The sequence below is a fragment of the Heterocephalus glaber genome, unplaced genomic scaffold (genome assembly GCF_053883595.1).
Source record: "Heterocephalus glaber isolate CG9 unplaced genomic scaffold, H.glaber_assembly_v1.0 deba00001555, whole genome shotgun sequence".
In the NCBI taxonomy this organism is placed as follows: domain Eukaryota; kingdom Metazoa; phylum Chordata; class Mammalia; order Rodentia; family Bathyergidae; genus Heterocephalus; species Heterocephalus glaber.
Genome location: NW_028258346.1, coordinates 4,658,433 through 4,730,521, shown reverse-complemented (window position 1 = coordinate 4,730,521; position 72,089 = coordinate 4,658,433). Strand labels below are relative to the sequence as shown.

Below are 72,089 nucleotides of genomic sequence, written 5' to 3'. Positions count from 1 at the left end.
TGGTGACATGTATCTACCATTACTGAATCACATAGGAGGATGTTACCTCCCTAAAATCTCTTGTGCTTCACCTCTTCATCCTTCCTCTCACAGTTGCTTGAGCCCTGGCAACCACTATCATTTTCTCTCTCTGTAGCCTTGGTTTTTTCAGAATGCCATGTGACTGGAGTCATGCATAGGTGCCCTTTCCAGGTTGGCTTCTTTCACTTAATCATATGTGTTTTAGCAAGTTGTATTAGGGGCTGGGTCTTGTTGGCTGAGGGCTTTTTCTGTGTTCCTGTTCCACCTTCTGTTTCTGGCCTTTTTTGTGTGCCTGTGCCTCGGAAGGTGACAGTCTTTCTCCATGCCCCTCCCCAACAGGTGGTTGGGGAAAGGCGCTCTCTTTCTGGTGCACTCTTCGCTGGAAGGCCTTTTCTCCCTGCTTCTGTATGGTAGAGAATTTTCCAGTGATGTTGCCCTTCCTCCCGGTGGTAGCCAGAGTTTCTTATGCATCCATGGTGGGTTATCTAGAGATGAGAGAGTTTCTTGCTACTCCCTCAGAGTAGGAGGCCTGTGATGTTTTGGGGACAGATATTCTGTCATTTTCTAGGGGGAGAAGAAGCCACAGACACAGAGTTCACACTCACTGGCAGGGTCTTAGCTACAGACTTCATAGGTGATGAAAAGAAAGACTAGAGGGGCCAGGGATTTAGCTCCGTGGTTCGGGCCCCTGCCTTGCAAAACAAGGTCCCAAGTTCAATCCCCGGTACAAAAAAAAAAAAAAAAAAAAAAAAAAAAAAAAAGACTAGAGGCCCGGCAGGAGATTGAGGAAAGCTCCTTTCTCTAGGAGTGGAATTTTTTCCTTTTTAATTACCCAAGTTGCAGTGGGCTTTATCTGTATCCTGGGGACACCAGGCCTTAGTTCCTTCTACCACTGGCTTACAGCCTTTATTCCACAGGTGACAGGGTTCAGATGGGATTTTGTGCTTTTCCACAATGGTGGCCGCCACAAATGGAGTTTTTCTCAATTTCCTGCCCTGCTTGCAATCTTTCTTTTGACCACCTGGTAGACATGTGTGAGTAAGTGCCTGCCAGCAAATGGGAAGTCCCTTTGAGGCTGCAGCTCGCAGAGTGTCAATACATTCAAGGTAGCACTGTTAGTGACTTGTTGGAGATTTTAGCTGAGTTCTTGCCCATTTTTATGGATCCTGGCATCTCTTTCTCCCATCTCCTACCCCAGGCGAGCTGGTGCTTGCCTGCTATCTCCTCAGAGAGGCTTGTTTTCCTTACATTTCACACTACGTGGCTTTCTGAAACCTCAGATCTCTCATGAGTTCAAAAATACTTGGAGTTTTCAGTTTATTCAGGTTTTTCCATGTTGTTGGAGTGAAAGTGATGCTCGTTTTAGTTTTTTCTTTTCATCTTAGGCAGACATTGAATACATGAGAGATGCTTATGTACACATTGCTGTTTAAGGGATCTTATGTGGATGCTTGACCAATAGAGAGATGTTTTTTTCTCCCAAAGCTCATCAATTTGTGAACTTTTCTCATGCCAATTAAGTGGGCAATAGGTCCCATGAGGGCAACAAAAGGAGAATTTTACTTCTCTTATTTTTCTCAGTGTTCAGTGTAGTGTCTGTGCTATGTTATTGGTGAAAACCCCCAAACAAAACAAAACAAATCAAAACAAAATCTCACTATCCAGGGTAAGGCACCCCTCTCTTTTTGCTTTTCTTCCTCCTCTTTCTATCTTAATTAACAAGGCTAGTGAAAACCACTATTCGTTCCTATAACGGGCTGAATAGTGTCTCTCATAGGTTCACATTTAGCTAGAACATATGAGTGTGATCTTATTTGGAAATTGGGTCTTTGCTAATGTGATCAACTTAAGATGATGTCATCATGGCTTAGGGTGAGTTCTAAATCAAACATGACTGGCATAATTATAAAACATGGACACTTGCATACAAAGACCCAGACACTTAAGGAAGAAGTCTATATAAAATGGAACCCAGGACTAGAGTTGTGCTGTTACAAACCAAGGAGCACCAAAGATTGCTGACAACAAACAGAAGCTAGAAGAGGTAAAGAAGGGTTTATCTAAGGTCTCAGCAGAGTCGTAGCTCTGCCAATCCCTTGTTTCAGAACTATGAGAGAATGCATTGCTGTTGTTTTAAGCCACTCAATATGGAGTAATTTATTATGGCAGCCCTGAGACACAAATGGTATTGTTATAGTTTAGATCTAAAATGTTCACCCAAAGTCTCATGTGTTCAGAGGGGCTTTTAGAAGGTAGTTGGATCATGAGAGCACTATACTCATTGGTGGATTAATCCACTGGTGAGGTCATACCTGAAAGAGCTGTTTACAGGTGGGGCCTAGTTGGAAGAGGTAGACCTCTGGAGGAGTGACCTGGAAGGGTGTCTTCTTGTCCTTTGACTCCTTTCTCTGCTTCTTGGCTGCCATGGGGTGAGCAGCTTTCCTCTGCCAGGCCCTTGTGCCATGCCATTTCTGTCTTGGAGCCAGTCATCCATGAACTGAAACTTCTGAAACTGTGAACCAAAATGTACCTTTTCTTTTTGAAGTTGTGTGTATCAGGTATCTTGCCACAGTGATGTGAAGGCTAACATAATTACATCCATCTATGAACCCATAGATTTCATACTAGTTGGCTGCACTAAGATCTTCAGTCTCTCATGGGTTCAAAAACTATTATAATTTCTTATATCATCTCATTCTGTTCTGCCTCTGTGACATAAATTTTGCACTTGGGATTTTTGCTGCAATTCTTTCATCCTTTCTTTCTTTCTTTTTTTTTTTTTTGTACCTGGGATTGAACTCGGGACCTTGCACTTGTGAGGCAGGCAGCGGCACCACTGAACTAAATCCCTGGCCTTCTTTCATTCTTTGTTTATGTCTTTCTTTCATAATTGTTCAGTTTATGTGAGAGAATAGATTTTCTTTGGTCTGGAAACCTCTTGACAAAAAGTTTTAAGGCAAAGCAGTTCATATATATATATATATATATATATATATATATATATATATGAGAGTTATGGTTTCCACATGGGGAAATGTCTGAGCAATTTCAAGAGGTAAGCTCATTTGGAGGCAGCAGAAGACACGGTTTCCAAAACAGCTAATGTGATGTTAAGCTTTATATTCATCCACAAGAGAAACCCCAAAGATCCAACTCAACAGCTTTGGTTTGTTTCTAGGAAGCTCTGAGAAGAGCTCTGTGAAGAACTATTTCAGATAGGTATGGTGTGGATCACTGGTCCTTATGATGTATTTTTATGATGATAGAGAAGTAACTGGTCCTCTTGGAAAATAGGTGAAAATGGTTCCCCAGAAGCTTCCAACTATGGCCCAGCCACTCAATTGATCAGTCAGCCTTACCATTTAAATCTCTCCCTGCTGAGATTGGAATGAGGAGAGCCTTTTAAGTGTGCTGCCAAATAGGCAATGGCTTTTGCAGTCCAAAGAATGGGCAGGAAATGCATCAGGGATTTGTTCTATTTCCTTTCCCTTTTCTAGTGTCCCAAGATGGGTTTTTTTCCCTTCACAAAAAGAAATTTTGCCACTGGCTAATTTCACTCTCTTTTTCCTGGATTCTTCCTTTTGATTTATTCTTTGACTATCAACCTCTTTGATTTCCTTTTGCATAGCTTTCTGAATTGTTTCAGGTTTATATCTGCAGGGGGCTGCAGGAATGACTTGGCACTACACATTTGTATTTGATCATATGGGTTTCCCTGCATAAGGAGGGTCTTTGTAACAGGAACCATAATTCTCCTGCCACACAGTATAGAAACCACAGCTCCTGACTCTACTTCCTTTCTGAGTTGAACCAGGTCAGAGGATCCTCATGTATGTGGAGTGAGCTTGACCCGAACTTTCAGTGATTGGACCCAGACTTTCTCGAGTTTCTGACAGGAAACAGCCTGGATAGCATTCTCAGGCTTATTGACGAAGAAGTCTGAAGGATTCCAGGATGAAGAAATGAGCCTAAACTAACAAGATAAAATTTGGCAGGGATATAGGTAAGGCTTTGAATTAGGAATAAAAAAAAAATCTGGCACTTGCATTCAGGTGATCTGACAAAATTAAGAAAAATAGGGGAAAAATTAGTCACTGGTAATATCAATGCTCGTTAAAACTTTTTTTGTGGTTTCTCTTATATGTGAATGTCTATTTTAGGGTAGACTAAAAGAAATAGGGCTAAGTGGAACTTGTATGAGCTGGAACTTATTATAAAGACAACAATCAGGAAAGTTCCTATGTGATAGATTTATTGCAAAAATGTCCTGAAAGTTCCACAGTTTCCCTGTTTCCATATAATTTGCAATTTGACTATGCAGCTCTTCCCATAAAAGGTGAAGTCTATTTCTCCAACCTTTGAATGAAGTCTTATGATTTGCCTTGGCCTGTATAGAATACGGCAGAAATAATGATGTACCAGTTCTAAGTCTGTTTCAAGAGCCCTTGCACATTTCTTGGAATCTTGCCTTCGCCACGTGAAAAAGCATAAGCTTGCTGCTGAATGACAAGAAACATATAACGTAGTCCTGCCTGCCACCTTAGACATGAGTCAGCCAGCTGTCATACATGAGGGTAGAATACCATAGATCAGCCAGCTCTCCCCTAACACTTGGCTGAAAATGCAAATATAAACCTAGCTGAGGTTGACTAAGCTTGGCCTAGACCAGCAGAACCATCTGCCTGACCTGTAGACTTGTTTATTTATTTATTTAATTTTGGGTTTTTTTGAGACAAGGTTTTCCTTTTTTTGTTTGTTTGTTTGTTTTTTGGTACCAGGAATCAAACTCAGGACCTTGTGCTTGAGAGGCAGGTGCATGCCACTGAGGTAATTCCCTGGCCCCATAGACTTGTTAGTTATAATAATTTTTTTCTTTTTGTGTTGCTAGGGATTGAACCCAGGCCTCATACATCTCATACATGCTGAAAAATGGTATACTATGGAGCATATTCCCCAGTTTTATAATTGTTGTTTTTTTATACCACTAAGTTTTGGATTGGTTTGTTACACAGCAATTGCTAACTGATACTGACTTAAATGTACATCACAAAAAGAATTACACATCACACAAAGAATTGTTAAAGCAACCAATGATATTGGCCTTGTAAAAGAGAAGACTTGGGTGATAAATGTGATAGCTCTGGAGGGTGTAGAGTTTAGAGGCCATAGAAAAACCTAAAAGCCAGAAGACTATGATGGCCAGTAGATCTGATGATAAAGAAAACTGGCTGCTTAGAGAGTGGCCTGTACTTCTAGTGGGAGCAAAAGATATTGATTTCCAATAGGACCAGTGTGAACCATAGCCTGGAGTGATTTGTAGAGGCTACTCAAAAGGGAAAGCTGGAATGGTTTTAGGACCCTAAAAAAGGATCCCTGGAATAGTCTGCCAGAAAGAGGGGATTGAATGGTGGTGGTAAGTGGCTGGCTGGAAGGAGTATCATGTGTAAGGGAGGTGAGGAGTATTGTGTGTGAGAGGTCACTGCAGAGGTCTCTGGTGAAGAACCAATAACACCAAGGCCGAAACACAAGAGCACTCCTCAAGTAAGAGCTGTCCCTGTCCTTTACTCTCCTTCCTGTGTTCTTCAATTCTGGAGGGACAGAGTACACCTAGCATTGGAAGGTGAGGAGTGGGTACACTAGATAGGCAAACAGGAAACAGCGATGATATTTTCTTCTTCACACTTCTCCCTTCTGGTCTGAGCAGACTTACAGTAGAAATAACTTCAAATAAAGTCTGGAGCTGAGCCTAATTCATGGCACCAAGCAGCTACTGAAAGGAGATTATCTTTGTGACTAGAAGTGACTGGAGGGTTTAAAAAAATGTACATTTGTAGATAAGATATAGACCTGCTCAAGATCTCATCTATGTGCAGAGGAGAGCCTAGCTGTAACCTAGGTGTCACATATATTTGAGTATTCAATATACACAGGTGTATGCATATTTCCCATGTATGTTTTATTATAATTATTTTTAATAGATTTCATACTTTAGAGGAGTTTTAGGTTCACAACAAAATTGAGTTGTGGTTCAGGGATTACCCATTTACCACTATCCCCACACATCTGTGGCTCCACCAGTATCAGCACCCCCCTAACAGAATAGAGTTTTTATTATAATTGTAGAACTGTCTTGACACATCATTCCCACCTGAAATCCATAGTTTATGTTAGGGTCCACTCTTGGCGTTGAATAGTTGGTGGATCTAGACAAATGTACAGTGACATGTATCTACCATGATCATGCAGAGTGGTTTTGCTACCCTAAAAATACTCTGTGCTTCTCATAGTCATTCCTCCTTCCTTTTAACCTTGGGCAACCACTGACCTTTTCACTGTCTCCATAGTTTTGCCTTTTCTTTTTTTTTTCAAATTTACCTTAATTTTATTTAGGCATTTCAGAACTGTAAAAGAAGAAAGTTAATGTTGTCTTCTATCCTTCATGAGTTCTTATCAGGGACTCCCTACAGCAAGATAATTTGTTTTTTTTTGGTACTGGGCATCGAACTCAGGAACTTGCACTTGTGAGACAGGAGCCAGAACCACTGAGCTAAATCCCCAGCCCGATAATTTGTTCCTATCAGGAACCCCAAGCCCTTATTGCATTCTGTAGATCAGGATGATATATAAGTATCAATAATCTAGTCAACTCCTTCAGTCTTATGATTTGGTGTGACCTTTGTGCATACATGTGTAGTTAAAATTCATTTTCTCCTACTAATCTATTTTGTGTCAACTTAATTGTAGACCAACCAAAGAACCTAGTAGGGTAAAAGGAAGCATTTTGTGCCCCTACACCTGAAAACTGTCCCTCTCCATTACCCACCCACAATATCTGAAGGTCCAAATTGATTCTCCCTCTTCTAGTCTTCCCCCAAATCACCAAGAAATGCTCTAGTTTTAGCTTCTTAATCAGCCTTGTTTTCTTTCACTATGCCTGGCCTAACTGGGGTTTCCCATGAGAGCAAGGTTTCAGCTTTCAGAATGACTTAATATCAGTCCTATAACTTAGTATCAGTCCTACCACTTGAGATTCAGAGGAGGAAAAAGAATATGCTCCCTTAGGACTGGAGATTTAGCTCAGTGGCACTAGGCCTGCCTTGCAAGTGCAAGGCCCTGGGTTTGATCCCCAGTACTGGAAAGAATAGATAGATAGATAGATAGATAGATAAAATATGCTCTCCTAGGTTATTCAGCTGAAGCCCTACGAGTAAAAGCGACAAAGAACACATTGGAAATAGAGCAACAAACAGAAGCTTTTTACGATGTATATCATGCATTGGAGAAACTCACACAAGAGAAACTCAGTAATGAGTAACTCAAAGGGATGATTTCAACTTGTGGTTTATCTAGCATGGTCATGGGCTAGTGTGGGCCCTTGCTGTAATGATAATAGAAATTAAAACTGAGGGTCAAAGACTTTCAGAAAAATGGTGCAGTGGTAAGCAACAACTCAGCCTCTTCAGGATTCAGAATCCAGACACTGGAAAATAGCAATTTGGAAAAGAAAAAAAAGATAGAGGTAGGGCCAGGGATTTAGCTCAGTGGTTCCACTGCCTGCCTTGCAAGTGTAAGGTCCTGAGTTTGATCGCCGGTACCAAAAGAAAGATAGACGTAGATCCCCAGAAACCAGGAAGGATCTGACAGGAAAACTAAAACCTTGCAGAGACATTGAAGAGACAGAACACAATGTGAAGCATAGAATGCAATCTCCACTTTCTCCTTAGCTTCTGGATTATGGCTAATGGGAAAGAGAGTCCCAATCTATAGAGACAAAAGTGGAAGCTGTGGGCTCCAGAGGGCTTCAGGGAGAAACATGGCAGGGGAACAGACCAATGGATGTTGTGAACTGCAAGGAGAGCACAGGATTCTGCTCTCATGAGTCTTTGACATGCAAGAGCTGGTGAATGACTCTACTCCAAACACTTGCTATATTCCCGGACAGAGTGTAGTCGTTCAGACATTACTCTGGGGAAGGGCTGATCCTTTAAATGCAGATGTCAGAGCAGTCACAGCATGGCTTTCCTTCAGGGTTCCCAGTGCTATATTGCCACAGTGACTAGGTGAGAGACAGAGACAGGAAACAGCCATAGACAGGGAGCCATGAACAGGCCTGAAAGAGATCCCCTCTTTCCAGGACACAGGCCCTGCACCCACAGCCAGAGCCAAGCTTAGCCTTGGATTTGAAAGTCACAGCATGGGTGTCTTTGCCCTAATCATACAGCCTTCTGGGGCCTGCATCCAGCACAGATCTGAGGTCTGACTGCCTTCTCTATCTACCAGTGTAAGCAGGGACACATCTTGATTTGGATACTGTCCCAAAATTATAGATCTGAGAAAAAACCCCACACATTCAAAATCAGAGAGAAAACTGTTTGGTGTATGTGCGTTTTCTTCTTTGTGTTGTTTTTGCTTTGTCTTTTTTTCTCTCCTTTCTTCTTTTCTTCTTCACTGTGTTTATTTGGGTTTGGAAATTTTGCTTTGTCATTCTTCCTTGCTTTTATCTCTTTTTCTTGCTTCTTTTTTTTCTCTTTTTCTTTATGTTTTCCTTTTCTCACTTTTTTCTTCCTCTAACTGTTTCGGCCTTATTTTTACTCTCCACATAATTTCTTTTTTTCTCTTTAGCGTCTAGATATCTGTTACAGTGCCTGGAGCAGTACTGGAGTCTTGCTCTCTGACGAGGACCCTCAGCTCTTCCAGAGGTTCTCAGGCATATCTTTCTTCTTAGTCCTGTGAAAATTCTAGTGACCACTTCCCATGGAGGATTTTTCTAGCTTGTCACTGAATCCCTGTTAGGTTTCCAAGGCCTCTAGACCCATCATTTCCTAGAAAATTCTTTGTTTTTTCCATGGACACTTGTTACACGACTTGTTTCCCCATTAGATCTGAAAGGGTCGCCAAAGAAGGGGGCACACACGGGTGTTCAAACAACAAGCCTTTATTGGGGTGGCAGTCTGCAGCCTGCCGGGCTGACTCACAGAAGGGAGACCACCCAGTTTTGCCTTTCCCAGAAGTCATGTAGATGCAATCATACACTATATAGCTTCTTTTTAATTTTTATTTTTATTAGTACGTGTCTGTCATACATAGTGATTGCATTCTTTGTGTAAAGTTGGAACGTATGTGTAACATATCTTAATTCCTTTTCTCATGGTCTTTCTCTCCACTCTTTCATCCCTCCCTCCAACTCTTGATCCACTTCTCATATCTCCCTATTTCCTATTATCTGTCCTTTATTGTGCTCTTTATTTATAATTTGGGTTCTTCTAATTAGCTTCTTTCCCTTAGTAATATACATTCAAGGTTTCTCCATGTCTTTTCAAGGCTTGATAGTGCATTTCCTTTTAGTACTGAATAATGTTCCATTGTCTGGCTGCAACAGATTATTTATGTGTTCATCTACTGAAGAACATCTTGGTTCTTTGCAAATTCTGGCAATTGTGAACAAAGCTACTATAAACATCTGTGTGATGGTTTTTGTGTAGACAGAAGTGATCACCTCCTTCGGATGTGCTCCTCCAAGAGCACAACTGCTGGATTGTATGGTAAGAGTGTGTTTAGGGTTATAAGAAACTACCACCCAGTTTGTATTCCTAATGCAACTGAGAATTCTCGTCATTTCACATCCTCACCAGCATGCAGTGCTGTCATTGTTCTGGATTTTGGCCATCCTACTAGATGTTTACTAATATTTCATTGTTGTTTTAATTAGTATTTATCTGGTAACAAGGCTTATTTACCATTTGTGTATATTACTTGGTGAGGGTCTATTAAAGTCTTTGGTCCATTTAAAAAATCAGGTAATTTTCTTATTGTTGAGTTTTAAAAATTCTTCATATATTTTGGAAAATAGCCCTTTATCAGATATGTCTTTTGTAAGTATTTTCTTCCAGCCCTGTGTATTTTTTTTTTTTAAACAGATAATAGTATACCGAACTCACAGCTCTGCACTATGTTTTATTTACTTAAAAGGTTTTGGAGCTCATGCTTTAATTCATACAGGTTGGTGGTGTGCCTCTGAAAAATTGATGCTGATTATGGAATTCTTGTCTCTCTCTCCTTTTCTGTGGTGATGGTTTCGTGAAACCTGTGGTCACTTGTCACCCACGCATTGGAGAGAAGTAGACAAGTTTGATCCACCCTCCTACTTGAGTAATGGAATGTCTTTCAGTAATTGAAAATTCCCATTTAAAAAGCATGAGATTTATTTTAGTTCTGAGTTGTACCTTGCATACAATTCATGGTTTAAAAGCTAAGCTATTTCACTATTTCCTACAAACAAACAAACAAAGCCAAGGCACCAAAGGCCACCAAGCAGACTAGCTTGCAAAAACACCATTTTTAATGCCCCATCATTTAGCACCATTAAGGAGAACTAACTTTCTCTCTCTCTCTCTCTCTGTCTTTCGAAACAGGGTCAAAAACATGAACTATGAAACCTGGACTGTGTGGTTCAGATTGGCCTTGAACTCACTATGTAGTCCAGGCTGGTCAGATGATCCTTCTGCCTCAGCCTTCTGAGGGCTGGGATTACACGCTTGAGCCACCACTCCCAGAAAGGAGAACTTTAAAAGAAGGAAAGACATCCATGGTACATAAAAACCGATAAGTTGGGATGGAGGGGTTGAAGGGAGGGCAGGGGAAGGGGGAAGAAATAAGAACCAAGAGAGTATGTAAAGGTGCATATCTCCAATGATGAATGTCATTTTATTGTACACCTAAAATGTACCAATAAAAGGATATACAAAAATAAAATAAAAACAGATAATTTGATTTTGTTTTTGATTTAGGAAACACATTGGAGGGACAATACATCATCTCTATGGGAAGTTTTCTGCCTGAGGTGACAAACTGAATCTGAAAAGGCTTATACCAAAATGAAAAAAAAATTCAATAATTTCAAGTCACATGCTGGTGAGATTGTAATGTACTGGTGAAATATGATCATTACAGGGAGTAGAAAGACCCTAAGCTTTGGAATCAGATAGATCTGAGTTTGAATTTACTGGCTATAATTTCATGAGGAAGTATTTTAAGTCCTTTGAGCTTCATTTAGTTTCCTCATCTGTAAAAAGGAGTCAGTAAAATCTGTCATGCTGGGTGTTGCAAGAATCTAATGAGATAAATGTGGAAAGTTCCTAGTTGTATGCTTAGAAAGATAATTTAAAAATTATGCCTTACAAAAATGTGGGCGTTTTGGCAATTCCGTGACTTCAGCATGAGCTCCAGCCCTTCATCAATCTCAAGGGACATTTGATTAAAGAAAGGTTAAAAACCAGGTCTCCGTTAGAGCTGCATTTTATTCTTAGGTGATAATCTAGGTACAATGCTGCGAGTGATTGCTCCGTTTCTCTTCTATAACCATTGAGTTACGAATGTTGGCACAGGAGAAATTCATGTAATAGAAGAGGAAGAGAAGGCAAGGAAGATTGGGGCACAAATATCCCTTGGACTATAAAGAAGCTACATTCTGACACAGGTAGCTTCATAATAATCAGTTGTATGGCCTTAAGTGAATTCCTAATTACTTTGACCTTCAGTATAACATTAAATGTGAAATCCACCTTATAGGGTTGTTGTGAAGATTAAATGAGTTGCCCTGTGTGAAGTTCTGGGTACATTAATATATGTGCACAACAGGTGGCTCAGTAATTGGTCACTCTTGAAAACAGCTCTGAATACTGTTGTGTCAGTGGGCTTGGGCTACTGGTGACTGATCTAAGGCAGAGAAAGAGGAAAAAGAATATAGAAGAGAGAGAATGAAGGCAGAGAGATATAGGGAGGGAAAGAAATGGAGAAAAAACTGGAAACTATAAAGAAGGAAAAGATATAAGTGTAATGATAAAGGAACATCTTTCCATAAGAGGAATAGAGAAAAGAAAAGCTTTTAGCTGGAGTCAAAATTTAAACACTATGACTCAGATATACAAAAAAGGGTAATCTCATACTGCTGAGCAACAATTTTAACTGTTGCTCAACTTGACCGCTTTGAGAAGTGCTGCCCTAGAACTTTTCCTTGCACTACTGGCAGGCTTTCCTTGCCCCTTCCTTGTTGCATGGGAACTGCTTTGCCTCATGTCCCATTTCTTCCCTACTGGCATCCTCCCTTCCCTTCCTTAGGATCACAGGGACTGCAGTTGGAGAGAATGATAATTGAAAGGAGAGGTTGGTGGGAGGGAAATGTTCTTAGGGCAGGGAGTAGCAGAGTGTTTCCCCTCAGTCCTAGTGGGTGGGGTGTCTGAATGTTCTACTCTGCCCAGCCTGCCTAGAAAATACGTTCTTTCAGGCATATTAATCATGTGTCTGTTAAATTCATGAGACAAGCTCACTTCTCTTATGGACAGTTCATTAGCTTCTTTATTGTCTTGGGTGACCAGGGCAAGAAAATATTCACGTTTCCTTTTGCATATGATATTAGGTATCATATCCTGTTATAGTCTAATAATTGAGATCTACAAATGCAGTACAGGGTGGTAAAGCTGTAAGATTTTTTTCCCCACTGTCTTTCATGTCAATCCTCCTACCCCACAACATCATCAATCAATCAAATTGCTCTTGGAGTTCATTATGTTACCATGGCAATGGCTTCCTGCACAGTTAAAAATAAAACTTCTGTGCTCCTGCAGAAATTTGTAGAGAGAGCAAGAACCTAATTGCCTGGCCGGCCTCACCATGGGAAAACCAATACCTTGGCAATGGTGATTCAGCCCCTTTGTTCTGGAGATCAAAGATAAAAAGTAGCCACTGAGTTCTGTGTTGGTCTCCCAGGACAGCTTAGGACCCACCTTAAAGCGAGGCTGCTTCTTGTTGAGCTGGCTTGGTGGTGGTGTGGTTTTGTTTGTTTTTTGTAGCAGACCTATTGGACGCTCCCCATTTCTTGGGGTCTGGGGCTTCAACAGACATGTCTGCAGTTTGGCAAATATATAGGGGGAAGAAGAAGAAGGTGAAGGAGAAGGAGAAGGAGAAGGAGAAGGAAGGGGAAGGGGAAGGGGAAGGGGAAGGGGGAGGGGGAGGAGGAAGAAAATCAAAGCAGAAGGCTAGTTGAGAGATTTACATGATCTCTTGGACACTTTAGATTGCTGAATGGGAAAAAAGATTTCTGCAGAGATCTGGGTTCCCCTAGAGACAGACCTTGGGATAAGGATTCTAGGCAAGTGGTTTATTTGAGAGTCTCAGGGAACATCAAATGTGCGTGTGTGTGTATGTGTGTGTGTAAAAGTGATACTGAGAAGATAGATAGCCACGAATGGTGTACTATTATTAACTCAGTAACTACTGTTGTTGACTAGGACTTAATTTTGCAGAAAAAAAATCTGAGAAGGCTGATAAAACACTTGCTTTTGAATTGTTCTATTTTTGTAGTGAAAGAGGTTGGGTATTTATATTTATTTATTTACTTTTATTTATTTATTTTTTTGTATTAAATTCTTTTATTGGTACATTGTAGGTATACAACACAATTACATTTCTCATTGGGAATTGTACCTTTACATAATGCATCTTGGTTCTTATTTTTTCCCCATTCCTAGCCCTCCCTTCACGCCCTCCACCCTTCCCTATTTACAAAGACTTTATTTCCATCTCTCATCATGTTTTCCTTTCCCTTCTTTCCTTTCCCCTGTGCCTCCCACTACCCCTACCCCTTTGGACCTTTTCTTCCTATTTTACATTATCGATTATTCATTCTAATCATTGGTACATTTTAGGTATACAATATAATGACATTCATCATTGGAAATTTGCACCTTTACATAGTCTCTCTTGGTTCTTGTTTTTCACCTTTGCCCAGCCCTCCCTTCAACCCCTCCAGCCCTCCCTATTTACAAAGATTTTATTCCTATTTTTCCATTTTCTCATATTAATCCCATTCCCTTCTATCCTTTCCCTTAGCCCTCCCACTTCATTCCCCTTTGCCCCTTTTCTTCCTATTTCACATGACATATTATACATTTAGTCCTTATTTACACTTTCAGTTTCTCACACCAGAGAAACTATTCAGTATTTACACATCTGTGGCCTATTTATTTCACTTAAGATTATTGTCTCAAAGTGTATCCACTTAGCTATAAATGTCTCTAATTTCTCATTTTTTATGGCTGAGTAGTACTCCATTTTATAAAAAAAACCACATTTTCTTTATCCAGTCTCCAGTTGATGGGCATTTGGGCTGTTTCCAAGTTTTAGCTATTACAAACTGCACTGCTATGAACATGGGTGCACATATATCACTGTGGTATGATTCTTTTAATTCTTTGGGGAAGATGCCCAGCAGTGGAATAGAGGGGTCCGAGGTTGGGTATTTATACATAGACTCCCAACGTCTCAGGTTGAAGGTCACTCCCAAGAATGTTTCTTCCTATCAATTCTCTCTTGCCATGTGGGGAGGAACAGCCCTCTCTTTCTATAAAAGGCCTACAGGTACAAAGATGCAGATATCCGTGGTGAGAAACCTGTGGATGTGGATAAGGGAGGTACTCTCTGATTGTCATCTCAGGTGCTCAGAGTAGGGACTTTATTTTGGGAAATTAAAGAAAATCTATTGAAGCAGGCTTAAATGGACATAGCAGTGATAATAATGAGTGCTAAAATAATAAAAAAGACAAAATGTTTTAAAATTATTGTTATTGTTTTACTTACTTTACACAGAGTCTGCCAAAACATGAATACACACGTTAGGAAGGGAAAAATTTGTATAACTATTTTAATTACTAAAGTTATTGAGACATCATGAGATTAATGCAAGTTACTTTTGGCCTCTACAATTGTAAGAGCTGCTCAAAGTGGTGGCCATGAGCTTTCAGACATTTATTAGTACAGCAAACTACTGCTTGGGCAACCTTGGTCATTGCAATTGTTGCACATGCATTTTCGATTTCTTCTGTAAGGGCCAGCAGTGTAGTGGGTTTTCTGCAATATATGACATCCTCTTGGGTCCCCCATATGAGGATAATACTATCTGTTGAAAAAAAATCCAATTTTTCTTTTCCTGAAGTCTTTATACTTTTTTTGGTGGATTCTGTATATTTATAATAGGGGTTTCCAAACAGGATGCTAGATATTTGTATAGACTTTAGCTCTTTCGTATCATACAATGGTTTCTTCATCTTCCACCAAGATCTTGGAACTCTAGCTCTTCAGATTCAGGCATTTAAGCCTCAGATATCCTCACATAACCATCTTTTGTTCCTCTGACACTTTCCCAAAGACAACTCTTGAGTACAGGGTCTTTAAATACTAATTGGAAAAGGAAAAAAAGAGAAGAGAAGGAAAAATGGAAACAAAGCTTTTGTAAATAAGAACGGGAGGAGGGGTTGAAGGGAGGGGAAGAAAAGAAGAATCAAGATATATCATGTACAAGTACAAATTCCATATGATGAATGCTATCATTATGTATATCTAAAATGTACTAATAAAATTAATTAAAAAAATAGTAACTGGAGTAACTGAAATAAGATGACCAGAAGGAAGGTGGTAATAACTCACATTTCCTGAATGCCTGCTATCTGCAAGCCACTGTGTAAAACAATCTTCACAGATCACTGTATTCAAAACTCAAAGCCAATCTGTAACAGCTCCATTTTACAGATGAAGAAATCAAAGCGTGGAATTTCATTCCAGATTCCACATCTAAGAGTTAGGAGTCAAGATTTAAATCCAGGCTGTCTTGTCCCAGATAATATATCTTCAAGAAACATTATCATCTTTTTTTTCTTCCATTGATTCTCCCAAATAAAAATTGCTATTTTGGGTTAATATTTTTTTATATTTAAATAGATGGACTGTATTATATAGTGCTGAATTTGTGTTAGATTTTTCTGGAACCAGACTATCTTCAGCTAACCAACCTCAGCTAGCTCTCTCCAGGAAGCACTCCTGCTTAAAATGAAATACTCAAGAAATATGTGCTATTATTCTCCCTTCTCCCCACAGAGGCATAACTGGAAATACTTCTTTTAAATATCTCTCTTAGGTCAAAGTTGTTTCTTTTGTACTCAGTGGTAAAAACTTCAAGGCTTCAATTGATTTCAACTTGTCCAGGATCCTATGAAGATGTTGTTTTGCCTCTGGCTAAATGTATCTGTGAAACCAATCTGTTGCAGAGGTGAAAGTCACTTTCTATAGATAAAACAATACATTTTAATTTATTCTTTTTGGATGCAAAAAGAGTGACAGCAAATTATCTCATGCAACACACCATATATTATAAGGGTACACACTTAGAGGAAACCAGGAAAAAGTGAAGACAGACAAGAAAGGGCAGGGCCCAGGGGAGGCAGAGGGATCTGATTCTAGAACGTGGAAATTGATGTAGCTCAGCCCTCTCTGCAAGCCTGCTTCTGCTTCTCTCTCTACTTAGCTTTCTCTTCTTTATCTCCATGTATGTCTCTGCTTTAGATCTTCACTTATAGTAGCTTTCTCTCTATTTTACCTTTGTTTTACACATGGAGCAATAGGAATTCTGACTCCAATCTCTATCATGAAATTTTAGTGGCTGTTTCTACAGTTAATTGCATAATCTCAGTATTTCTTGGTTTAAATGACAAAGAGAGGGAACAGAATGAACAAGTTTATGTTTTCAAATTGAGCCTTTTATGATGGGGTTCAGGACACAATGTCCCCAAATATGGCAACCTAGTGTTTAAGGAACAAGAGAAGCCTGTTCCCCTCACCCTTACTCACCTGAAGCAGGCTGAAAAGCTAGTTACCTTCCCCAGCAGTAGGTCATAAGACTTTCATTTGTAGGTGCCCATTCTATACCTAGTTGAAAGGGACACCCTTATCTCTAAAGACACCAGGACACAGGGAAGAATCTGAACAAATAGACCTTCTTTGCCAGTACCATGCTTTTAGCTTTGTAGTATAGTTTCAAGTTGGGGGTTGTGATACTCCCTGCCATGTCTCTGATTGGGCATTTCTTATATTAAATCTCAAAAGTACAATACTAATTCATAATGATATGAAGGCATTTCTCCAGAGAAGTAAACAAGCATAGTTCAGGTATGTGATTTTTCTGGGGCAAGGATTTGATAAAGAGATAGATATAACCTAGAAAAATCTAGATTAGATGGCTAGAGATTCTCCTGTGTTACTTTTGTCAAATATAAAATATCATGGCTGTGCTTTTGACAGACAACCCAAGACTGATCTCTCCTAGGTGTGTCTGTCATCTTCTTGATGACTGATATCAAAGTCATGTGCTTTAGATAACAGAAGCACAGAGAGCAAGATGCCATGTAATCAAGAATCAAGAAACAGAGCACAGAGGATGAGGCTTCCAGGCTGCCACAGCACTGCTCCCAGCACAGAGAAGGAGGTTTCCTGGCTGCTGTACCACTGCTCCCAGAGCAGAAGAGGTGAGCCATGTGGGTGCCAGTAGCATCCCCCAGCCCCCACCCCTGAAATGAGAAGACACATAAACAAGCCTCAAAACCAGACTTCCAGATAACCTACAGTAACCCCAAAGGGAAATGAGATGGAACACTCTGATACTCAACCACCTGGACTCCCTGAACTAGCAATGAAAGATGATCTGGAAAAAATGAAATCAGAAATAATTTCTCACATAGCAGCAGAGATTGTGCCCATAGTACAAGACATGATTAATAAATCTAGACAGGACACAGAGAAAAAAAATAGAGGAGCTGAGGAACATGATGGAATCCCAACATAGGAAACAAATGGAATCTATAAAACAGATACAAACAGATTTCCAGGAGATTAAAAACTCCATTGAAAACGTACGGAGCAGAATGAGTCAATGTGAGGACAGAATTTCAGATATAGAAGATAAGATTGCAATTAGTGACCAAGAAAAGAAAAATTGGTTTAAAATTGTAAGAGATCATGAGAAATCAATCCAGCAGCTGCTAGATGATGTAAGAAGAATAATATAAGACTGATTGGATTCAATGAAGAAACAGGAGAGAGTGCAGATGACATAAAAAACTGTTCACAGAAGCAATGGCAGAAAACTTCCCAAGCAGTAGAAAATACCTTGACATATAGATAAGTGAGGCATATAGGACTCCAAATAGCCTTGATCAAAAAAATCGACACATAGGCATATAATAGTTAAGATTTCAGAAACGCAACAGAAGAACAAAATTCTACAAGCAGTTAGAGAAAAGAAACAAATCACATACAAAGGAAATTGCATCAGAATCACAGCAGACTTCTCAACACAAACACTTAAGGCAAGAAGAGCTTGGAGTGATGTATTTCAAGCCCTAAAGGAAAACAGCCTCCAACACAGATTGATGGACCCTGCAAAACTATCTTTCAAAATTGATGGAGAAATAAGATACTTTCATGGCAAAGAACACCTTAGGAACTTCATGAATAACAAACCAGCAATATCCTAGGAATAGACAATATCCTAGGAAAAGACAATGAGGATCACAACCCCAAGAAGCTCAGCAGAACAAATCCACTGGGCATGAAAAGAAATTAAAATAAAAGGTTGAGAATCAGCCCCCCTCAAAAAAATTCATGACAATGATAAGTCAGTATGTATCAGTTAAAACCATCAATGTTAATGGTCTCAATTCACCAATCAAAAAAAATAGACTGGCAGAATGGGTCAAGAAGCGACATCCAACAAACTGCTGCATACAAGAAACACACTTAATTCAAAAAGAAACTCATAGCCTGAAAGTTAAAGGGTGGAATACAATACTCCATGCGACAGGAACCCGAAAAAAAGCAGGAGTAGCTATCCTCTTTGCAGATCAAGTGGACTTCAAACCAACACAAATGAAGAGAGACAAAGAAGGACACTACATCCTTGTAAAGGGAACAATCCAATAGGAAGAGATGACAATCATAAACATATGTGCACCAAACACTATTGCACCCAACCATATAAAACAAATACTAATAGATACTAAAAATCAAATAAGCACTAATGCAATAGTAGTGGGGGGACCTCAATACCCCACTATCACAAATAGATAGATCAACTAGACAAAAATTTTGCAATGAAATACTAGAACTCAATCAAACTCTTGAACAAATGAACTTAACAGATGTTTACAGAGTCTTCCACCCCACAAAATCAGAATACACATTCTCTTCAGCTGCACACAGGTCGTTCTTGAAAATAGACCACATACTCACTCATAGAACATATTTAAGTAAGTGCAAAGGAATTCAAGTTATCCCTTGTATATTATCAGACCATAGTGCAATGAAATTGGAGATGAATAGCAAAAGAAACTGTAAAAATTTCATCAGCACATGGAAATTTAACAACACACTTCTGAATAACTAATGGGTCACAGAGGAAATTAAAGAAGAAATCAGACAATTCCTTCAATTACATGACAGTGACCATACAACATAGTGGAATCTATGGGACACAATGAAAGCAGTCTTATGAGGGAAATTCATAGCAGTGAATATGCATATAGGAAAACAGAATGAGCCCAATTAAACAACCTGATGCTAAACCTCAAGCTTTTAGAAAAAGAAGACCAGGACATCCCAAAGCTCATACAAGGGAGGAAATTATAATGATCAGAGCAGAAATCAATGCAATGGAGACTAAGAGAATGAAACAAAAATCAATGAAGCCAAGAGTTGTTTCTTTGAAAGAAAAACAAAATTGACAAACCCTTAGACAAACTTATCAGAAAAAGAAAGGAAAAGGCCCAAATCCATGCAATTAGAAATGAAAAGGATGAAATTACAACAGACCCAGCAGAAATCCAGAGGATCATCAATACCTACTTTGAGAAACTATACACCAATAAGATGGAAAACACAGAAGAAATGGACCCATTCCTAGATATGTATAAATTACTCAAGTTAAATGAAGAAGACCTAAAAATTCAAAACAACCCAATATCAACCAATGAAATTGAAAATGTAATTAAAAACTTACCAACTAAGAAAAGTCCAGGTCCTGAGGGCTTCTCTGCTGAATTCTACAAGACATTTAGAGAAGAACTACTGCCACTGCTCTTTAAACTCTTCAGTGAAATCGAAAGGGAAGCAATACTCCCAAATTCATTCCTGGAAGCAAGCATCACCTTGATCCCCAAAGCAGAGAAAGACCCATCCGTAAAAGAGAACTATAGGCCAATCTCGCTCATGAATATAGACCCAAAACTTCTTACTAAGATACTGGAAAATAGGATGCAGAAGATCATCAAGAAAATCATGCACCCTGACCAAGTGGGATTCATCCCAGGGATGCAGGGATGGTTCAACATATGCAAATCAATCAATGTAATACACTATATCAACAGAGCCAAGAAAAAAAAGGGACAGACGCGGAAGACGCCAAATCAGCCCGCTGCAGACAGGCAGGTCTGTGCACGCCCTACCGAGGTCCTGAGTCAGGCGGAAGACACCGAATCACCCCACTGCAGAAGACACCGAATCACCCCACTGCAGACAGGCAGCCACCTGATTCCACATTAACAAGGCACAGAGGACACCAGACCACCAGACCAAGGTACTGAGTCCCACTGTTCCCGGCCCAGAGGTAGGGGCTTCTGAGCCATCGTCCCACTGCTCCTGGTCCAGAGGAAGGGGCTTCCTGGTCACCATCCCTCCCACTGCTCCCAGCCCAGAAGAAAGGGCTTTTGGGCAACCTTCTGTCCCGCTGCTCCTGGCCCAGAGGAAGGGGCTTCTGGGCCACCATCCCTCCCACCGCTCCCGACCCATAGGGAGGGGCTTCTGAGCCACCATCCCATTGCTCCTGGTCCAGAGGAAGGGGTTTCCCGGCCACCATCCCTCCAGCTGCTCCCAGCCCACAGGAGAGGGCTTTTGGGTCACCATCCCTACCGCTGCTCCCGGCCCCTGTCCCACCTCACCCAGCTCAGAGGAGGTAATCCGTGCAGGCGCTAACAGCCCCCCGCCCGAGTCGAAATGAGAAAACACATAAATAAGTCTCAAAACCAGACTTCCAGATCACCTACAGCAACCCCAAAGGGAAATGAGATGGAACACTCTGATACTCAACCACCTGGACCCACTCAACTGGCAACAAAAGGGGATCTTGAAAAGATGAAATCAGAAATAATTTCTCAGATAACAGGAGAAATTGTGCCCCTGGTGCAAGACATGATTAATAAATCTAGAGAGGACCTGAGGAACATGATGGAATCCCAACATAGGAAACAAATGGAATCCATAAAACAGATGCAAATAGATTTCCAGGACATGAAAAACTCCATTGAAAGTCTACACAGCAGAATGAGCCAATGTGAGGACAGATTTTCAGATATAGAAGATAAGATTGCAATTAGTAACCAGGAAAAGAAAAATTGCTTCAAAATTATAAGGGAACATGAGAAATCAATCCAGCAGCTGCTAGATGATGCAAAGAAGAATAACGTAAGACTGATTGGAGTCAATGAAGAAACAGGAGAGAGTGCAGATGACATAAAAAATCTCTTCACAGAAGTGATGGCAGAAAACATTGCAAGCAGGGGAAAAGAGCTTGACATACAGATAAGTGAGGCATATAGGACTCCAAATAGCTTTGATAAAAAAAAATCTACACATAGGCATATAATTGTTAAGATTCCAGAAACTCAACAGAAGAACAAAGTTTTAAAAGCAGTCAGAGAAAAGAAACAAATCACATATAAAGGAAAGCCCATTAGAATCACAGCAGACTTCTTAACACAAACCATCAAGGCAAGAAGAACTTGGAGTGACATATTCCAAGCCCTAAAAGAAAACAGCCTCCAACCCAGATTGATGTACCCTGCAAAACTATCTTTCAAAATGGATGGAGAAATAAGATACTTTCATGACAAAGAGCACTTTAGGAACTTCGTGAATACCAAACCAGCACTCCAAAGAATTTTACACAATAGCCTAGGAACAGACATTGAGGATCACAACCCCAGGGAGCAAAGCAGAATGAACCCATCTGGCAGGACAAGAAATTAAATGTAAAGGCGGAGAACCCCCCAAAAAGAAAAAGTCATGGCAATGACAAGTCAATACGTTTCAGTTAGAACCATCAATGTTAATGGTCTCAATTCACCAATCAAAAGAAACAGACTGGCAGAATGGGTCAAGAAGCAAAATCCAACAATATGCTGCATACAAGAAACACACTTCATTCAAAAGGAAACTCATAGACTGAAAGTTAAAGGGTGGAAAACAATACTCCATGCAACAGGAACCCCCAAAAAACCAGGAGTAGCTATCCTCTTTGCAGATCAAGTAGATTTCAAACCAACACTGATGAAGAGAGAAGAAGAAGGACACTACATCCTTGTAAAGGGAAGAATCCAAGAGGAAGAGATGACAATCATAAATATCTATGCACCAAACACTAGTGTGCCCAACTATATAAAGCAAATACTAACAGACATGAAAAGTCATATATGCACTAATAGAATTGTAGTGGGGGACCTCAACACCCCACTGTTACAAGTAGATAGATCAACTAGACAAAAAATAAGTAATGAAATACTAGAACTCAATCGAACTCTTGAACAAATGAACTTAACAGATGTTTACAGAGTCTTTCACCCCACAAAATCAGAATACACATTCTTCTCAGCTGCACATGGGTCATTCTCCAAAATAGACCACATACTCACACATAGAACATGTTTAAATAAGTGCAAAGTAATTGAAGTTATCCCCTGTATATTATCAGACCATAGTGCGATGAAATTGGAGATCCATAGCAAAAGAAACTCAAAAAATGTCATAAACACGTGGAAATTGAACAACAGACTCCCAAATAACCAATGGGTCATAGAGGAAATTAAAGAAGAAATCAGACAGTTCCTTCAATTAAATGACAATGACAATACAACATAGTGGAATCTATGGGACACAATGAAAGCAGTCTTACGAGGGAAATTCATAGCAGTGAATACGCGTATTAGGAAAACAGAATGAGCCCAATTAAACAACCTGATGCTGAACCTCATCTAGAGAAAGAAGAGCAGGACAACCCCAAAGCTCATACAAGGGAAGAAATTATAAAGATCAGAGGAGAAATCAATGCAATGGAGACTAAGAGAACGATACAAAAAGTCAATGAAGCCAAGAGTTGGTTCTTTGAAAGAATCAACAAAATTGACAAACCCTTAGCCAACCTTATCAGAAAAAGGAAAGAAAAGGCCCAATTCCATGCAATTAGGAATGAAAAGAGTGAAATTACAACAGACCCAGCAGAAATCCAGAGGATCATCAATACCTACTTCCAGAACCTATATGCCAATAAGATGGACAACACAGAAGAAATGGACAGCTACCTAGATACATATGAGTTACCAAAGTTGAACGAAGAAGACCTAAAAATTCTGAATAACCCAATATCAACCAATGAAATTGAAAATGTAATTAAAAACTCATCAACTAAGAAAAGCCCGTGCCCTGATGGCTTCACTGCTGAATTCTACAAGAAATTTAGAGAGGAACTGCTGCCACTACTGTTTAAACTCTTCAATGAAATTGAAAGGGAAGCAATACTCCCAAATTCATTCCTGGAAGCAAGCATCACCTTGATCCCCAAAGCAGAGAAGACCCAACTGAAAAAGAGAACTATAGACCAATCTCACTAATGAACATAGATGCAAAAATCCTTAATAAGATAATGGCAAACAGAATGCAGAAGATCATCAAGAAGATCATACATCCTGATCAAGTGGGATTCATCCCAGGGATCCAGGGATGGTTCAACATATGCAAATCAATCAATGTAATACGCTATATCAATAGAGCCAAGGACAAAACCATATGATTATCTCCATAGATACAGAAAAAGCATTTGACAAAATCCAACATGCATTTATGATAAAAACCCTACAAAAAATGGGAATAGATGGTCTCTACCTCAAACTGATAGAAGCCATCTATGAAAAACCAACAGCCAATATCATACTAAATGGTCAAAAACTGAAATCCTTCACACTAAAATCAGGAACAAGACAAGGATGTCCACCATCACCACCCTTGTTCAATATAGTTCTGGAAACATTAGCCACGGCAATTAGACAAGAGAAAGAAATAAAAGGAATAAAGATAGGAAATGAAGAAGTCAAATTGTCATTATTTGCAGCTAACATGATACTCTATATAGAAGACCCCAAGAACTCCACCAAAAGTCTTCTAGACTTAATAACCAAATTCATTCAAGTAGCAGATTACAAGGTCAACACACAAAAATCAATAGCTTTCCTCTACACCAATGACAGACTCACTGAGAGAGAAATAGGGCAAATAATTCCTTTCACAATAGCATCCAAAAAACTGAAATACCTAGGAATCATCCTAATGAAAGAAATCAAAGACCTCTTCTCTGAAAACTACAGCACTCTGAAAAGAGAGATTGAAGATGATATCAGAAAATGGACAGACATCCCCTGCTCCTGGGTAGGAAGGATTAATACAGTGAAAATGGCCATACTTCCAAAACTGCTATATAGATTTAATGCAATTCCAATTGAGATCCCAGCAGCATACTTCAGAGAAAACAATCCAAAAATTCGTTTGGAACAAGATGAGACCCAGAAGAGCTAAAGCAATTCTAGGTAACAGAGACATGGCAGGGGGTATCACAATCCCCAACTGGACACTATACTACAAAGCTACTGTGATAAAAACAGCATGGTACTGGCAGAGAAACAGACCTGAGGACCAGTGGAACAGATTAGAAGATGCAGAAACAACTCCAGACACACTCAGCCATCTCATCTTCAATAAAGGAGCCAAACACCCTCACTGGAGGAAAGATAGCCTTTTTATTAAATGGTGCTGGAGAAATTGGGCTTCAACTTGCCAAAGATTAAAACTAGACTTATATCTCTCGCCATGCACTAAACTAAAATCAAAATGGACTAAAGATCTAAATAGTAAAATAGAAACTCTGAACCAGTTGGAACAGAGGTTAGGTAGAACCCTTGAAGACATCGGTGTAGGAAAAGATTTTATGAACAAAACCTCAGTTGCCCGTGAACTAGCACAAACAATTAACAAGTGGGATCTCTTCTTATTAAAAGGCTTCTGTATAGCAAGAGAGACCACCAGTAGTGTGAAGAGACAACCCACAATGTGGGAAAAAAATCTTCACCTGCTCTTCCTTAGACAAAGGTCTACTATCTCGAATCTATAAAGAACTTAAAAAGATCAGACCTCCCAAATTTAAAGACCTGATCCAAAAATGGGCATCTGAAATGAACAGACATTTCTCAGACAAAGAAGTACAAATAGCAAATAAATACATGAAAAAATGTTCAACATCACTGATCATTCGAGAGATGCAAATGAAAACAACACTGAGATTCCACTTCACTCCAGAAAGAATGGCTGCTATCATGAAATCAACCAATAACAAATGCTGGCAGGGCTGTGGGGAAAGAGGAACACTGCTCCACTGCTGGTGGGAGTGTAGACTGGGGCAAGCACTGTGGAAATCAATATGGAGATACCTCAAAGAACTAGGACTGGAAGTCCCATTTGACCCCGCTATTCCCCTGCTGGAGATCTTCCCCAAAGAATTAAAAGAATCATACCACAGTGATATATGTGCACCCATGTTCATAGCAGCACAGTTTGTAATAGCTAAAACTTGGAAACAGCCCAAATGCCCATCAACTGGAGACTGCAGAAAGAAAATGTGGTTTTTTAAAAAATAAAATGGAGTACTACTCAGCCATAAAAAATGAGAAATTAGAGAAGTGGATGCACATTGAGGCGATACTCTTAAGTGAAATAAATAGGACACACATGTATAAATACTGAATAGTTTCTCTGGTGTGAGAAACTGAAAGTGTAAATAAGGACTAAATGTATAATAGATCATGTGAAATAGGAAGAAAAGGGGCTAAGGGGAAGGAAGTGGGAGGGCTAGGGGAAAGGATAGAAGGGAATGGAATTAATATGAGAAAATGGAAAAATAGGAACAAAATGTTTGTAAATAGGGAGGAATGGAGGGGTTGAAGGGAGGGCTGGGCAAGGGTGAAAAATAAGAACCAAGAGAGACTATGTAAAGGTGCAAATTTCCAATGATGAATGTCATTATATTGTATACCTAAAATGTACCAATGATTAGAATGAATAATCGAAAATGCAAACTAGGAAGAAAAGGTCCAAAGGGGTAGGGGTAGTGGGAGGGGCAGGGGAAAGGAAAGAAGGGAAAGGAAAAACAATGAGAAATGGAAAAAATGGAAATAAAGTCTTTGTAAGTAGGGAAGGGTGGAGGGCGTGAAGGGAGGGCTAGGAATGGGGAAAAAATAAGAACCAAGATGCATTATGTAGAGGTACAATTCCCAATGAGAAATGTAATTGTGTTATATACCTACAATGTACCAATAAAACAATGTAATTAAAAAAATGTATATGAGCCCGTTGTTGTCATATAGGTAGGTTTTCAAGCTAGGAATATACTTTCTTTAATAGGTGCTATTCAAATTTTATATTTCCTCCAGAGTCAGTTTCATTAATTTGTCTTCCAAGGTACTTATTAGAAGTTGTTATATTTATTTCAAAAAAGATTTTTGTAATATGCTTTCTATATACTTCTAAATTCTGAAAAATCTGTGGTAATGTCCTGTAAATTTTGATATTATAATTTAAAAATGTATAATTGATATTGTTTAGTAGGAAGAAAAGGTCTAAAGAAGTAGGGGAAGTGGGAGGTGTAGGGGAAAGGAAAGAAGGGAAAAGAAAAAGTATGAGAAAAGGAAAAAAGTGGAAACAAAATCTTTACAAATAGGGAAGAGTGGAGAGGGTGAAGGGAGGGCAGGGGAAGGGGAAAATATAAGAACCAGGATACTCATGTAAAGGTACAAGAGCCCAATGATGAATGTAACTGTATTTCATATGTAAAATGTACCAATTAACTTAATGGAAAAAAAAGGAATGTGCCTACACATTTTAAATTGCTTTGTTACCTGTTATTGTTGTTTAATGTTCTTCATATAAAGATTCCTGCACTAATTTTCTTTTAGATTTCAGTGTTCAAAAAAAAGAATTTCTATTTTAATAAGTGAGATTTATCAAATTCCCCCAATTTCCTCTTTGCCACTAGAAAAATATAAAGCAAAATTTAGGACTTAATTTTAGTAACACTCCTTAATGTGAGTTTCTGGCATAGAAATTTTATCAACTACCCTACTTTTAATATTTTTTCTTTATTTTAATGATTTAGTATATGCCTCTGATGTATAAACCACTGCCCATCTTTTTGAAGTAGCTATAATGCAAATAATAAGTAGAAATCGACACATAATGTTGCTCAGTAAGAGAAATTATAAAGATTTTAGGAAAATTTTTAATGGTAAGTGTGTGGTGGGTCTCCAGACTTGTGACTTCTATGTTCAGATGTATAGCAAATGAGATATTTGTTACGACTGTGCTTCTGGTACTGGAAAACTATCTTTGGGGCCCTGGAGCAATCTGATGGTGTATTTATGTGGTAGAAGATTTGAACTTAAAAGAGCTCATGCAAAGATTTTTATTGAAAAGAGAAGGGCTGAGGTGGGTGGCCACTAGTGAAGAATTATTAATTTCAGTAAAGGAATAAAAGAAAACTTGATAATAGTTGGCCTTTCATAATTGATGCTTTATGACACTAGAGCCTTTTGCTAGTTTTAAGTATTTTCCTTGTTTCACATTATTTATATATGTTCTGCAGTTGTGTCTTTTATTTCTTCTTTTCATTTTTATAGATATAAATGACAAACATAGTATACACTTATGGTATATGACTTAGTGTTTTGATATTGGTCTACATTGTGAAGTAATTGCCACCAGTAAGCTGACACATTTATCACCTCTGTTAAAATGAAAACTTTTGACAAATTAAATTTAGCAGAGTTTAGTTGAGCAAAGAACTGTTTGTGAATTGGGCAGCTCTTAGGACAAAAACAGGTTGAGAACTCTGTTTTGTAATATGACCAGGCAGCACTAATGGAGAGAAAATGGGAGTGAGGTACAGAGACAGGTCAGTTGGTCACAGCTCTGTCTTTGAACCTTGTCTGATCAGTTGGCTACTTGTGATCGACTGAAACTCAGTGCTATGATTGGCTGGGACTCAGTTGCTTGTTACAATAGTATACTTATGAATCAGCCTTTCAGTTAAGTTATGTAAGGACCCAAGGATGGAGGCATCCTCCAGCCAAACTGTTTAATTTAACATCTCATATAACTCTCTTTTTCTCTTCCTTTCTTTGCTTTTCTTTCCCTCCCTCTCTCCCTTCCTTCCTTCCTTCCTTCGTACTTTTAGTCAGTTGAAAATTTAGTGAATTAGCTGTGTATGCAATATTAGTAGTGGATTGATATATTTTTTTCCAAATAGAATAATCAAGCCTGCTTTTTTTTTTTTTGCATTGGTAGACATAGCTTCAGTTTTCAATTTTAAATAAATACATGGAAACTACACTTTCCAGAAACTACACTTTCTTCTGGAAGGCAGCATACCATGTGGTCTACCAAGGTTATGATCCTGCTTTCCACAAGATCTTAAGTGTCTTTAAATTTTACATTAAAAAAATGAGAATTAGCAGAACTGCAAACAAAAGTGGTTGTCAGGGAGACTGGCATCTTTGTGGACTGGTATTTTCTGGGTCACTGGCATTCATTCTCTGCTATTATATTTAGTGGTATGCCATTGAATTCTTATTTTGAAAATTGCTAACCCTTAAACTTGCACACTTCAGCCCCTATCCAGACCTCCAGTGGGCCTGGCTGGCCCTTGGTCAACCTTTTCTGCAGAGCAAGTTTGATTTCTAACCTTGCAGCACCTCTCCATGGCTGCTTGGTTCTTTCAGTTGCACTTTGGAGGAGCCAAGGCAGTTACTTTTGGCACCTGATTGTGTAACCTTTTCTGAATTTCTCCTTCACAACCTCTGTCACAGTCCCAAATCCCAAAGGCACATGCTAACTCAGCCCGGATGCCAGAAAGATTCTTCCCCAGCTGGGCCATATGACCCTAATGAGTGAACAGCCATATGCACAGTTAATTAAAACTGAAGTCAAAATAATAAAATGTGTTTTCAGGGTGTGTTTAGCAATGGCAAGGTTTCCTTTTGTGAAATCTAGAAGCCACTGTGTAATCACCAGAAATAATGGGCAAGCTACTTGCATTAATTCCCTGTCCTTCAATATCTCAGTTTAAGTGCTGTAATGTATATCTTTGTTCTGTACTGAAAAGTCCAATGAAAGCCATTATAGGAAAGATGCAGTAAAAAAGAAAGCAGAATCTCTGTTCTCAGATAGCTTATCATCTGGTGGGGCATTGTAAAAGTTAAACTCTCGCCTTCAATGTGTGAACTTCATGTGTGACCCTCTGCAGGTCACTCGGTCTCCAACGCTTGTGGTTCCCTAGCTCCCTGTGTTTGCCTCCAGGTTCTGATGGTTGACTTGTCTCTCTCACTACACCATGAGGTCTGGTGTTTGTACTAGAGCTTTCAGCTGGGCAGAGCTGACAATTACCTGTTCCGGGCTGTTATGAGTTGGTTGCTATCATGGACATATTTACATTATAGAATTTGTTAAATGCTCCAAAATCAGGGTTGTGGTTTTGTTTGAGACTCAGTTTATCAACACTTGAGGTCCTTGACCTCAGGAATATGGCATTTAAAAAAAAATCTCTGGAGCCTTATGATGATTCGCATATGGTGGATACTTAATACATATTTGATAAATGAACAAATGAAGAGACTATGCCTAGGCTCCGAAGGACTTAACTAGAATGAAACCAACCAATCCAGTCTCATACAATGAAATAAGCTATTGCAAAAATATAGTGATTTGAGAGGGCTCTTGAAAGATCCCCCTTGCCCTGCCAAAATGTGGCTCTTGCTGCAGTACAAGATCCGATATTGTTGCCATTCTTAGAATGCACATTTAGATTGTCTTAGGCAGAAGTTCAGAGGGTAGAGAAGAAGGAGAAACAGATGAGGTTGAGACAGTGGGAAGTAAAGCATTAGCCAGATAACACAATGAAATGAAGATTGGGTTATCCAATTATTATTCTGCTTAAAATCCACTGCTGTGCTAGAGCTTTGGAGAACTGTGAAATAGGTGAGATTTATTCCTAATCCCCTCTGATTTCCCCTTTTCTTGTGGCCCTTTCTCTGTAACCCAGACCTTTGTACCATTCTTTGTTTATCCAAGGACCTTATCTAACCTTTCAAAATAAAGTAATCTCCTCTACTCTAGCCCTGTTTCTCCCTCCTTACTTTGTCATAATTGCCTTATCTTTTGTCAATTCTTTATGTGTTATTTATTGTTTATAACTTTGTGTATTGTCTTAACCAAGGTGCCACTGTGATTCAATATTTTAATTCCACAAGAGGACAACAAAGATTGAATCCAAAGAAGCAAAACTTCCAAGGATGGTATTTCAGGGACTGTAGAAGAGGTGAGGGGGAAAAATCTTCATGTGTGTGTGTGTGTGTGTGTTTGATGGGGCAAATGACATTTTTGGTGGTCTTTAAATCTCATTACACAAGAAATTTATTTTTTTTGTATTAAATTCTTTTATTGGTACATTGTAGGTATACAACACAATTACATTTCTCATTGGGAATTGTACCTTTACATAATGCATCTTAGTTCTTATTTTTTCCCCATTCCTAGCCCTCCCTTCACGCCCTCCACCCTTCCCTACTTACAAAGACTTTATTTCCATTTTTTCCATTTCTCATTGTTTTTCCTTTCCTTCTTTCTTTTCCCCTGCCCCTCCCACTACCCCTACCCCTTTGGACCTTTTCTTCCTATTTTGTATTACTGATTATTCATTCTAATCATTGGTACATTTTAGGTATACAATATAATGACATTCATCATTGGAAATTTGCACCTTTACATAGTCTCTCTTGGTTCTTATTTTTCACCCTTGCCCAGCCCTCCCTCCAACCCCTCCATTCCTCCCTATTTACAAAGCTTTTGTTCCTATTTTTCCATTTTCTCATATTAATCCCATTCCCTTCTATCCTTTCCCTTAGCCCTCCCACTTCTTTCCCCTTTGCCCCTTTTCTTCCTATTTCACATGACCTATTATACATTTAGTCCTTATTTACACTTTCAGTTTCTCACACGAGAGAAACTATTCAGTATTTACACATCTGTGTCCTATTTATTTCACTTAAGAGTATCTCCTCAATGTGCATCCACTTAGCTATAAATGTCTCTAATTTCTCATTTTTTATGGCTGAGTAGTACTCCATTTTATAAAAAACCACATTTTCTTTATCCAGTCTCCAGTTGATGGGCATTTGGGCTGTTTCCAAATTTTAGCTATTACAAACTGTGCTGCTATGAACATGGGTGCACATATATCACTGTGGTATGATTCTTTTAATTCTTTGGGGAAGATCTCCAGCAGGGGAATAGCGGGGTCAAATGGGACTTCCAGTCCTAGTTCTTTGAGGTATCTCCATGCTGATTTCCACAGTGGGTGCACCAGTCTACACTCCCACCAGCAGTGGAGCAGTGTTCCTCTTTCCCCACAGCCCTGCCAGCATTTGTTATTGGTTGATTTCATGATAGCAGCCATTCTTTCTGGAGTGAAGTGGAATCTCAGTGTTGTTTTCATTTGCATCTCTCGAATGATCAGTGATGTTGAACATTTTTTCATGTATTTATTTGCTATTTGTACTTCTTTGTCTGAGAAATATCTGTTCATTTCAGATGCCCATTTTTGGATCGGGTCTTTAAATTTGGGAGGTCTGATCTTTTTAAGTTCTTTATAGATTCGAGATAGTAGACCTTTGTCTAAGGAAGAGCAGGTGAAGATTTTTTTCCCACATTGTGGGTTGTCTCTTCACACTGTTGGTGGTTTCTCTTGCTGTGCAGAAGCCTTTTAATAAGAAGAGATCCCATTTGTTGATTGTTTGTGCTAGTTCACGGGCAACTGAGGTTTTGTTCATAAAATCTTTTCCTACACCGATGTCTTCAAGGGTTCTACCTAACCTCTGTTCCAACTGGTTCAGAGTTTCTATTTTACTATTTAGATCTTTAGTCCATTTTGATTTTAGTTTAGTGCATGGCGAGAGATATAGGTCTAGTTTTAATCTTTGGCAAGTTGAAGCCCAATTTTTCCAGCACCATTTATTAAAGAGGCTATCTTTCCTCCAGTGAGGGTGTTTGGCTCCTTTGTCGAAGATGAGATGGCTGAGTGTGTCTGGCATTGTTTCTGCATCTTCTAATCTGTTCCACTGGCCCTCAGGTCTGTTTCTTTGCCAGTACCATGCTGTTTTTATCACAGTAGCTTTGTAGTAGAGTTGCAGGTTGGGAATTGTGATACCCCCTGCCATGTCTCTGTTACCTAGAATTGCTTTAGCTCTTCTGGGTCTCATCTTGTTCCAAACGAATTTTTGGATTGTTTTCTCTGAAGTATGCTGCTGGGATCTCAATTGGAATTGCATTAAATCTATATAGCAGTTTTGGAAGTATGGCCATTTTCACTGTATTAATCCTTCCTACCCAGGAGCAGGGGATGTCTGTCCATTTTCTGATATCATCTTCAATCTCTCTTTTCAGAGTGCTGTAGTTTTCAGAGAAGAGGTGTTTGATTTTTTTCGTTAGGATGATTCCTAGGTATTTCAGTTTTTTGGATGCTATTGTGAAAGGAATTATTTGCCCTATTTCTCTCTCAGTGAGTCTGTCATTGGTGTAGAGGAAAGCTATTGATTTTTGTGTCATTACACAAGAAATTACCTCTACTGTCTTTGGGTAAGGGAAGTTTGATTAATTTTCGGTAGAAGAGAACAGAGATTCAGTGAAGTTGGACGGGATGGGAAAATTGTGATGGAGAGAGAAGAGAATCAGGACTTGGATGGGGGGGTGCTCCTGCCATGGGTCCTGGAGGGTACTGGAGGCCAGGGGCTGAAGTGTGGTGAAGGATGAGGCCTCTGAGAGGTGCCAGGAAAGGTGTGACAGAAGGTAGAGGGTCTCAGAGAAAAGCAGGTCATAGTGCTGACTTCTCACTCCATTTGATTTTTTGTAACACTTTCAGCTTTTGTAATTTGGAAAACTGTAATGGAATGAGCACAGACGGCCTATGTTTATTGGGTTCACCTTTCTTGGAAGATTATCTAGCCCAACCCTGTGTCCCAGCCCCAGCCTTCATGGAGAAGGCCGCTCCAAATGGAAAGAGAATCCCAAAGAAGGCTTGTCTACAGTTTGTTGGATGGTTCTGGAAAATAATTTTAGTTTATATCAAAAAATTAAGAGGCAGAGTGTTTTTATTAAAGTTCCTTCATTTATCTAAGTATATGCCTTTATCCTTCAGACAAGCTGTCTGAAGGATAGAGCTGGCAGGTGGGGAGTAAGCCAGAGCCTTGAAGTACTTTGGACTGTCGATTAAGTTTAAATAAAGATTTCATCAAGGCTTCTGAAAATTGCACCTTTATTCTTTCCATGCTCTCTGTCTGGGAAGCACATGAGTCAAAGGACAGTTTGAAAAAGTGACTTGACTTTTTCTCCTCTGGGATTGGGACAGATAAGTAGCATCTCCTGAAGTAGTATAGATAGGAAATAGTGGCAGCATGTGAAGGAGGTGTGCCAAGGTGCTTGTGCAAATGTGCTCATCTGTAACATACTGTGCAGTGCTCAGTGGAAGATACTTTCTCTTGAAAGGTGTCAGAAGTAATGATAAAACTGCACTTAACCATGTTAAGCATTTACTGAGTATTGAGTTCTCTATGCTAAATGCTTCCGTAGGTTATCTCCCATTAGTCTTTTAACACCTTTGAAATATTTACTCTTATAATCACCCCCATTTTAGATGTAAGGAAATTGAAGCACAGAACAATGAAATGATTTGCCAGTAATTAGCAAAAAGTTGAGATTACAAGGCCATCTTTAGCCCATGCTTCTAACCACTACATTGCCCTGTCTGCTAGCAGTAGAAGGAAGGGCAAAAGCTGTAACAGCAGCAGATACTTATTGAGCACCTACTGTATATGAAGTACTGTACTAAGTCTATTGCATGCATTTTTCATTTATTTTCTTAAGACTGTAAGGATGGTACTGTTTTGTTTTTATTTTGCAGAAGAGGCAACTGGGCCATATGCCATATAATTAGTACACTATTGCTGCAGGTGGTTGTGGTGGCCACCTGGGTTTATATTCAAGTTCCTCCGTTCATGCCTCTAGCTGGGTAATGAATGATCTCCAGCCCCATTGAGATTTCCACCATGTTGTTGATCAGGATCACTGAGACTGCCTCTCATTCCATTTTATACTCTCTTGTCAACTTCCATGATTTGAGGATAGCAGGTCATTGCCATTCCTGTACAGTCCTGATGCTCCCTGAGCTATAAAGTGGCCTTGGTACCTGAGCCCTCTGCAGTTCTTCCTGCCCATAGGTCAGCTGTGCTCTATATCCCTTCTGCCCTGCAGGGCTTAGAGTTTTCTGGAACTCTACCTGCACCCAGCTCCTTCAGCATCCATCTGGTGCCTTCTCCAAAGGCAGGCTCTGAGACCTGAGTCCCTGGGGCTGACTGGGGTCACCATCAGACATGGACTCTCCACCAGCCACTGGACATGGCCAGACCCCAGTGAGTCACAGAAGTGGTACAAATGAATATGAAATTGAGACTCCAGTGTTTCCCGTAACTTCCAGATTATTATTCAGACAGGTCCAGCTCAAGGATTAGAGTGAAGGAACACACTGCCCTGGCCTTTTTAGTTCTCTACCTTGGCTGCGCAATGTGTGGTCCCTGACCAGCAGCATTTACAGGACCACAGAGCTTGTTAGAAATGCAGAGTCTCAGGCCCCAGTCCAGACCTACTGTGTGCAGGTCTGCATTTTACCCAGGTCCTGGGTGATTCACATGCATGGTAGAGCCCCAAAGCACTGCTCCATACCATAACTGACAGCCCACACTGTGCTGGTGTGATGTTTCAGAAGACATGGAGAACCATGTAGCATAGTATGTTCCAAGTAAATCCAGCAACTGCTTGCTATTAAATTCCTAGAGATATTTTTTTCTGTCTTTACATATCACTTTCATTTAAATTCAGATTTTATTTGGGATTTTTGATTTTTATGTTACTGCATACTGGAGCTTGGTATTGTGTATCAGCTTGAATGCTACCTCCCCTCCATTCTTCTTGGGTTAAGAACTCTGATAATAGAAGGAAACCATAGAGCTGACATTCAAGGAAAATCCACAAAATGAATTCCTTTTTATCTTCGGGCAGAGCAGCTCCAATGAATAGAGTACTGTAATAAAATCTTTTTATATGCCTGTCATAGAAAGACAAACCTTTTCCAAAGGAAATGGATTTGAGTATTTGTGAGATATGATAAACAGCCTGACAAAAAAGGGCCCGAATTTCCCTTTTAAATGTTCAGTAGGGGGAGGTTTCAACTTCCCTTGTCAGGTAAAAAAAGAATTCATTATGAAAGCTATTCTAGCTGAAACTCAGAAATGAAAACTAGACCAGATCAGAGTGGAAAGCAATGATTTAGAAATGTGTTAAAGGGAGTAGTTTAATGAATAAAGTGTCAACTTCCTATAGGAGCAAAAATAAATCACACATGGGCCTAACCAGTTTTGTCACCCTGGATTAGCTGGGTGTAGCCAGCTCCCTGCATTCAGGATAAGGCAACATTAGGGTCTAATTCTCACTGAGAGTTGTATGGTGAACTGTTGATAATGATGTTAATAATGGCAATGTATTCACTTTACAATGTCTCTATTTCAACAGATGGTGGTAAAAGGAAGGAAAGAAAGAAAGAAGGAAAGAGAAGAGCATTGGAATGAAGGTGGCTCTCATTTTCAGAATTTCTCTATTCACCAATGGTCTTGAACCCTGGAGTCTATCCATCCAGGAAGGACCCGAAGAATTGTTGCAGAGCCATCAGGGTCCTCGGTGTTCCTATCCTGGCTCTTGGTCCCCAGGTGTATTGACTTTGGCAGGGCAAAGTGCCAAACTGAGTGTCTCGAGGAGTGGAAAGCCATTCTCTCAGTGCTGGAGATGAAGTCTGAGATCAAAGTATCAGCAGGCTTGTTCGTTCTGTGGCCTCAAGAGGGAATCTGTCCAAAGGCTCTCTCCTAGCTCCTGGTGGTCTCCTGGTGGCCTCCTTTGGCTTGTAGAGGCATCACCCCATCTCTGCCTCCATCTTCACATGGCCTTCCCCTGGGTGCATGTCTGTGTTCAAATTTCCTCTTCTTCTAAGCACCCTGGTCACAGTGGACTAGGATCTAGTCTGATGACCCTGTCATAACTTGACAATATCTCCAAAGATCATATTTCCAAGTGAAATCACTTTCTGAGGTGTTTGGACTTCAACACAGGTTTTCTGGGAGACACAAGTGAATTATGGTGCCTGGAGAGGCTGCTTCATAACAAGGTTGGCTGGCTTGTCAATAGCTAAACTCCATGGTCCCAGCATGCTGAAGTCATCTGCAACCATTGACAGATAAATAATATAAAACCTCATCTAGGTCTTGACACTTGCAAAGCACCCTCACATCCCTTGGGGTATGAATTTTATAAGACTCATTTTATTTTTTTTATTTTTTTGTATTAATTTCTTTTATTGGTACATTGTAGGTATACAACACAATTACATTTCTCATTGGGAAACCTTTATATAATGCATCTTGGTTCTTATTTTTTCCCCATTCCCAGCCCTCCCTTCACGCCCTCCACCCTTCCCTATTTACAAAGACTTTATTTCCATTTTTTCCATTTCTCAACATTTTTTCCTTTCCCTTCTTTCCTTTCCCTGTGCCTCCCACTACCCCTACCCTTTTGGACCTTTTCTTCCTATTTTACATTATCGATTATTCATTCTAATCATTGGTACATTTTAGGTATACAATATAATGACATTCATCATTGGAAATTTGCACCTTTACATAGTCTCTCTTGGTTCTTGTTTTTCACCCTTCCCCAGCCCTCCCTTCAACCCCTCCAGTCCTCCCTATTTACAAAAATTTTGTTCCTATTTTTCCATTTTCTCATATTAATCCCATTCCCTTCTATCCTTTCCCTTAGCCCTCCCACTTCTTTCCCCTTTGCCCCTTTTCTTCCTATTTCACATTACCTATTATACATTTAGTCCTTATTTACACTTTCAGTTTCTCACACCAGAGAAACTATTTGGTATTTACACATGTGTGTCCTATTTATTTCACTTAAGAGTATTGCCTCAAAGTGCATCCACTTAGCTATAAACGTCTCTAATTTCTCATTTTTTATGGCTGAGTAGTACTCCATTTTATAAAAAAAACACATTTTCTTTATCCAGTCTCCAGTTGATGGGCATTTGGGCTGTTTCCAAGTTTTAGCTATTACAAACTGTGCTGCTATGAACATGGGTGCACATATATCACTGTGGTATGATTCCTTGAATTCTTTGGGGAAGATCCCCAGCAGTGGAGTAGCGGGGTCAAATGGGACTTCCAGTCCTAGTTCTTTGAGGTATCTCCATACTGATTTCCATAGTGCTTGCACCAGTCTACACTCCCACCAGCAGTGGAGCACGGTTCCTCTTTCCCCACAGCCCCACCAGCATTCGTTATTGGTTGATTTCATGATAGCAGCCATTCTTTCTGGGGTGAAGTGGAATCTCAGTGTTGTTTTCATTTGCATCTCTCGAATGACGAGTGATGTTGAACATTTTTTCATGTATTTATTTGCTATTTCTACTTCTTTGTCTGAGAAATGTCTGTTCATTTCAGATGCCCATTTTTGGATTGGGTATAAGACTCATTTTACAAGTGAAAAAAATGGAGACACTAAGAGGTTAACACAACATGAGTCTCACCTCCTATAGTTGCCTGGTTTGTTTACTTTGTTATTTTTCTTCTCAGCTAAAAGTGGAGTGAGGAATCTTTGACTATTTGTTTAATGCTTCATGTCCAGCCCCTCATATGACTGGCCCAAAGAGGGCGCATTTCCTATTTGTGGGGTGGGTGCATGAATGAAGCAGCATAGCAGGGGATGTGAGTCCCGGTTTGTAGACTCCAAAGCTGGTTGTTTTGTTATGAATAAATGGACAGATTCCCACCGCCCTGTGGTGTCCAAGCCAGGATGCCACTTTACAGTGAATAATGAACGGTGTGAGTGTGATGCTATAGCAAGACTCTGGGCATTTAGTTGTCACCCACATCCAGGTCCTCTCCAGAGGAATGTGAGTAGAAACAACACGCACAGCTGTCAGGTCTCATCCATAAACACGCCTTGCTGGACTCCTTCCTGATTCTTTCCTCTCCTAGTGAACTGGGTCACACTGCCCAGAAGGGCCTTGACATCTGCCTTCTGAAGATGGCGGAGCTACTGTCAGCCTTGGTACCTGGATTGTTATAGGAGACAGAAATAACTTTCTTATTCTTTAGGCTTTTAAATCTTTGTACTTATTTGTAAGGTAACTTAGTTTATTCTCACTAATCTAACGACCAAGTAGAGAAGTGACTTGTGAGATACAACAGGCCTCGGTTTAATACTATCATTTGTAGCTCTGGGACACCCTTTGGCACACAGCGAGGGGCTCCCTCCTCAAACAGGGACTGCTCCCCACACCTCATGAACACAAAATTGCTGAGAGATGACCTCATCACTAGGGCTCTGCTGACCGACTGAGCTTGGCACTTAAGAAATGGCCAGATTCAGGCAATTACGGCTCCCTTTTATGTGCAATATGAAACAGCACAAATACAATGAAAGTCCAACTCTGCAAGGATGAGAAGGCCAGGGCTATAATGGAAAATATACATTGGATCCGAGTTATTGAGAAATCATCCAATTTAATGCTCACACACATTCATGGGTCTCCTCAGCAGACAGCAAGATGCCTGTGATGTGCCTGTTCTCTTCACACCAAGGATAGAGAAGCAAATAATGGGTGTGTCAAGCAGTGCGTATGTTTCCTTACTCCTCCTTGTCCTCCTTGATGTATCGAGTCCCTGAGGTACACACTGACATGTTGCTGCTCAAGATTAGCTCTTTACTAAGTAAAGAAAACCAAATGATTGAATTTTAGCTCATTTTCTTTTCCTCCTGCTGTTCATCTAATGGCGGCCTTAATGAGTAGGATAATGGCTAAGGGGAACAGAAACAGAAAAGAAGGGGAGAAAGCAGAGGCCTGCGTAATTTCTAAACTGAGTCCTTTTGCCTAATTTAGACTGACTAGAGAGTTACACGAAGTTCTCTTAAAAGTCACCGGCTTGATTTTAGATAAACTGTTTTTTCCATAATCATCTTCACTGTTGAATGGAATATTAGAGAACTGGAAGGGCCTTATGATTTTCTAGTTCTACATTCTCATTTTACAGGAAGACACTAGAGTCCAGAAATAAAGGACTTGTCCAAGGTCACAAAAATTAGTTGTTGCTGTACCCTGCGTGGAATCTTATGCTTTCTTCATGCTCGAGTCTGTTCAGTATACAATATTCCCTGATGGAACTGAGGCTTTTTCTTTCTGCTTCCCTCTATCTGTTTTTTTATGCCATTTCCTGCTTTTTTTCTCTTTCTTCTCCTTCTTCAGATACTACTGATAGCTGTGTTCACTGTGGAGGAAACTACATTCTTGGATGCTTCATTTTGGACACTGGAATCTTGTCTGGATAAGTCTAGTGGGGGAATTTCCAGTCTAGGTATCTATATTAATACTGGAGCCTATCATGCCATGCTATATCATAATGCTATGCTGTATCACACCTAATTGTACCACAGTGCTGTGCCACATTACACTAGACCACACCATAGTGTAATGCCACACCGTACATTACCACATCATCCCATGCCATCCCATCCTACCCCATCTCAAGCAAACAAACACCCACACAAACAAGGTATGTGGAAAGCAGCTGCACTCTCAGTGTAGAATCAAAGCATTGTGGAGATAACTCAAGGGTAACAGAAGTGTTATTTCTGACAACCGTCATGAACCCCATTCAGCACTGTGAGATTCGTTTCCATTTGCTGACCTGGAAACTCTCAGAGAAGGATAGCCAAGGGGATGGCCGCAGCTCTGGTCTGCTCCAGGCATCTTTTCTCACACTTGACCTGCTGGTCCTCTCGCATGTGGTCTGTGTTGCTCCTGTCCCAGACCACTTGGTGGGACTATTGATTGGCTGTCTGCCTCTTGTTAGCTTGTGTAGAGAAATTTCAGCACTCCTTTGCTCCGGTTCATTTTCAGCCTGAGTCAAATTCCTATGTTAATGGTATTTAAAGGGATCTGAGGTTCCTCAACATGCTCAGCAGAAAGACTCACTTCCTCTTGGGGAAAGGGTCTCTCTCCCCAAGACTCAGGGGCCCGCTCTCTGTGCTGTGTGACTGTGCCTTTGGGCTCTACCCCTTTGTTCTTTCTTCACTGTGACACTGGGAAGGGGCTTCTGTTCTGGCCTGACTTGGCAAAAAGGGTAAGTTCTGAACTGGAGCCAAGCAGAAGATGGGCTTCTTGTTGGCTTTTAGTTTTAAACACAGAGGCTATTTTATTTCCCAGCCAATGGGGCTCTGCCAGCATTCTCCTTGGCTGCTAAACTTCTCTATTTACCGTTCACTTTCTCACATTTGTATTCTCAGTAGGGAATAGGCAAATGTACCTGCCGTACCAGGCACCCCCTAAAACAATGCCATTTGCCTGGTGGGGAGAGGAAATGGTCATGTGCGGTTGTGCAACTTGGTCATGATTCTTCAGGGTCCTTCACCTGAGTGGATGGGATAAGAATATCTCCAAGCATTCTGCTTTCTCTTTGATGCCAAGTTCAGAAAAGGTGAGATTGTGCTTTCAGAAAACCAAATGGAAACCTCAAGTAGAACCCCAGTGTATGTGTCCAGGCCAGGAGAGGAGAAAAACTGGACAGAGAGCTGAGCCTGTGGCCTCAAATGAATCAGGACACCAACAGGGGTGAGGGCTCAAGAGATGTCTGACTTTGCAACTGTCATGGTTCTCTCTACTCCTAATCCTCACCCCTTTTTTGACTTCTTTCATTTCTACTTCCACTGGGGCCCTTCCATAGCCTCACCTGGCTCAGGACAGTTAGTCTCCTCTGCCTTCTGAGTTGGAGGAATATGATCTGGAGGGCAACCCAGGAAGGAATCACAGTTTGTGTCCTCAGTTGCATACAAGATGTCAACTAGCAATGTGAGTGGAACAATGCTCATTTCTGGGCTGGGGCTTTATGCCTCTTCCACCCAGCTCCAGGTGGAGGATTCCGGGCCTCTGGGGCAGTGGCCACAACCTTGGCTGCTCACCCAATCACCTGGAGATCTTTAAAAATATCCCCTGCCCCACTCCCCCACCATGCTACTTAGTTTGGTCTGGGCAGCAGGAGTTTTTAAATGCTCCCTGGGTGATGCTGTGGACAATCAAGTCAGAAAACAGATCTCTTTACATGGAGTGGAGCCAAAGGATGAAAAGCTGCCCACTGACCAGAACATGCACATCAGAATATTAGTGGAAGTGAAATATTAGTGAAGTGAAAACCTTTATACTACTATGCCCCTGGAAGTTTGGGGTTTATTTGTTATAGCACCTCAGTTACTCCATTTATTACTTTTTTTCCCTTGGCAGTACTAGGGCTCGAACCCAGGTCCTTCACACTGAGCCACATCCTCAACCTCTTTTTTAGTTTTTATTTTGAGGCAAGCTTTCGCTAAGTTGCTAAGTCAGACAGGCTGGCCTCGAAATTGCAACCCTCCTGTCTCAGCCTCCCAAAGTGCTGGGATTACAGAAGCGTGCCACCACACCTGGCTTAATACATCTTTTTAATGAGCACAGAGACAATTCTGAATTAGTATGCTGAGATTTCATCCCAGCACCTGCCAGTGCTTTGTTTTCTTGGGTAAATCATCTCACAAATGAACCACAGGTGCTGGTGGGGTGCAGAGTGGCCCTTTTGCCTGGCCTTCCAGGTGCTAGTCTTGCCACTGTGAGAACCGTGGATCAGGTATCGGCTCCCCTGTCTGCCATAAGCGCACGCAAGGAGATAACCATTGTGTCATTGTAAAGATGGTGATTCCCTCAGGTTTGCATGTGTACTGTGATTCACTGTGGCTTTGTAATTCTGTTTACAGATCTCCAGCCTCATCGTGATGCTTTCTACTTGGCGGGCTGCTGATATGAAGCCACGCTTAACTTTTCCAAGTTCTCTGATACCTCTCAGTGGGAGAAATAATTGTCAGTGTTCAACTGCAGAATGTTTCACACCTAATGGGCTCGAAACTGCAGGGTATGTATCTGATTCCTTTGATGGATTTGATTGTTTTGTGTATGTATTCCAACATTTTGAATAATTTAGGAACAATCCTCAATTTTGGCTTAAGGATAATTTGTTGTCTGGTGATTATGTATCCTTCTGGAATGACATATTTCACTCATGTATCTCAAAGTAGGAAAGAATTGCTTTGTATGAAGGCTCTTAGATGATTTTGGGCACACTGGGCGGCCAGCCAGGTCCTGGGAAAGCCGGCGCTCATCCGAAGGCAAAGGTGTTCCGAAAGGCAGGGATTGGTCCCAGCTCCTGATCTCGACACTGATGGAAGGCTTAGTTTTCTGCTGCCTCTAAGCTTTTCCCTACACAATAGCTGATGACAATCGTGAAAAAGATCAATAGCTGCTGGAGCTCCTGATGGTGTCTGTTCACCGGCCTTGTGCTTTTCTTGCCTCATGATCCTGCTCTGAGGGAAGGTAAATCACATCCGGAGTGGGAGTGGGCTGAGGTGGGGAGGTGAGCAGCAATAATGCAGATTCTCTGGAATCATTCCCGAGCACCTGGAGCCGTCCCAGAGGGCCATGAGCCACCCTCAAGCAGGCAATGGGTTCGTCTTCTTGAGCTCTGCACTTTCCTCCCCTCTGCCTCCAGCAGTTTCCCCAGGTGAGGTCTGGATCTAGTGCCAGATCTGGACAGCACCATATTGTTCTCTTTGTCATGGGAGACTTTCTTTTTCATTATGCTCCCCTCCTGGGAGTTTTCTGGAATGAAAACTTTGGAAAGAGGAATAGGACCCCTTTGGTGGGGAACAGGACCCCCTGCCTTTTCCTAATGGGGAACTTCATTGGCTGTCCTCTTTGAAAGCTGAGGTCCTCCTTGCCAGAAAGCCCCTCCTCAAAGTAATTGCAAGGTTTTGGGGATGAGACAAATTCATATCTTATAAGGGACCGCAGCCAGAGCCCACAAGGAACACATTGTGGTTGAACACGTTGGGTTTATTGTTTGTTGCAATGAAGGAGAGCGCTGCGGGAGTCTTAGTAGACAGATGTTAGGAAGGACCTTGCTATGGTGGGCTTGTCCCCATATTGGAAATTTAATCCTTAAAGCCATGTGGTAGTGCCATTGGAGGAGAGGCTCAGGGGAGACAATTAGGATTGGATGAGGACACGAGGGTGGACCCCCATGATTGCTTTATTAGCTTCATGAGAAGGAAATGGAAGAGGAAGTACAGGAGAGTAGGGCTAGCATGCTTCCTCAGTCTCACTGTGTGATGCTCTCTGTCATGCCATGACCCTTAAGAAGGCCCTCACCAGATGCTGACCAGTTGTGGGTGCCATGCTCTAAAAGCACACACTAAATGAACCTCTGTTCCTTATAAATTTCCCAATCTGTAGTATTCAGTTACAGCAACAGAAAAGTGACTAAAGCAGACCTATTAGAGGATTTTGATTTGTGTTTGGAAATTTGGAGGAGGGCTTTCTAGATACAGATTGGATGCTTTTGGGAAGCAGGCAGAGTCTATGGTGGGCATCTCAGACAGCCTTCTCTGCACGGGGAGGAATGAATAAAGCTGTGACTGTCATCAGTGAAGAGGCAGCAGCTGCTCAGCACAACACGGGCATGTGTGGGCATTTTTGAGCATTGGACAATATTCCTATTTTTGTCATGCTCAGACTTGATGATAGACTCTTCTTGTTTTTGCTTTGATTCATCACAGTTGGTCTTCTATTGATGTTGGTAAAACTGTTCATTAACAAGGCCCAGTTTTAAGTGCCAGCTCCTAGCAACATCACGTCCTGGTGATGGGGTCAGGTTAATTCTTGGATGTCAGGGCCTGTTTTTCTTTTTCTCAATCTGTGCACTTGTATATACCATATTGATTATAAAAAGAAGGAAATACTTTTTATTGTTGTTGAGAGGGTCTCACTATGTAGTCCAGGTTGGCCTTGGACTAGTAGCAGTCCTGGCTTAGCTTAAGAAGGAAATACTGCTTTATGGTTTATTAATTAACCATTGCCATGAGGCTTCAGAGGGGTTTGTCATGCCCCTGGCCCAGCATCTCCTGTTCAGTTTGTTGCTCCGGCTCAGTTGTTAGTGTCTGTTCTGCTGGGTGTGTACCAATGTGGTACCTGGTGCTAGCTTTCCTGGGCATCACTCCGGCTTTGTGATTGTAGCTCCTCTGCACATTAACAGTGAGAGCAGACAAACAGAGTAAAGGTAAAAGAAAAGCAAGAAATAATAGGAAAGAGAGTGAAAGATAAACAAGTGAGGGTGAAGTTAGGAATGGTGAAAATGGATCTACAAAATGAAGCAGAAATGAGTCCTGAAAAGTGAACCTCACAAAAGGCTAAAATCGGGAAAAAGCAAGCTGAGATGGAAGGGAGGAATGGAAGAAGAAGGCACTGGAGAACAAGAGGAAGCAGAGCGAAATTCAGGCCAGAGCTACCCATCAGTCTTTTATGTAATTTTGTGGTTCTGTTATGTTGAATATGTCTCAAAACGAGTTTGCCACTGGCTGGAGCTTAGAACACAATCGTTTTGTTCAACAGATGTTTGGGTTGGAGTTGGGTCACACTTGACAGGGTTTCTTCCATAAGAACAGTGAGAAAGGGAGCTTGGATGCCACCAGTGGTACAGGGCTGTGGAAGCTGGTTAAAACCTGCACTCCGGCATCCAACCTGCTTTGAGCTCTGTCTGCATCCAGGGCACTCTTTGGAGTCATCACTTGTGCAGGTATGAAAGTCCCCATTGCCTTTGAGTTAGGATGAAAAGCAGCATGTGTTTCCCTGCAGAGTCTCTGAGAGAAGGCAGTTCAAACACATGGTGATAAGAGCTGTAGTGAACCTTGACTATCCCCACCATGTGTGAGCAGGGAGCCACAGGCTAAGGACTTTATTTTCCTGTGGGAAGAGCTTAGCCCACTGGCTAGTGGACACCTGGATGTGGTAGGGACATGTGTGAGATTTCTTTTCCTTGAAATCTTGGTTCTTTGAATCTCTAGGTGTGAGTGACCTGTCTTAGGGAAATAATTGTTGAAGAAGTCATTCTTACAGCTTGGAGGGGGCAGTTCCTCTGTGTAGATGCTGGAGAAGGGTAATATGTCAACATTTCTTTGTTTTATATTTTTGACTGGGTGACTATTGGGGAGATGGACATTTGTCCTGGTCATGTGGAGGTCAGTCATTTTTACTGAAAAGAGTTGTTCAGAAGCTCCATATACTACATACCTATGGGGGCCAGGGATTTAGCTCAGTGGTTCAGCTGCCTGCTTTACAAGTGCAAGGATGTCAGTTCAATCCCCGGTACCAAAAAAAAAAAAAAAAAAAAAACCCAAACAAAAAAACCCTCTACTACATATCTATGTCTACCATGGAGATATTGCTGTGGCTGGAACCTGGCTTCTCCACCAAGGGTCCATGTTTTAGGGGCCTGGTCCTCACTGTGATGATGGAGAGGTGGTGGGGCCCTTCAGAGGTGAGTTCTGTGGGAGGCCACAGACTGGCTCTTCTCTCTCTCTGGCTTCCTGTCTCACACGTACTCTTGCCATCTTGTTTTATTTTTTTCTCTTTTTTGTGATCCTGAGGATTGAACCCAGAGCCTCTTGGAAACTAGGCAAGTGCTCTATGGCTGTGCTACATCCCTTTTAAAATTTTGAGATACGGTCTGAAGTTGCCTAGGTTGACCTTGAACTTGCAATCCTCCTGCCTCAGCCTCCTGAGTAGCTCAGTTTACAAATATGTGCCATCCTGCTCTAGATGCATTCCTGCCCCATATGATTCTATATACCATGTGGTGATAAAGCCTAAAAGCCCTGGCCACAGCTGCTGTTTACTTTCAAGCTTCAAAAACTTTGAGCTAAATAAATAAATAAATAAATATTCTTTTTAATAGGTACCCTGCCTCAGATATTTCATTACAGTAACAAAATACAGACTAATACAAAAACCTTGTGAGTATTAGCGACAACAGCATATATTGGTTGGGGCTTTCAAAGGTGCCTCATATCTCACCATCTCCCCTACAGGTTGCCCATGTCCTCTCTCATGAAAACCCTTAGGATTTCTTACAGGAAGCTATGTTCATTTTAGTTTTTCTGTCAATGCATGGGTTGTTCTGTGGAAAGCACTCATGGAATAGCCTCCTACTGGGGCAGAAGGGACATGACCCTATTACATTGATTCAAATCATTCAAGTTTCCAAGAAAAGGGACTTGCTTGGGATTGCTTAGGGTTTATTTTAAAGATATGTAGTTAGGGAGTCAGAAAAGCAGAAAATTGTCTTAATCACTGCCCAAACTCATTAAAACCAAGAATATTTGAGAACTAGGTCATGGTCAGGATGCATCATGGCATTTCTCACTATCACTCCCTCAGTCAGTATCCGTGTTAGTGTTCTGACTATTTCTGTCAAAACTCTCTCTCTGTTCTGATGCTGCTGACTCACTCTGTGCTCTACCCTGTAAGTTTGATTTAGTCATGGCTTCTGGTTATTGCTTTCTTCAAAGCAGTTTTCTGCTTCTGTTGCCTTTCTTTTCTTTTTTTCTGTGTGTCCCACATTCAGACTTCTTGAGAGAGGACTCTGGAGGTTCAGGCAGTTAATATGCAGGATAGCATGGCACCTCCACACTGGGCTTTTGTTTTAAACCACTTCCTAGAGGGCACTGGTCATCCAAGAAATAGTTGGCTCTGGGTCAGATGCCAATCTCTGGCTGGGTTAACTGTGGCCAAGGTGGCAGAGAGACCTGGTGTGAAATGTACTAGTTTAGGCTAAGACATCTGAGAGAAGGGCTTCTGATGAGTGAGCATAAGGAAGCTTCTTCCTTGCATGGGGTGGTTGCTATTCAGAAATAGTATTAGACAGAAAATAAGTATCACATGCATAAAATGAGCAAGGAGGCCAGAAGAGGCCAGAAAGATGATGGTCTGGGAAGATCATGATGGTCTGGGAAGAGGAGATTCCTCTGTTTACAATCTTGAGGACAAGCTTCTCTGAATGGCACAACATACTTCATGTGACAGGCCCTGCTTACCTTTCCAGCTTCACTCCACACAGGCACTGTGTTCTAGCCACTGTGTTCCCTACCACCCCTGTGTAACAGTGCTGTGTCCAGACCGAATCAGCCTGCTGCAGACAGGCAGGTCTGCGGACGTGGTCCCAAGGTCACCAGTCAGGCTGAAAAATTCGAATCAGTCCACATCCCAGCAGCAATCCACTGCCACCCCCTCCCCTCCCACTCCTTTGGCCTCTTCTCTGTACAGCCATCTGGTTCCACACTACAAAGATGCAGAGGACACCAGACCACTGTACTGGAGCTAATCAAGTTCTCAGCATTTAAAGAATTCCTGCCCAGAGGTAGGGGCTTCTGAGCTGCCGTCCCACTACTCCTTGTCCAGAGGAAGGGGCTGCCCAGACACCATCCCTCCCACCACTCTCAGCCCAGAGAGAAGGGCTTTTGGGCTGCCATCTGTCCAGCCACTCCTGGCCCAGAGGTAGGGGCTTCTGAGCCACCATCCCACTGCTCATGGTCCAGAGGAAGGGGATTTCAGGCCACCATCACTACCACCACTCCTGGCCCCTGGCCCACCTCTCCCAGCTCAGAGGAGGTGAGCCACGTGGACGTCAACAGCACCCCTTGCCCCCCCAGTTGAAATGAGAAAACACATAAATAAGTCTCAAAACCAGACTTCCAGATCACCTACAGCAACCCCAAAGGGAAATGAGATGGAACACTCTGATACTCAACCACCTGGACCCGCTGAACTGGCAACAAAAGGGGATCTGGAAAAAATGAAATCAGAAATAATTTCTCAGATAACAGGAGAAATTGTGTCCCTAGTACAAGACATGATTAATAAATCTAGAGAGGAGCTGAGGAACATGATGGAATCTCTCAATATAGGAAACAAATGGAATCCATAAAACAGATGCAAATAGATTTCCAGGAGATAAATACTCCACTGAAAGTCTACACAGCAGAATGAGCCAATGTGAGGACAGAATTTCAGATATAGAAGATAAGATTGCAATTAATGACCAGGAAAAGAAAAATTGCTTCAAAATTATAAGGGAACATGAGAAATCAATCCAGCAGCTGGAGATGATGCAAAGAAGAATAACATAAGACTGATTGGAGTCAATGAAGAAACAGGAGAGAGTGCAGATGACATAAAAAAAACTCTTTGCAGAAATAATGACAGAAAACTTCCCAAGCAGGGGAAAAGAACTTGACAGACAGATAAGTGAAGCATATAGGACTCCAAATAGCTTTGATCAAAAAAAATCTACACATAGGCATATAATTGTTAAGATTCCAGAAACTCAACAGAAGAACAAAGTTCTACAAGCAGTGAGAGAAAAGAAACAAATCACGTACAAAGGAAAACCCATCAGAATCACAGCAGACTTCTCAACACAAACCATCAAGGCAAGAAGAGCTTGGAGTGACATATTCCAAGCCCTAAAAGAAAACAGCCTCCAACCCAGATTGATGTACCTTGCAAAACTATCTTTCAAAATGGATGGAGAAATAAGATACTTTCATGACAAAGAGCACCTTAGGAACTTCATGAATACCAAACCAGCACTCCAAAGAATTTTACACAATATCCTAGGAACAGACATTGAGGATCACAACCCCAGGGAGCAAAGCAGAATGAACCCATCTGGCAGGACAAGAAATTAAATGTAAAGGGGGAGAACCCCCAAAAAAGAAAAAGTCATGGCAATGATAAGTCAATACGTTTCAGTTATAACCATCAACGTTAACGGTCTCAATTCACCAATCAAAAGAAACAGACTGGCAGAATGGGTCAAGAAGCAAAATCCAACAATATGCTGCATACAAGAAACACACTTCATTCGAAAGGAAACTCATAGACTGAAAGTTAAAGGGTGGAAAACAATACTCCATGCAACAGGAACCCCCCCAAAACCAGGAGTAGCTATCCTCTTTGCAGATCAAGTAGATTTCAAACCAACACTGATTAAGAGAGAAGAAGAAGGACACTACATCCTTGTAAAGGGAAGAATCCAAGAGGAAGAGATGACAATCATAAATATCTATGCACCAAACACTAGTGCGCCCAACTACATAAAACAAATACTAATGGACATGAAAAATCATATATCCACTAATACAATTGTAGTGGGGGACCTCAACACCCCACTGTCACAAATAGATAGATTAACTAGACAAAAGATAAGTAATGAAATACTAGAACTCAATTGAACTCTTGAACAAATGAACTTAACAGATGTTTTCAGAGTCTTCCACCCCACTAAATCAGAATACACATTCTTCTCAGCTACACATGGGTCCTTCTCAAAAATAGACCACATATTCACACATAGAACATGTTTAAGTAAGTGCAAAGGAATTGAAGTTATCCCCTGTGTATTATCAGACCATAGTGTGATGAAATTGGAGATCAATAATAGCAAAAGAAACTGGAAAAATTTCATAAACACGTAGAAATCGAACACCTTTCTGAATAACCAATGGATCACAGAGGAAATTAAAGAAGAAATCAGACAGTTCCTTCAATTAAATGACAATGACAATACAACATATCAGAATCTGTGGGACACAGTGAAAGCAGTCTTATGAGGGAAATTCATAGCAGTGAATACACATATTAGGAAAACAGAATGAGCCCAATTAAACAACCTGCTGCTGAACCTCAAGCTTCTAGAAAAAGAAGAGCAGGACAACCCCAAAGCTCCTACAAGGGAGGAAATTATAAAGATCAGAGGAGAAATCAATGCAATGGAGACTAAGAGAACGATACAAAAAAATCAATGAAGCCAGAAGTTGGTTCTTTGAAAGAATCAACAAAATTGAAAAACCCTTAGTCAACCTTGTCAGAAAAAGGAAAGAAAAGGCTCAAATCCATGCAATTATGAATGAAAAGGGTGAAATTACAACAGACCCGGCAGCAATCCAGAGGATCATCAATACCTACTTCCAGAATCTATATGCCAATAAGATGGACAACACAGAAGAAATGGACAGATTCCTAGATACACATGAATTACTAAAGTTGAACGAAGAAGACTTAAAAATTCTAAACAACCCAATATCAAGCAATGAAATTGAAAACATAATTAAAAATTTAATAAGTAAGAAAAGCCCAGGCCCTGATGGCTTCACTGCTGAATTCTACAAGACATTTAGAGAGGAACTGCTGCCATTACTGTTTAAACTCTTCAATGAAATTGAAAGGGAAGCAATACTCCCAAATTCATTCCTGGAAGCAAGCATCACCTTGATCCCCAAAGCAGAGAAAGACCCAACTGAAAAGGAGAACTATAGGCCAATCTCACTAATGAACATAGATGCAAAAATCCTTAATAAGATACTGGCAAATAGAATGCAGAAGATCATCAAAAAGATCATACACCCTGATCAAGTGGGATTCATCCCAGGGATGCAAGGATGGTTCAACATATGCAAATCAATCAATGTAATACGCTATATCAATAGAGCCAAGGACAAAACCATATGATTATCTCCATAGATACAGAAAAAGCATTTGACAAAATCCAACATGCATTTATGATAAAAACCCTACAAAAAATTGGAATAGATGTTCTCTACCTCAAACTGATAAAAGCTGTCTATGAAAAACCAACAGCCAATATCATACTAAATGGTCAAAAACTGAAATCCTTCACACTAAAATCAGGAACAAGACAAGGATGTCCACTATCACCACCTTTGTTCAATATAGTTCTGGAAACACTAGCCACGGCAATTAGATGAGAGAAAGAAATAAAAGGAATAAAGATAGGTAATGAAGAAGTCAAATTGTCATTATTTGCAGATGACATGATACTCTATGTAGGAAATCCCAAGAACTCCACCAAAAGTCTTCTAGACTTAATAACCAAATTCAGTCAAGTAGCTGGTTACAAGGTCAACACACAAAACTCAATAGCTTTCCTCTACACCAATGACAGACTCACTGAGAGAGAAATAGGGCAAATACTTCCTTTCACAATAGCATCCAAAAAACTGAAATACCTAGGAATCAACCTAACAAAAGAAATCAAAGACCTCTTCTCTGAAAACTATGGCACTCTGAAAAGAGAGATTGAAGATGATATCAGAAAATGGGCAGACATCCCCTGCTCTTCAGTAGGAAGGATGAATATAGTGAAAATGGCCATACTTCCAACACTGCTATATAGATTCAATGCAATTCCAATTGATATCCCAGCAGCATACTTCACAGACCTTGAGAAAACAATCCAAAAATTCATTTGGAACAAGAAGAGACCCAGAATAGCTAAAGCAATTCTAGTTCACAGAGACATGGCAGGGGGTATCACAATCCCCAACCTGCAATTATACCACAAAGCTACTGTGATAAAAACAGCATGGTACTGGCAAAGAAACAGAGCTAAGGACCAGTGGAACAGATTAGAAGATGCAGAAACAATGCCAGACACACTCAGCCATCTCATCTTCAATAAAGGAGCCAAACACCTTCACTGGAGGAATGATAGCCTCTTTAATAAATGGTGCTGGAAATATTGGGCTTCAACTTGCCAAAGATTAAAACTAGACCTATATCTCTCACCATGCACTAAACTAGAATCAAAATGGATTAAAGATCTAAATAGTAAAATAGAAACTCTGATCCAGTTGGAACAGAGGCTAGGTAGAACCATTGAAGACATGTGTGTAGGAAAAGATTTTATGAACAAAACCTCAGTTGCCCGTGAACTAACACAAACAATCAACAAGTGGGATCTCTTCTTACTAAAAAGCTTCTTTACAGCAAGAGAAACCACCAGCAGTGGGAAGAGACAACCCACAATGTGGGAAAAAATCTTCACCTGCTCTTCCTCAGACAAAGGTCTACTATCTCAAATCTATAAAGAACTTAAAAGATCAGACCTCCCAAGTTTAAAGACCCAATCCAAAAATGGGCATCTGAAATGAACAGACATTTCTCAGACAAAGAAGTAGAAATAGCAAATAAACACATGAAAAAATGTTCAACATCACTGGTCATTTGAGAGATGCAAATGAAAACAAAGCTGAGATTCGACCTCACACCAGAAAGATTGGCTGCTATCATGAAATCCACTAATAACAAATGCTGGCAGGGCTGTGGGGAAATTGGAACTCTGCTCCACTGCTGGTGGGAGTGTAGACTGGTGCAACCACTGTGGAAATCAGCATGGAGATACCTCAAAGAACTAGGACTGGAAGTCCCATTTGACCCAGCTATTCCCCTGCTGGGTATCTTCCCCAAAGAATTAAAAGAATCATACCACAGTGATATATGTGCACCCATGTTCCTAGCAGCACAGTTTGTGATAGCTAGAACTTGGAAACAGTCCAAATGCCCATCAACTGGAGACTGGGTAAAGAAAATGTGGTTTTTACATAAAATTTAGTACTACTCAGCCATAAAAAATGAGAAATTATAGACATTTATAGCTAAATGGATGCACATTGAGGCGATACTCTTAAGTGAAATAAATAGGACACACATGTATAAATACCGAATAGTTTCTCTCGTGTGAAAACTGAAAGTGTAAATAAGGACTAAAAGGTATGACAGGTAATGTGAAATAGGAAGAAAAGGGGCAAAGGGGAAGGAAGTGGGAGGGCTAGGGGAAAGGAAAGAAGGGAATGCAATTAATATGAGAAAATGGAAAAATAGGAACAAAATCTTTGTAAATAGGGAGGAATGGAGGGGTTGAAGGGAGGGCTGGGCAAGGGTGAAAAATAAGAACCAAGAGAGACTATGTAAAGGTGCAAATTTCCAATGATGAATGTTATTATATTGTATACCTAAAATGTACCAATGATTAGAATGAATAATCGAAAATGTAAAATAGGAAGAAAAGGTCCAAAGGGGTAGGGGTAGTGGGAGGGGCAGGGGAAAGGAAAGAAGGGAAAGGAAAAATGCTGGGAAATGGAAAAAATGGAAATAAAGTCTTTGTAAATAGGAAAGGGTGGAGGGGGTGAAGGGAGGGCTAGGAATGGGGAAAAAATAAGAACCCCAAAAAACACAACACAACAAAACAGTGCTGTGTCCATTCTGGTGTTACTGGAAAGAACTCCTGTATTTCTTTAATTGATGCATTTGATTTAATTGATGAATTGAGATGATGCATTTCTTTGCGGTCTTCTTGTGGACAATTAATACTTTCTCCCTGACAGCCCTCTGTACCTGCCTCTATTACAGTACATGGAGCACTGGGCTGTGATTGTTGGCTGACACACTCACCTTATTCTCTGGACTGGAAGGAAAGGGCTGATTTTGATTTATTAATCTCTAGATTCTAGCAGCTAGCCCAGTGCTTGACACCTACAATTCCTGCTAATTCCCACTCATATTTATTGAGTTATTACTCTGTTCTCCTCACTGTTCTAAGTATTTTATATGTATTAACGAATTTAATCCTCTTGCAGCCTTCTAAGTAAAAGCTATAATTATTTTTGTTTTGTGTTTTGGGGAATTGAAGTACAGAATGTTGAGAAACTTGCCCTGGTTATAAGTGGAGGAGTCAGGATTCAGATCAGACAGCTATTCCAGTTTGGCTTTGCCCACTGAGCTATACCACCTCTTGGTTATAAAAACTGTAGAGAAATTAATAGGCATTCAGTGATTGTGAAGCAATAAAGGAACCATGTGTTAGTCACCTTTGTATTAATGGGATCAAATAACTGACATAAACGACTTAAAAGAGGAAAGACGTATGTCGACTCATGGTTTCAGAGGCTTCAGTGCATGGTTGGCTGGCTTCATCGCTTTTAGGCCTGTGGCAAGGCAGAAACATGATGGCAGAAAGGCCTGGGAGAGGAAAGCTGCTCACCTCATGAGAACCAGAAAGCAGAAACAGAAGAAGAGAGCACGAGCAGGAGTGTGAGCAAGAGTGAGAGAGAAAGTGAGAGAAACAGGCGGGGGCAAGAATATACCATTCTAGATTTTGCCCTTAGTGACTCACTTCATCCACGCATGCCTCACTTCCTAATAGCACATTTAGCTGTGACCTCACCAAAGTATTAATCCACCAGTGAGGTTATCTCCATTTGTAACCACCTTCCAAAAGCCTCACTTCTGAACACATGAGCCTTTTTGGTGACATTTTTGATCCAAACCATAACAAACCACTTCTGAGGTTTTGCGGAGGAAGAAAACGACAAAGGGAAGACATGCTCAGGCAGCAGAAACGAGGCATGGGAAATGTATCCACAGAGAAGAAAGTGTGAGCCTTGAGAGATAAAGCTGGCCAAGCCAATGGGGCCAGATGACACTCACATGACAAGGTAAGGGTTGGGCTTTTGGGGAAACTAGCAACATCATTAAAGAAGATTAATCTGGCTTCAAAGTCCAGGAAGGTTTGAAATAGAAAAAGAATAACCACAGAGGGTCAAACTAGGTGGTTGTTAGAGACAGTATAGTGATGAAGTTGTAAGTGTGGAACTGGAGTCAAACAAGTGAGGTGCTTGAGTCCTAGTTCTGTCCTCGTCAGCTATGTTGCTTCTCTAGATCTCCAGGTGTCTGTTCCTTCATATATAAAACCGGAACCATCACTCACCTCATGGGTTGCTCGAAGGATAAAGGCATGCTTGCCTTGGACTGAGCACAGAGCCTGAACTTAGCCTTCTTTTATCTTAAATCAAGCTGGTAGGGGTTGTGCTGTGTGGTAGAAGTGGCAAGAGAAAAGACAGTGTTATGGTTTGTATCCAGGATGTTACCCAAAGGCATCGTATATTCAGAGGTGGGTAATATATTAGTAAGTGGAGGCTGGTTGGAACTGGCAGGTCACTGGAAGTGTGACCTCAGATGGGACATCTCCCTCCCTAGCTTCTCCCTTCTCTCTCTGGTTTTGGTCACCATGACATGAGCAGCTTTCCTCAGCCAGACCATTTCATCACGCCCATGTCTGCTTTGGAGCCAGTTGACTATAGATTGAAAATGTGAACCCAAATAAACCTCTCCTCTGTTAAGTCGTGGATGTTGGGCATTGTGTCCTGGCAGTGCAGAAGTGACCAAGAAAGATTGTGGTACCAGTGAAGTGAGGTTGTTGCTGTGACAGTACCTGACCATGTTGGTTTAGAAGCCTTTGGAACTGGTTTGCAGGAAGAGTTTGGAAAAATTTGGAGATGCCAGCTAGAAAAGCTCTAGCACACTGTAAGCCAAATCTGATAGGAGATTGTTTTCAGAGCTCAGAAGACCAGAATGCACATAGAAATGCAGACAGTAAAGACCAAGCTCAGAAGGCTTTAGTTGGGAACAAGGACTTCATTGGCTGTTGGTCTCAAGACCACATGTGTATTATATGCTGGTAGGAAATTTGTCTGCATTTTGCTCATGTCTAGAGACTGTGTGGGACATGGAGATTAAGAACTCCATGGACTAATTGGCCATCCTGCCTTGGAACCAGCCAATTATGAACCAAAACTTTTGCAACCCTACTTCAATATTTGAAAGACACTTAACATAATCCATCATATCAGAGGATAAAAAGGAAAAATAGCATGATAATATCAATACATGTAAAAATTATTGAAAAAATCCCACACTATCATAAAAACTGTCAGTAAATTAACAGCAGAAAGGAAGATCTTCAACTTAGTAAAGAATTTCGACAAAAAATTTAAAGCTAATATACCTAATGATGAGAAACTGGAAACTTTCCCTCTAAGAACAGGAACAAAGCAAAATGTGCCCTCTCACCAATGATTTTAGAGAGAAAAGCATTTGAAAGTTGTAATTCATGTATTTTAAAAATAAATTAAAGGCACAGAATAGGGAAGGAAGAATTATGATTTTTTTCTGAGATGACATGATAACCTATGTATAAAATCAAGAAAAATCTTTAAAAATCCTGTTGATATATATGTTTTTGTATATCCTTTTATTGGTACATTTTAGGTGTACAAAATAATGACATTCATCACCGGAGATATGCACCTTTACATACTCTCTTGGTTCTTATTTTTTTCCCCCTTCCTCTGCCCCCCCTTCAACACCTCCATCCCTCCCTATTTACAAAGACTTTGTTTCCATTTTTTCCTTTTCTCATATTAATTCCATTCCCTTCTTTTCTTTCCCTTACCCCTCCCACTTCCCCTTCCCCCTTGCCCCTTTTCTTCCTATTTCACATTATCTATTATACCTTTTAGTCCTTATTTACAGTTTCAGTTTCTCACACTAGAGAAACTATTTGGTAGTTACATGTGTGTCCTATTTATTTCACTTAAGAGTATCGCCTCAATGTGCATCCATTTAGCAATAAATGTTTCTAATTTCTCATTTTTTATGGCTGAGTAGTACTCCATTTTATAAAAACCCCACATTTTCTTTATCCAGTCTCCAGTTGATGGGCATTTGGGCTGTTTCCAAGTTTTAGTTATTAAAAACAGTGCTGCTATGAACATGGGTGCACCTATGTATCACTGTGGTATGATTCTTTTAATTCTTTGAGGAAAATACCCAGCAGGGGAATAGCTGGGTCAAATAGGACTTCCAGTCCTAGTTCTTTGAGTTATCTCCACACTGATTTCCACAGTGGTTGCACCTGTCAACACTCCCACCAGCAGTGGAGCAGGGTTCCTCTTTCCCCACAGTCCCACCAGCATTTGTTATTGGTTGATTTCATGATAGCAGCCATTTTTCTGGAGTGAGGTGGAATCTCAGCCTTTTTTCATTTGCATCTCTTGAATGACCAGTGGTGTTGAACATTTTTTCATATGTTTATTTGCCATTTCTACTTCTTTGTGTGAGAAATGTCTGTTCATTTCAGATGCCCATTCTCAGATTGGGTCTTTAAATTTGGGAGGTTTGATTTTTTTAACTTCTTTTTTTTTTTTAAGTTCTTTATTAATTTGAGATAGTAGACCTTTGTCTGAGGGACTGCTGGTGAAAATTTTTTCCCACATTGTGGGTTGTCTCTTCACACTGTTAGTCATTTCTCTTGCTGTGCAGAAGCTTTTTAGTAAGAAGAGATCCCACTTGTTGATTGTTTGTGCTAGTTCATGGGCACTGAGGTTTTGTTCATAAAGTCTTTTCCTACCTCAATGTCTTCAAAAGTTCTACCTAACCTCTGTTCCAGCCAGTTCAGCATTTCTTTCTTTTCTTTTTTTTTTTATTTCCATAGTCAATGATGGTTTAATAGGTAAACCAAACCCTATAAACTTGAACTCTTTTGTGGATAATACAATTAAGCAAGAACGTAGTAGATGATTGGCCAAGGTATGGATCTGTCTAACTAAACTCAATAATAATAATGTTTAAAGCTGTCTCATTTATTATTTAGGCTATTTAGGCAGTATACTTATATTGAAAATGGAAACGAATTTTTCAATTGCTTTTAAAAAAATAAATAGTAATAAATAAATTTACTGTTATACTCAAAATTGTCTAGGTTTAAGGTGAGAATCTTTGCCAATAGAAAGGTGCTACTCCAAATTGTGAATGGTATTACAAAGAACTGCAGTCTCTTTGTTTTTTTCTTCCTGAAGATGTTGAAGCTTCCTTCTGTAGATACTCTGTGGGGAAATAGTAGCATCTGGATATGGTTTTGACTTAGTCTGAACTCTTGCTAGTTTGGCATCAAACTCCAGCTGTAGTTTGATTATTTCATTTTGCTCTTCTTTTTCTTGAGTTATTCACTTTGGCTTTAACTCTGAGATTTCCATCTCCTTTTTCTTTATTAGATCTTTGTGCTTTTCTTCATTTAATTCAACTTTTTTCTGCATATCTTGATAAAGTTTGCTTATTTCTATCTTATGTTCTTCCTCTTTGATTTTCATTTCATGTACAAGTTTGGCAATATTATTCTTATAGTGCTGTTTGTGAGATTTCAGCTTTTCCCTTGTCATATCAGCATTTCTTTTTAGTTTTTCATTTTCACCTCTCAAATTGTGTTGACATTCAATGGTCTGTTGTACCCCTTTTATCATATCATGAAGAGCAGCACATTCTTTTTTAATTGAGGCTTCCTTTGCTTATATTACTTTTAATAAAGAGGTACTCTTTTCCAACTGAATTTTCAGTATGTTATTCTTTCCACTGGTTTCTATCATTTTCTTTTCTATCTCTGAAAAATCCTTTATAAATTTGTCAATATTCACATGGCTAATCTTTTTTGTACATCCTTCCCTACTTTGAACCATGCTTGAATTGCTGTTCCTGGTTCCTCAAAGTCTCCTCTGCCTCAATTCCGGTTCAGCATTTCTGTTTTAATATTTAGATCTTTAATCCATTTTGATTTTAGTTTAGTGCATGGTGAGAGATATAGGTCTAGTTTTAGTCTTGGGCAACTTGAAACCCAATTCCTCCAGCACCATTTATTAAAGAGTCTATCTTTCCTCCAGCGAGGGTGTTTGGCTCCTTTGTCAAAGATGAGGTGTCTGAGAGTGTCTGGAGTTGTTTCTACATCTTCTAATCTGTTCCACTGGTCCTCAGGTCTGTTTCTTTGCCAGTACCATGCTGTTTTTATCACAGTAACTTTGTAGTAGAGTTGCAGGTTGGGGATTGTGATACCCCCTGCCATGTCTCTGTGAACTAGAATTGCTTTTGCTATTCTGGGTCTCTTCTTGTTCCAAATGAATTTTTGTATTGTTTGCTCAAGGTCCATGAAGTGTGCTGCTGGGATTTCAATTGGGATTGCATTGAATCTATATAGCAATTTTGGAAGTATTGCCATTTTCGCTATATTGAGCCTTCCTACCTAGGATGAAGGGATGTATTTCCATTTTCTGATATCCTCTTCAATCTCTTTTTTCAAAGTGCTATAGTTTTCAGAGAAGAGGTCTTTGATTTCTTTTGTTAGGTTGATTCCTAGGTATTTCAGTTGTTTGGATACTATTGTGAAAGGAATTGTTTGCTCGATTTCTCTCTCAGTGAGTCTGTCATTGGTGTAGAGGAAAGCTATTGATGTTTGTGTGTTGTCCTTGTATCCAGCTACTTGACCGAATTTGGTAATTAAGTCTAGAAGACTTTTGGTGGAGTTCTTGGGGTCTTCTATGTAGCATATCATGTCATCTGCAAATAATGACAATTTGACTTCTTCATTTCCTATCTTTATTTCTTTTATTTCTTTCTCTTGTCTAATTTCTGTGGCTAATGTTTCCAAAAGTATATTGAACAAAGGTGGTGATAGTGGACATCCTTGTCTTGTTCCTGATTTTAGTGTGAAGGATTTCAGTTTTTGACCATTTAGTATGATATTGGCTGTTGGTTTTTCATAGATGGCTTTTATCAATTTGAGGTAGAGACCGTCTACTCCAGTTTTTTGTAGGGAAAAACCCTATTGACATTAATTGGTTAATTTAGTGATTATAGGCTATAATGCAAATGTACAAAAGTTTACTGCTTTCCTATGTACCAATAATGAAGAAAGTTGGAAAATTGTGGATATTCAACTTCAAGACTTACTATAAAACTACAATAATAGGCCACCACTGCACACTCCTAGACAGAGAAGGTGAGCCAGTCCCAGCACCTGGAAGGAGGCTCCTCTGCTGACTTTCCATGCTCCTAGGCAGAGAAGGTGAGCCACGTGGGCACCAGAAGCATCCCCCCCCCACTGTGGAAATGAGAAGACACATAAACAAGTCTCAAAAACAGACTTCTGGATCACCTACAGCAACCCCAAAGGGAAATGAGATGGAATACTCTGATACTCAACCACCTGGACTCTCTGAACTGGCAACAAAAGAGGATCTGGGAAAAATGAAATCAGAAATAATTTCTCAGATAACAGCAAAGATTGTGCCCATAGTGCAAGACATGATTAATAAATCTAGAGAGGACACAGATAAAAAAATAGAGGATCTGAGGAACATGATGGAATCCCAACATAGGAAACAAATGGAATCCATGAAACAGATGCAAACAGATTTCCAGGAGATTAAAAACTCCACTGAAACTCCATGCAGCAGAATGAGCCAATGTATAAAATTTCAGATATAGAAGATAAGATTGCAATTAGTGACCAGGAAAAGAAAAATTGCTTTAAAATTGTAAGGGAACACAAGAAATCAATCCAGCAGCTGCTAGACGATGCAAAGAAGAATAACATAAGACTAATTGGAGTAAATCAAGAAACAGGAGAGAATGCAGATGACATAAAAAAACTGTTCACAGAAGTGATGGCAGAAAAATTCCCAAGCAGGTGAAAAGAACTTGACATATAGATAAGTGAGGCATATAGGACCCCAGCTAGCCTTGATAATAAAAGTCTACACATAGGCATATAATAGTTAAGATTCCAGAAACTCAACAGAAAAGCAAAATTCTACAGGCAGTGCAAGAAAAGAAACAAATCATATATAAAGGAAAGCCCATCAGAATCACAGCTGACTTCTCAATGCAAACCCTCAAGGCAAGAAGAGCTTGGAGTGATGTATTTCAAGCCCTAAAGGAAAACAACTTCCAACCCAGATTGATGTACCCTGCAAAACTATCTTTCAAAATGGATGGAGAAATAAGATACTTTCATGATAAAGAGCACCTCAGGAACTTCATGAATACCAAACCAACGCTCCAAAAAATTTTAGACAATACCCTAGGAAAAGACAAATGAGGATCACAACCCCAGGAAACCCAGCAGAATGAATCCATTGGGTGTGCCAAATTAAACGCAAAGGGGGAGAATTCAACAAAAAGAAAAAGTCATGACAAGGCTTTTAAAACTTTTAACTTCATCTCCCTAATGAGTGTATAATTCAATCTTGTTATTGTACTGATTAGTATTTTTCTGATTCTAGAGTTGCACACCTTTCCTTGTGCTGTACTGACTATTCATCATCTTCTTATGTCTACATTTTAATTGGGTTGTCTGTTAATGAGCTGTAAGAGTTCTTTATATATTCTGGTCATAGGTTATATGCATTGTAAATATCATCTGTTTAAGGACTACTTTTCATTTTAATGATGTCATTTAAAGTCCTAAATTTTGATGGAATCTCATTTATCACTTTTTTCTTTTATACACCATGTTTTTTGTATCCTAGGTAGTTCTCACCTATCCTAAATTCATAAACATTTTCCCTTATAATTTCTTCTTAAGGTTTTATACTTTTAGCTGGGCACTCAGGGAAGTAGAAGCGCCGGGCCCTGCTGCGGGAGGGAGAGCCACAGACGCTGGGACCGGGACTGCTGCCGCCGCCACCACCATGAGTGATCAACAGCTGGACTGTGCCTTGGACCTAATGAGGCACCTACCTCCACAGCAAGTCGAGAAGAACCTCAGTGACCTGATTGATCTGGTCCCCAGTCTGTGTGAAGATCTCCTATCTTCTGTTGACCAGCCACTGAAAATTGCCAGAGACAAGATGGTGGGCAAGGATTACCTTTTGTGTGACTACAACAGAGATGGGGACTCTTACAGGTCACCATGGAGTAACAAGTATGACCCTCCTTTGGAAGATGGGGCCATGCCATCTGCTTGGCTGAGAAAGCTGGAGGTGGAAGCCAACAATGCCTTTGACCAGTACCAAGACCTGTATTTTGAAGGTGGAATCTCGTCTGTCTACCTCTGGGATCTGGATCATGGGTTTGCTGGAGTGATCCTCATAAAGAAGGCTGGAGATGGATCAAAGAAGATCAAAGGCTGCTGGGATTCCATCCATGTGGTAGAAGTGCAGGAGAAGTCCAGTGGCCGCACTGCCCATTATAAGTTGACCCCCACAGTGATGCTCTGGCTGCAAACCAACAAATCTGGCTTGGGCACCATGAACCTTGGGGGCAGCCTTACCAGACAGATGGAAAAAGATGAAACTGTGAGTGACTGCTCCCCACACATAGCCAATATCGGGCGCCTGGTAGAGGACCTGGAAAATAAAATCAGAAGTACGCTGAATGAGATCTACTTTGGAAAAACAAAGGACGTCGTCAACGGGCTGAGGTCTGTGCAGACTTTCGCAGACAAATCAAAACAAGAAGCTCTTAAGAATGACTTGGTGGAGACTCTGAAGAGAAAGCAGCAATGTTAAACCTCTGCTTTGTGCTAACTGGCCACACCATACCCTCATTAGGTTCCTTTCTTAGAAAACTCATTTTCTGCTCCCTCATCCTTGCCCCTGCCCTCCCTGACAGGTCACATAACAACTTGCATCACTGACCTCCCACCCACTGCACAGCGCCCTCTCTCCCTGAGAATAAAGCCCAATAACCATGCTGTCTGGCTCTGAGGCCTGCTTCCCACCACGTTTTGCTATCAAAACTCTCGATATTTCCATAGAAACTGTGTGTTTTTTGTTCACTTGGGCCCCATCTCCCTCCCCTCCCCTCCATTTAGAGGCATAAAATACACCGTCCATCAGCCACCCACCCCTCCCTCCCACCTCTTTGTTACATTGGTGTAAAAAATGTAAAGCAAAAAAATTTTATGAAATAACTGTGGTGTGTGAAAGATAGAAGAAAGACTGATTCCATGCGTGTTTGGGAGTTGCTTGGGGTTGGGGTTGGGGTTGAGGTCGGGGTGGGGGTTGGGTCGGGATGGGCAGCTCTGGAGAGAGAGATGGCCCTGCATCTGCCTGGGCAGACCAGACCCGCCCGGCCCTGCAGCCTCACAGCCCGGGAGGGATGGTGCCCTGCTCTTCTGGCCAGGTGCTTTTCTGTCAATTTTTATGGAATGCAAAATGAGTTTTTGTTTTATTTGGTTTTTTTGTAAAGCTTAAAAAAATAAATCTACATTTTATACTTGAGCCTCCATACTTAAAAAAAAATGAAAAAAAGAACAAAAAAAAAAATAAAAAGAAACTGGGACACAGAAAAAAAAAGTTTTATACTTTTAGGCTTTCATATTTAGGTTCATAGATCCCTTCAAGTTATTTTTATGTATGGAAATAAAGGGTTGAGGTTAAGTTTTTATGTATGGATACCAGGTGTTCTAGTGCCATTTGCTGAAAACACTATCTTTTCCTCGGCTCTTGGATTGAGTTTATATTCTATAAAATGTTAATGTTAAATAATCTTTCAAAACTCAGTGGACCATATATGTCTGGTTCTATTTCTAGATTCTCTGTTTTATTCCAATGATCTATATGTCTTTCCTTATACCAACACTGCCTTGATTACTGTAGCTTTAGAAGAAGTCTTAAAATTAGGTACTAAACATCTTCTAACACTGTTTTTTTTTGTTTTTCTTTTTTCTTTTTACTTTTCTAGGTCCTTTGTACTCCTACATAACTTTTAAATTTCAATATCCAATTCTTCATTTATAGCAAATATATATAGACCTGAATTTTTATATATACTTTGTGTTTTCTAATCCTGCTAAATTCAAATATAAGTTCTAGGGGCTCCTAGCGATTTCTTAGTATTTTCTCTGTAGATGATCATTTCATCTCCATATAAAATTTTGCTTCTACCTTGCCAATCCTATCCTAATTGTGTCATTTTATTGCCAGACTGTTTTGGTTTGGGCCTAAGTCTCAAATTTTAATGGAAAGATGAAGAGTAAGCATATCTGCCCTTGTTCCCCACCTTAAGGAGAAAGCATTGTATCTTCTCCATTCATACAAGGTGTTCTTGCTGGAAGTATGGAGTACATGTCTTTAACCTGTTGAGAAGGTTCTATTCTACTTCTAGTCTCCTGATAGCTTTTACCATGAACAGCTGTGGAATTTAGTCCGATACTTTTCCCCCAACTAGTGACAGGATCATATGGCTTTTTCCTTTCCTCTGTTAAAATGATGACTTTTGGGGGTGGATCTTCCAATGCTGAACCAACACTCCCATCCCTGTAATAAAACCACTTTCTACATACTGCCAAAAAAATCCCTACAGTAATAAAGACAGTGTGACATTGGCCAAATAAGAGACAAATCAATACGTGGAACAAAATAAAGCCACAAAATACACTTATATAAATGTAGTCAGCTGGTCTTTGACAAAGGGTAAAGGCAATTCAGTGGAGGAAAAATTAATTTTATTTTGTTTTTGTTTTTTAACAGAGAATGTTGGAATAACTGGACATCTACAAGCAAAAAAAAAATAAAGAAAAGAAAAAAGAAACAAGAAAAAAATTTAAACAAACTATAGCCTACAATAAAATTAAGACAAAATAGATCACAGACATAAATGTAAAACACAAAATTGTAGAACTCTTAGAAGATAGCATAGGAGAAAATAGAGATGAACTAGTGATTAAAATTACTTAAAGATAACTTCAAATATATGATCCATCAAAGGAAGAACTGCTATTCTAGACTTAAATAAAATTAAGAATTTCTGCTTTATGAAAGATACTCTCAAGAGAATAAAAAGAGAAACCACAGTCTGAGAAAATATTTGAAAAATATGTATCTGATAAGTGACTTTTACCCAAAATATACAAAAATTTAACAATAAGAAAACAAATGACCCCATTAAAAGAACAACATTATGTCATTTGCAGAAAAATGTATGGAACTGGAGAATGAAATGAGACAGAAAAAGAGACAAGTATCACAAGTTTCCCCTAATATATGGAATATAAAATTATTTAAAAATTTAAAAATAGGCCAGATGTGGTGGTGCATGCCTACATTCCAGGCACTCAGTAGGTTGAGTCAGGAGGATTGCCATAAGGTGTAGGCCAGCCTAGGCTACATAGTCAGTTCAAGGTCAGCCTGAACTACATAGTGAGACCATGTCTCAAAAACAAACAAAGAAACAAAAAATGTAAAAATAACTTGAGATGACATGAAAGTAGAAGGGATATTATTGTTAGATAAGAGGAATGGAATGATAGTGAGGGGAAGGTGGGCTTGGAGGATAGAGGGAAGGATAGATATGAATAACATATATTATATGCACTTCTTTTGCTTAAGTTCTTTTATTTGTACATTTTAGGTATATAACACATTTACATTTATCATTGGGTTCTTGTACCTGCACATGATGTATCTTGGTTCTTATTTTTTCCCCATTCCCTGTGCACCCTTCCCTATTTACAAAGACTTTGTTTCCATTTTTTCCTTTTCTCATAATTATACGCACATATTTTATATATGTATTTTTTAATGGGAAAAAAGAAAAAGAAACATTCACATGACAGAAATTGAGAGGCAGTTAATATATGTGGAAAGAAGAAGAAGGCATCCATATCTTTCATTGACATTGTGAGGACTCAAAAAATATTGTGTTAAAGTTGATAGGAGAAACCATTGAAAATTTTGGTCATTATTCAAAATTTAAAGGCCAATAGTAGAAATAATTAGTAATACAATCATCAGCTTTGGGAGAAAGGGATGTGGGAAAATGAAGAGTAACACAAGTGAATAAAGATCCATCTTTTAAAGAAGAAAACAATACTAAAGTTGAGAAATGAAGAAATACATCATTTATGTTTAAAAGCTAATTATAAGAGAAACAAAATGGAAATGGGTTTCTTTTGGGGAGTAGGAATAGAACAGAGAAGGTAAATGAGAGGAAAATTATATGACTGATAACCATTTTAAAAATAAAAGTAAATAAAGCAAAAAAAAAAAAAAAGAACAGTGGACTAATTAATCTGGCAGAGGAAATTTCAGGACAGCCCAATGTTGAGGCTGTGGCATAGTACTGCTGGTAGCTATTACTTAGCTCTATGGTAAAAATTAGGAGCAAATATTGGAATCAAAAGATGTAAAAGTATACAGTTTCAATAAAAAGGAAGTGTCTAAAAAGATGGGGTCATGAGAGTGTGGTTGCTAAAATGATTATCATTAAGAAGAAGCCAAGTACTTTGCATCAGGATAATAGAGAAGATGCCTTGCAGGCAGCTCAGGCATCAGCAAGATCCTTTCCCAGGGTCAAGGGTGTAAAAGGGTAAAATTGAATTCTTTTGAAAGATTTTGCTTTGAGAAGAGAGTCCCAGGGCACCTTGCTCAAGAAGGGTCACTAGGGAATAGATTCCCCAGGATTTGATTCACAGTGCTCAGCTATCTAGGCATGTAGAAGTCTCTGCAGTCATGATCTAAGAGGGCCCAGCTACTGCTTGAGCTGGCAGCTGATCTTGGTGTCATTCATGTGGTGCTGGTTTTACAGACATGCAGAATGCAAGAGTTGTATCAGTGTGCCTTCCTCCCAGATTTCAAAAGCATGCCTCAGAGGCCAGGCAGTGTGCCCCAAAGGGGCAGTGCTTGATGCTGTGAGTGTTAAACTAAAAGTGCAATGGAGACCCCAGGAAATTGAAGCCAGGAGTGTAGAATGTCAGAGGAAAGCCACAGGCAGTGAGTAGAGTCAACTCAAACTAGGGGCCATGAGGGCTTCAACTGGCAATGCCATGGGAGTGAGGTTGCCCAAGCAAACCCTTTGGAGCTTATATCTCACCACCACTTGCCCTGGGTGTTGCACATGGAATGATAGGATTTAATATTTGCCCTGCTGTGTTTTGGTATTGCTTTGGTCCCATTGCTTTCTATTCCCCAATTTCTTCCTGTCCAAACAGGAATGTTTACTGGGTGCCATTGTAGGTTAGCAGTGTTTAACTTTATTTTTTATTTTTATAGTGTCATAGATAAGAGTTTGCCTTGAATCTCAGAGGAGACTTTGGACTTGAACTTTTCAGTGATGATGGAACTGTTAAGACTTTGGTGACTCTTAAAGATGAACTAAATATTTTCATTTAAACAAATAGTTTCATGAACACAAATCTTTGAGGGCAGTAGAGGGGTGTTACGGTTTGGATATGGTTGTCCTTAAAGGGCTCATGTGTCCAGAGGAGGGGCTTTTGAAAGGTGCTTAGATCATGGGAGTGTTATAGCTGAATGTGCTGTTAGGAGGTGGTGCCTGGTCAGAAGAAGTGGATCACTGGGGTTGTAACCTGGAAAGGTGTATCGCCTTGCTACCTCCTCCTTTCTCTCTCTGCTTCCTGGCCACCATGACATGAACAGCTTTCCTCTGCACCGGACCCTTCTGCCATGCCCCTTTTGCCTTGCATCCAGCCAACTGAGGATGTAACCATGAACCAAAATAAACCTCTCTGCTCTAACTTGTGGATGTCAGGTATTGTATCTCAGTGATGAGAAATGACTAAGACAGATGGGAACATGAGACTCAGTAGAACTTGGTGAGTGATGGCTGCTGGAAAGCTGGGGTAAGGAAGGGTCAGTGAGCCCTCAGAGCAGGATGTATGTCAGGGGGCCTGGGTTCCGTCATTACCTACTTTGGACATATCATCCATCCACACTGTTGGATCTAGTTTCTGTTCTTGGAACGTAAGAATGTTAGACTAACTATTGCTTATTTTTCTTCAACTTCGGAATACTATAATAACAGAGCCACAGGTTTGGAGTCTGTATGACTGTGAGAATATAAAAGGTACTGAATTCTGTTTTCCTCTTCAAAGAGACCTCTCCTTCCTTCTTTTTAGCAATCCTGTCCTTTGTTTTCCCTTTGAGTTGGATGTATTGTTTTCTTTTGTTTTGGATAAATGACCCTGAAATCTCACCATCAGTAGAAGGTTTTGTGACCAGAGTAGAAGATAAGTCAGTAGTAATTTTTTTTTCTGAAGTCCTCTACTACCTTATCCTGATTTTAACTTCTCCATTTCTCTGAGGGGAGAAGCAGGTAGTTTCTCAAGTCTTTTAGTCTTTTCCCCCTTCTCTGGAGATGTGGCTTCTACTCTTCTTGGTCAGGCTTCGCATCTGCTTTGTGATGATGTTCCTTAAATGTCTTTTCCCCTCAACATTCCAGCTGGGCATCCCCAAGGAGAAAGAAAGCAAGGCCTATACCTGGTAAGGTACACATGCAATCCCCTGCTAATAACTGTTTTTGATGTTTCAAGCCTTTCTGGATTGCATTTTACTGTGGGTGAAGTTAAATTCCTGAGCAGTTGCTGAAGCCTCTAGTGAGCTGGTTTCCATGGCAGCCCTCAGAGGGTCGAGGCCCTCTCCAAAGGACACCAGTTTATTTTCAATTAACAAAGGGAAAAGAGGTTTTTAACTGTGATTTTGCTTATGGAAACTTTAGATAAATTTCTCCAGCCCTACAAGTGCCATATAATCTCTCACTCACTTATCTTTATGGAGCTGGGAGGAGGATTGTTGACTTCTTTAACTGTATAATATCCTAGATACAGGATGTTGGTGATATGAACCAACAAAAGAATGTTAGTTCTTCAGCAAAAAGAGTGACATTATCAAATTGACCTACTAGTTATTAATCAAGTACATACTGATAATTCCACCTACTAGAGATGGCAAATTTCCACAGTCTCAGAGTTCTGGGTTGGGTGTTGAGAATGGATGTTTACTTAATTGAAAAGAGAATTGTGGCATGCTTTGAGGTGCTAACCTAAGATATGAGTCCTGTCCACCACCATGTTAAAAATTTCAAGAATCATAGCCTTTCTGAGGAAGTGGAGGTAATTATTATCCAAGTGTGTCCCATATAAGAGCAACTTATCATGTGGAAGTTGACCAAAATGAAACTGAAAGAATATGGATCAATTTTTCCCTTAAAGTTCTAGAAAATGAGATTTTCCTTGGTCCAGAAGAATGACCAAAGTTTCCCCCAGTTCATTAATCTTCCCTTCTAATGTGTCTAGTTTATAGCCAAATATGTCCATTGAGTAATTATATTTTATTGTTCTTATATTTTTCCATTTTGGAAGTTCATCTGATTCTTTTTTAAAGATGCTGTCTCACTTTGCAGTTTCTTATTCCAGCCATATACTTTCATGTTTACCATTTGTTTCTTCAAACATGATAATCATAATTTTTAAAAACAAACCAGAATCTGATAATTGCAATATCTGAAATTGGTGTGAGCTTGTTTCTTTACTGTGTGATTTCTGATGGTTCTTGTTGCTGGTTTGCTTGGTAACTTCTAATTACTTGTTGATCAATGCTCTTGGGAAACTAGTGAGTGGCCTCGGAGACTGAAGAAGGGTGTATCCCTTTTTGAGATTCACTATCAACTGAAATGTCTCAGAACAAGTTAGGGGTTTGAGAGCCTCTGATTCACAATCTAGAGTCTATAGGATGATGTATACATTTGTAAGAGGGCTTTACCCTGGCCCCAAACACCCCAAAACAGCTGCTCTTTCTTTTCTTCTTTCCTCTCACCATTTGGTTGTCACCAAAAGAGCCATTTTGTGAAGTTTCCTGAGTTTCTGCATGGAGGGGCAGGGGAAGATTTATTTGCTCTTGATAAGAATATAGCCCCTTTTGGCCTCTGCTCAGTGTGCGAAGAGTCCACTAAGATCTTCTCCTTCAGTGAACTTGAACCTTATTTCTATTTATCTGCAGCTGGCCACTTGCCCATGGGCACTGTATTATTGGAAAATGCTCTCAGATCAGAAGCGGTTTTCTAGATTCCATTTTTGGCTTATCTATCTCATTGCAAAGTTTCATTTAAAAATTAGCCTCCAAATTTAACCCTGTCATTTCAGTTCTTCCTTTTATTTTTATTTTTTGATTCTAAGGATCAAACCCAGAGTCTTGCACATGCCGGGCAAGTACTCTACCACTGAGCTTCACCCCTCGTCTTGAGGTTTTAAAGGTGCTTTTATTTTTACAGTTTTACCTGTCATTTTTATTTGACATCAACTGTAAGATTGATCTGAATAACTTGGCCCATTTTTTTCTCAGATGGAGAAAGTCCATGGCAGTCTTTCAAAATGAAAATCTACACAAGTTTCTCCTCACCTGTTACAGTCTTCTCAAAATGACTTGTTTGTTAAAAATTGTTTACTTCTGGTTGGACTCTGGGCTTTGCTTTGAGAAACTTCCAAGGTAAAGTCCACGGTGCTCAGCATGGACTATGGGTCCTCTTCCCACCTCTCCAGTCTTGCTGAACCCTGTTCCCCATGTTCACTTCCATATTCTGCACCAACAATATAAATAAGCTTAGATGTGCTGGAACTAGGTTCCATTTTTTTTTTTTTTTGGATACAGGGTCTCGCTTCAGGCTGCTTCTGAACTCACTGTGTAGCCCAGGCTGGCTGGCCTCAAACTCATGGTGATCCTCCTGCCTCAGCCTCCCGAGTGCTGGGATTACAAGCGTGCACCACCACACCCGGCACTAAGTACCTTTTCAATCCATGGTGGCTTTGCCCATGCATTCCCCACCAAATAGTGTCCTTTTCTCTTTGTCCATGAGGCAAATGCTTATTCATCTTTCGAAAGCTAAATCAGAGGTCACTTCTTTCACAAAATAGCATTGGACAGTTACCTTCTCACACCTTACAATCGATCCTTTCTTTGACGGCACATTTCGCACATGATTCTGCTCCTGTGGGTGATCACTGTTGTATTGTAATTTCCTTTTGTACAGATTTCAAACTCCTTGAGGGAAGGATTGTAATTAGTTTATGTTTTACCAAATCCCCATTTCAGTGCCTGGGATGTAGTTGATATTCAGTGTGTATTTGTTTATTGCATAAATGAATGAGGTATATAATCTGGCTATCCAGATACCAGCTCAAGCAGAAAGAATAATGCCATTGGTGATAATCTGAACTACTCAAAATCAAGCCAAACTGTCCAGATGCAGGGTCCATTCTGTGGCCTGTATAGGGCTCAGAACAGCTAGTAATGTGGCCCCACGAGATTGGAAACTATTAGCATTATTGTGTGATTTTAGTGATATTTTCCGTAATTTGATTGCATGGTGCTCAAGTGGGGACTGCATAGGTGACAAGGGAACTTGTATAGGAGAAGGCACAGTGCTGACTCTGCCTTCCTCACCTGCCACACATAGTCAGTTGAACGGAAACCCAGGAGCATCAGGTTTTACAGGCACTTGGATGACTTGGTGAGCAAAACACAGCAATTACTGATAATAATATTTCAACCTATCTGCACAGGTGTTTATTATTATTAAGCAGACATGTAAGTTTTCGTATTTATTAAACTTAGGCTTGTTGCATTACTTTGTAGAATAATTTAATAAGCTCAAATATAAAAATTATGGAAGTTTTATTAGTTATACAGATTAACATTAATATATATTATATATTTAATAGGCAGCCCAAGACCATTCCTCTTCACTCAGAGTGACCCAGGCAAGCTAGAATGTTGGATGCACATGGGCTAAAGGCACATTCCTCTCCCTATAAATACCAGTGGCAAGTTCAGGCCACACTCATTTCTGACCGGCTGGCTATAAATTTAGGGGTCAGTGTTGATAATTTGCTAGAAGGACTCACAGAACTCAGGAAATGCTATATGTACCAACTACAGTTTTATTATAGCAAAAAAGGATACAAATCAGCACCAACCCCCCAAAGAGACACATAGGCAAGATTGGGGCAGGTCCCAAGCATGAAGCTCCCATGTCCTCTCCCTTTGAAGTGAGGCTGTAGCCCCTCTCTGCACATCAGTGTGACAATATGCAGAGTGTCACCACCAGGGAAGCTAATCAGGGCTTCAGTGGCCAGAGGTTATAGCCGGCTCTCATTGTGTAGGCATGATTTATTAAATCATGACTGAATTTAACCTCCAGCCCCCTTCTCTCCTCTGAAGCTGGGCTATCAAGTGGCTTGGAGCACTGAACCTCCAATCACATGGTGGTCTTTCACATGGCCAGCCCAAATCCCGAACCATCTTGTTATCAAAGCTACCCAGGAGCCTGCCTGAGTCACTCATTAGCACAAACCACTATCAGGGAGGCTACCGTGAATAATAAAGTCACTCCTGCCTCTTGGGAAATTTTTAAGAATTTAAAGGTTACCACCCAGGTTTAGGACAAAGTTTAGCCCAGTTCTTTCTTACGCAGGAAATGCTTTCATCCTTAATTTGGATATAGTCAGTGCCTAGGAGTATAATGTGATGGATCCACAGGGCCCACAGGAAGTCCAAATGATGATCTTACACAGAGAGACAGGTGTGTTGCATGTAACAGCTGGCATTTAGTAATAGCTGCTCTTACAGTATAGTCAGGAATTACACAGTACTTGACGCATAGTAAGTGCTTAATGAATGTTTGTTGAATGAATGAAAGGAGGCTAGTGTGAATTGGACATTGATGGATGGGTAAGCTTGGCTGGAGGAATGAGAGATGAGCAGGACAGGAGGAC

At 40.2% G+C, this 72,089-nt stretch overlaps 1 long non-coding RNA gene and 2 pseudogenes across 1 annotated transcript; 2 read left to right on the top strand and 1 right to left on the bottom strand.

The window, feature by feature from the left end:
* The first annotated feature begins 41,993 nt into the window (after window positions 1-41,993).
* Window positions 41,994-65,751, top strand: LOC147824070 (uncharacterized). The gene is made up of 2 exons (XR_015442939.1): window positions 41,994-42,140; window positions 64,057-65,751. It is a non-coding gene; the product is annotated as an uncharacterized LOC147824070 (long non-coding RNA).
* LOC106009850 (coiled-coil domain-containing protein 152 pseudogene) lies at window positions 57,502-58,266 on the bottom strand (annotated as a pseudogene).
* LOC101710209 (F-actin-capping protein subunit beta pseudogene) lies at window positions 61,261-62,271 on the top strand (annotated as a pseudogene).
* Window positions 65,752-72,089: the final 6,338 nt, after the last annotated feature.